Source organism: Argiope bruennichi, chromosome 1, assembly GCF_947563725.1.
Source record: "Argiope bruennichi chromosome 1, qqArgBrue1.1, whole genome shotgun sequence".
Lineage (NCBI taxonomy): Eukaryota > Metazoa > Arthropoda > Arachnida > Araneae > Araneidae > Argiope > Argiope bruennichi.
Genome location: NC_079151.1, coordinates 74109578 through 74181666, shown reverse-complemented (window position 1 = coordinate 74181666; position 72089 = coordinate 74109578).

The window sequence follows — 72089 nt, the reverse complement described above, 5'->3', positions numbered from 1 at the left end:
AGAGGCTGCGTAGAAAAGTCCATCAGTTTCTCATTTCATTTGTTTCGCCAGTGGGATATGACAATTGGTAGAGGCGGTACAACTTTTGATGGAATCACTCCCTCCTTTCTAATGACTATTTAACCGTCTAAAATTGCAAAATTTGTCTCAAAGTATTTTCAGTAGTTTCAAAACGACAAACTCTCTTAACATTTACATCTCATATATTTATCTATACTTATAATAAAGCTTAATGAGTGTGTGTGTGTGTGTGTGTGTGTGTGTGTGTGTGTGTGTGTGTGTGTGTGTGTGTGTGTGTGTGTGTGTGCGTGTGCGTGTGCGTGTGTGCGTGCGTGTGTTGGCGCTCTACAGGCCAAACCGTTTGACCTAAGGCTACCAAATTTGGTACACGTATACCTTGGAGGTCGGAAAAGTGCACCCGGGGTCCCTTTTTTGAATTTTTAATTAGAATCTTGATTATTAATTAAAAGCTTTCTCTCCAAAAAAATCTTTTCATTTCCCCACCGCCAAATAAGTAAGATTTCACCTTTTTTTTTTTCCCCCCCTATGCTAATGAGTCTGGGTTTAACATTTTTCGACCGATTGTTTCAAACAATTCTGTTTATTTTCTTAATGTTTGACGCATTTAAAATTAAACATTGTTATTTAATCGATCTTTCAGATTCATTCTGAAGTACTTCTGAATAAAAATAAAACAGAATAAAGGAAATTAAAAATTACTAATCTGCATGCGTTACCACAACTGGCGTTGAAAATTCACGTATGCGCATTGTGTTCATCCGCTCCTTCAAAAATATAATAGAGAATTTGTCTTTTAATTCAAGAACAAATGAAGTCCTAAAAGTATGAAAGTGAAATATGTGAAGATAAGAAATAATCCCCTCTTTAAAGAAAAAAAAAGTATTTCGTTGAAAATACCTTAGTATTAAGCAAACATATCATTTGAAAACTATCCAAGAATGATAAAAATTCAAGATAGCTTTTCTAATTATTTCCAAAACACAGTTAACTTTCCACACTGGTGAATAAATAATTAACAAAAAAAATATTATTTTAAAAACGCAAATGTTTGAACATATTCCAAACCAACTACGAGGATTTTTTTAATACTTTACTTAACATGCACTTATTTATTTCTTTCAGTTTTAATATTAAATTAATTGGATCCAATAATACAATTTCATTCTAAACCAATTTTCAGCAGCGTACTTTTTTTTTATGAAACTTACAATATTGACTCAATTCAAAATCTATTTGTTAATAATAATTATTTGCCTTTTTGAGGAAAGTGCGGGAAATTACTTAATATATTCATACCAACAATAATTATTCTTTTTAATAGATTTCGAATAAATTTGCTATTTTCTTTTCATTAACTGAACACACAAAAGAATCGTTAAGCATTCTAAACAAAGGTAACAGCTTTAATTTCAAAGTGTTAACTTTAATACTTCACTATTATCTAAATCAGCGTTAACAGTATTTATTCCAATTGATGCATAATTCACGGTATTGGCTATTCGGAAATTGAATGAATGACGACACGGATACCTTAGCCCCCAATTTCTAAATATTGTTATTTTCAATGATAAGCTGCTTAGTTTCGAGATGATACCCACGAATGCATAGTAGATCATATGATAGAATTGTAATGTATAGAATCTATTAAAAATGCATCAAAATGTTTTATGTATATATATTTTCCCAAATATATCTTTGTTTGATCAAGGATCTGGTTCAGACACAAATTCATTCACTTGTCAGCATTCTTGCTTTGCAAATGATAAATTGATTGATGCAAATGATGATTGTTAATCTACAGAGATTCAGCATTGATAAAAAATAAAATGAAGCAATGTCTTATTGGCAAAAATTGCAATGTCTTATAAGCAAAATTTGTAGCAAAACTATTAATTTTGACCATGATATTTAAATGATCAAAGTTTTTTTTCTCTGCTTGCAAAACATAAAAAAGGCAATTCTTGAATATATCGCAATGCTTTTTCATTTATTATCCCTCTGTTTAATAGCAACAATATTTCCGTGAGCTATTGAAAACAAAATGGGTCTTATAAATGTAGCATTAATAATTTAATACATCCAACATTTTTCCAAAAATCATGCCCAAACTACTAAGAATTTGTTTAATGACTTTACAATTAATAATATGTAAAAAGAATCTTGAGCAGCTGTGATGAATCGAAATAATGCATGTCTTAGCTGAAAAGAACTCTACATACATTAATTCACATAAATCGGTAACTATTCGAACGAAATATCTTTTACTTCACAGGCTACTTGAATCCTTTATTCACTCAACAGCTTATCTCAGAACTAGTTAAAGCATTTTTCCTCTCCAACTTAGGAAACAAATCTGATGATTCAAAATCCTTGAGTAATTTGCCATCAAGAGCTTCTTTTCATTAAAACAATGCCAGAACGCTTCACTTGATGTATCCTCATAAAAAGCGTAATCTTCTGGAGGATTTTTATTTTTCTCACATCTCTGCAGAAACAATGCTTTAGATTTCGGAATAGTTTTAGATAGTCAGAGGCAATTAAGAATTTTAAATGGAAAGTGCTGGAAGTATATTAAGCGAAACAGAATAAAGGAGATTAACTTTTTTTTCTTAACACTACGAAAAGATATATAAATATAAATAGGGAAAATACACATATACTAGTATGTTTCTATTCATTTTTGGATGGGTTAAAATTGCTTTCATATACAGGTTATTATCAAAATAATGAAACACCTGTGAATAAAAGATTTTAAAATGCACTTCTTAAGCATTGAAATATAGCCACCAGCTTTTTTTTATAAATAGCAATATATATATTCTGGTAGTATATATATTAGCTTTATTGAAGTTCCGTAGTTCTTGGATTTTTTTTTCAAAAGCATAAAATGTCAGACCTCTCAGATTTTCAAAGAAGCCAAGTTGTCAGTGCCCGTCTAGCTGGAGCAAGCGTAACAGAAACATCCCAACTTTTAGGTGCTCCTTGAGGTACGGTGTCTAAAGTCATGACAATATATACACCAGCAAGGCAAGACAAGCTCTGTAAAGCAAAATAGTGGGTAGAAAGAAATCGACGGTTATTGAAGCGGATAGTAATGCCTAAAAAGCGAACAACTGCAGCAAAAGTGGTCGCATAGCTCAATACCCATCTGGATTCTCCAGTGTCAGTGATTACAGTTAGAAGGTACCTTCATAAACAGAACATTTATGACAGAGCAGCAATTTGTCGCAGATGTTAATGGTAAACGTCGTCTACAGTGGTGTCACACTCACAAAATCTGGTTGATAAGTGGAAGAACGTAATATAACCTGACGAATTGTGTTTCACACTTCTCTCTACAACAGGACAGGTGCATGTTTGCAGGACATCTGCACAAGTGTATCATTGTGATTGTCTCCTTCCAACTGTCAAGCGTGGGGGTGGATCTGTCATGATATGGGCAGACATGTCGTGGTTTTCTGCTGGACCAATCGTAACCCTGAAAGAAAGGATCACTGGGGAGAAGTATAGAGAAATGCAAACTTTGTTTCCTTTAAGAGATGGAATTTTCGAAGATGATAATGTATACGTGCACGAGACTTGTCCAATCATGGTTTGATAAACACGAGGATGAAGTTAAACTTGCCTTGACCTGAATAGTCACCCGATCTCAATATAATTCAATCTTTAGGGTTAGAGCGTTCAATACGGAATCGATATCCTTCACCGGCATCTTTCCCAGAACTTTCACAATATCTCCAGGAAGAATAGTACAATATTCTTTTAAACACTATTCAGCATATGTATGAATCGATTCCTAGGCGAATGCAAGCTCTATTACATGCCAAAGGTGGTCCTACACCATACTAATAAATGATTCTTTATGAATCTAAGGTGTTTCTATTATTTTGATAACCACCTGTAAATCACATTTTCTTTATTCTCTAGATATTAGTGACTCATAAGAGGAACTTTATTGTTGATTAAAAGTACTCAAAAAATGCTGTATTATTAAAAGTGCTGTTACTGCTTTAGGAGGTCTCTTGAATCCAAATTTAGTACGGTTCTTGAATTGAATTTGTCCGTTCATTACAATTTTAAGCTTGGTTTTATTAAAATTAATTTACACCAATGTAACTTTAAACTCTCCATTCCAGGAAACAATTTTAATACTGCATATAACTTTAAACTCTCCATTCCAGGAAACAATTTTAATACTGCATATAATAGTAATAAAAAAACGCTGAATGATAACAAAATTACGCTTGAAAAAAACATTATTTTGAGTTAAAGTAAAATACTGATTTAAAAAGAACATTAAACTTTTTTAAACTTTTTCTTTGTTCAAATATAATTCTAAGACTAATAATGTAGTATTCTTAGACTAACATGTATTTCAAATTAAGCATATACCATTTATTAATTCAAAAAAATATGCTACAGAATTTCTAAAAAAATTTAAAGAAAAAGAAGGAAATAAATTTCGTGGCAAGACAGCGTTCAAAAAATTCGAATATATAGGACGTTTTTGTAGCAAAAGTTTCAAAAATCGTAGTGCATAGCCTTTAATTATTATGAGAAGGCTACTTCTACAAGAATTCTATTCATTGCTTAATCTACACTTTCTCATACTCATTAAATTACACAATTTCTAAATGGGACTGTAAATTTTAAATTACTTAAAAATTATCTAGGTTACACCTTTAACAGCTACTGCCATTGATCCCATTCGGCTAACTGCTCTCGACTAGAACTTACAAAATAAAAATAACTTTGACAATTATTAACAACGTTTTGCTATTAACAATTATTAACAGTCACGTTAACAGTTAAAACAAAACATTCAAGTAGCGAAATATCTTTTGATGTTGGCTATCTTGTTTCCTTTCGAAATTTATCTTAGAACTCATGAGAAACTGTGAAGCACAAGATCCATTGACGAGGTGTCGTTCTATGATCGGACTTAATCGAAAACTTGTTCGATAATAACCAATTTTCGAGCCAAAAATTAAATGGACAGAAAAAGAGAAACATAAATGCAAATGTTTATCTACGTTATAAAATCTAGATCCTTTTACGGTGATTTTGTTTTCAATGTAATTGCTCTTCCAGATCAAAATGCCATTTTGTTTCTTTTACCAAAATTATAATACAATAATAATTGCTGTTTGGAAATATCGGTTTTTTGGGGGGAAAGAAAAGGTCCATTTCTGTTTAAAATGTTTAATTAATGGTAGCCAAATTTGAAGAAAAAAATTGTTTAATGATCATTTTGGAAAAGGAAAAGCACCTTTTTCCACAGAAACAAAAGAGAAAGTTGCGTAGCAGATAGAAGGGGACAATGCTATGAACGCATCCATACGTGAGGAATACGTACAAGCATCCATACGTAAGGAAAGAATTGGATATATTGCATATGTTCTGGCCAAGGAAGGAAGCTTAAGTCCCCATTCCCTCTTTTCTAGATTGTCGGGCCGCAGAGATCCACGGCTTGTTTAAAGAACTAAAACGAAATGGAGGATTCCCTCCGGAGCATGACTGGTATGCCGGTAAGTATTCAGGCTTGCACCAGTCCAAGAAGTGTTCAAACTCTCTTATCTAGACTAAGGTTTGGCCATATAAAGTCTTTTTTATCAGTGACCAAAAGATGCATACCCCTTGCCACTGCTCGGCCGACGCTTCTCCCCCTCATACCATTAAATGTATTGCGCCTCTGTGAGGCAGCTGGTGAATGAGGGGGAGTCGGTTTACAATCTCATCATGCGACTCGATCTCTTGGACTTGATTTGAATTGGTGTTCAATCCAAGGGGGATAAGAAACAACAGAATTAGATATACCCCAGAAACTGTCTAGACGGTACTGCGTAGTATCTTCTTGCATCCTTCTTCAACTTTTATCGAGACCGCTTCTACATGATTTCGGGACTCGAAAAAATATTCACTTTAGTTTCTTGTTCAATTTGAGTTTAAGAATGGCCTTGGAATATTCTTTGAACCAACGAAGCGAATTTTCATTTGAACGGTTCGATAAAAAAAATCTCAAATGCCGAATTTGGGATACAAAACGTCTCTTACTTGATGTGTGGCGTCCCTATCCCCTAGACTCAATTCATGTGACTTGCTTTGAGGGGCATTTAAAGCATCTGGTAAGTAGTTATAATCCAAAAATTTTACCTGATCTTGAAGATAGCATTTCGCGACTTGACCGAGGCATTTCTCAAAATACACAGCCATAAACTAAAACATGGTAAACTGGATATCTTACGATTCCAGATGGTAGTTGAAATGATGGCCGTCATGTTTAGCATGTTTTGTTGTAATAAAATTTGTAAACTATTGTAAATGCCTCCTAAAGGCGTAAATTATTAAAAACACCCCTGACGACGATATTTTGAAACAATTTATTTATTCACTCAAATTCCCATTTCTTTATCACGCCATAAATAAAATTTTATAATTTTCTGAATAATAGATTCGTCTGTAGATAGCTTTAAAATAGGGTTTGTTTAGTTACAGACAACTTATGTTTTTATTTCTGCATTTGTTAATATTTAAAATTGTAACGAATACAGTCATGAAGTTCGAATTTATGTTAAAGATAATAAATTACAGAAAGCTGAATAAAATTTCCTAAGTTATACGAATAACTAAATACAAGATTGTGGAATTGTTAAACTATATCATGAATATGCCTGATATTTTTCTTTGCTTAAAACAAATAAAATGTTTAACGATTTTTCATCATTCTGCCTGGTAGTTTGCTTCATTTAAAATGGATGGAATAAAGATGTGAATACTTAAGTATTTCCAATCGGAAGATTTGAACATCTTGCACAAATAATATTGTTCTGGTTGGAAATTTAGAATAGATTATTTATCTATACATATTATTCTTTCGTTCAACGGGTAGCCATCCTATCTTATTGGTTTCATTTCGACTGCATTAATTTATTAAGCAATGATCGTCAATGGACTGGAATATATTATAATACAACTGAACTGTTGAAGTAAATTATCCGTTTGCACAGTTTATTTCATCCCACGGCATTTCACTTCCTGTAATCTAGTCATTACAGAATCTGTGAATACTTCAATAAAATAACAATACGTACTGCAAGTAATTTGTTCTTATTCCATGCGATTCTTCCCTTGTATTTCAATTAACGTATTTCACAGTCAAACAATTCTGCTTGTTTTCATCAAATCAATGCAACCTTGTAATATTCAACAGTAAATCAGAGCTACTCAACTAAATACGTACAACGTACGTTTAAGAGATGGGAAGGAAATATAACATGGCTTAAGATTGTGTTTAAAAATTAATATTATTTTCTAACATCTTATGGAATAAGATTGTGTATAAAAAATATTATTTTCTACCATCTTACGATTTATTAGGCAGTAAAAACTGGAAAATAAAGAGAATAACTGAGAGCTACCATTTTTCTTAATGGTAATGTAAAATCTAATTTATAATTTTGACATTACTTCATTAAAAGGATGTATCTCTGAAAAATATGCAACTTCTTCACTTTCAGACAATTAAAACGAAAGGTTCTAATAACATTGTTTGTTGGTATTGACTCTCTTAAATTTGATGATTTTAAAATAAATGCATGATTGCTAATTAGAGTGAAAAGTGTAAATGGATATGATGTATTTAATTCTTGTAGAAACATTTAGGAAACTTTTTCATTGATAATGCTCTCAAACTAATAGATGGGTCTGGATTTAATTCTTTGGGTTATTTCTCAATGAACTCTCAGCTACTGTAAAATGAATTGCTCTATATATGTAATAAATTCCATTAAATTTCCGTTTTAAAAATAATTTCCTAATCATTCAATTTAGCTTTGCTGTAAATTTCGAATTACGCGACTATCAGTTTTCCCTAGAATAAAACCGTTGTGTCGACAAATTCCTTTTTAAAATTACATAAACACGATATATTTTTTCACGGTACTCTTTCCTGATTTCCGCCTTGCTCGCTCATGACTTGAGCGAAGAAATCCTGACTATAAATTTTAAAAACTATTTCGTTAAATTTCGAAGAATAAAAGTCGTTAAAGAATTCCACTAATTTTCTATTTAATTCCATTCGATAGCTTGAAGATCATAGAAGAACGTAAAAGGCAATGAAATTTACCCTCACTGAGAAAGTTTTAATAGCTCGCATTTTGAACTACATTTGTCAAAGAGTTGACAGTCTGTCGGTCTGTACCTTCACAAGCATGTAAACGCGATTATATCAAACGATGTAATGACTAAAATATATGAAATTCATGACCTGAAAATGGCGAACATGAAATTCCTGTGACCGTTTGACTTCAATTGAAGTTCTACATCAAATTTTGATTTTACTCCGTTAAGAAAAAGGTGCTCAGAATGCATTTTAGATTTTCTGATACTTACGTATAAACAGCATCTCAGCGATTAATTGCCAAAAATCGCATCCTAGCTGGCTCTTTTATAAATCGCCGAAATTCATAAGTTATAAAGTTCTTTCTAATTATTGTTCGATAAGGGTCTGTGTAATAATGCAAATGTATATTTTATATATAGATCGTTAACGAGAAAATTTATACAGACATCCTATAATACACAAAATGTTAACCCAAAGCACATTAAGAGGGAATCCCGACAATCTAAATTTAATTTTTTTTTTAAAATCAGGAAAATTAAGTACAAAATACTTCAGGATCAAAAAATAACGCCCTTTTTTTGAAATTAATCTGAAATAAAAGCAATTCCCTCAAAAAAAAATTATCTGCAGATGAATTGTATCAGTTAAAAGCAAATTCCATGCGTTATAATCTCGGTAAAAAATACCCAAGAGAAAATACGATACTATTAAGTAAAGATATTAAGTAAGATACTATTAAGTAAGTAATGTATATTTCTAACAATGTGAGAATCTGGCTAATGGAAAAGTTATGCTTAATAATGCAGATTTTAACTCGCCATTTTTAAAAAAATAAACTACATAAAAAAAATTGTGGACAGTTTTTTTTTAATTCGATTCTGATAGGAATTAAGATTTAAAATAAACATAAGGGCTTTTACTAGTAGTAATGTCTAAATAAAAAAAACTATAATTACAGCAATTAAGTTACATTAATCCTGGAAAAAAAATTATTTGATACAAAATAACTATGCTTTGTTTTTCCCTTTTTCATTTTCTTCTTAAAAATTTATTCTTGATTAAATCATAAAATCACGTAAAAAAATTTCAAAAAAATCACATCGTCTTTATGAACATATGAGTTTTATTAGAAGATACATTTTGTTAATTAAAGGAGCTATTACATAAAAGTTTAGAATGCCACAGTTTTATTTATATTAAAGATTAAAATAACTTTTCATATGCAACAAAAAAAATTTAAAGACAATGCTTTATCAGTCGCAGAGATGTTAAAATTTATTTTGTTTACAAAAATTAATGGGAGGATTATTTCGTTCTAAAATTATTCAGAGTTTTATTTACGATATATATTCTCTTTTATGACTTATCTTTCAGCTTATCTATTATCTTTGAAAAGATAAATTTTGCTTCTTTAAAAAAGAATGCCATTTCTTCCCTTCCCCTTAAAAAAATTAATAGTATCTTTGTTTTGTTATATTTAAAGAAATAATGATCTAAACCTTAAAAACAAAGTTAGTACAAACGAGTCACGTGAGGATTAAAGATAATTATGCTTTTTTTATGAGAAAAAGAAGGATTATCGCCTAATTAATTTCTCAGTGTTTAATAGACGAATCATTTAATAGCAACTTGAGAACTGTAAATACTAAAGATACGTTTTTTTACTATTTTCTACACATTGTTAATTCTTTATAGTAGTGAATAAATAATTAATGAACAACGGAGGATTTATTTTAAAAATACAATTGTATTTAACCATGTTCCGAACCAATGATGATGTTTTAAAAACATTTTGCATTTATCTTTTCACTGATGTGCTTTATATTAATTGCAGCCATTAATTTTTTTTTTGTCCGCTATATCGACTGGAAAGAACTGTTCCAAATAATTCGGAACAGTACTTTATTCCAGCTTTAAAAAAAGTTTTCAAATTTTCTTTATTTTTACTAGCAATTATCTATTCTTTAGCTTATTAGATAAGTATTTTTTTTATTCTTATAGCAATTAAGTGTTAGCAATTAAAAACTTATATAAAGAGTCCAGGTTCAATTTTAACATTTCTTCTTTGTTACAAGATTTTAAATTTTCTTCTAGCTTTTCTTCCAGAAAATATCTGTGTGGTGCGTCTGATATGCAAAAATGTCTTTGAACTAAAATTGAAGCAGTGATCCAACGATGGAACTCGTGCAGGGAACAATCATCGTTTAGGATAAAATTATGTTGCAATTACAACGATTGAAATGGAATGACCGTCTACGATATAAAGTTACGGATAAAAAAACATTTAGCAAGTAAAAGTTAATTAAGTCACTGGCTGTGATGCTGATTTTAAAATTGGTAAATAAAAATAGTTCACGATATTAGAATATTTCAATAAGTTTTCGTTATACAATTAAAGTTGCATTTACGGTTTGCAATTACAGTTTTCGTTATACAATTAAAGTTGCATTTACGGTTTACAATTACAGTTTTCGTTATAAATTTTAGTGATAAATTATAAATCAAGACAAATACACAATCAGGTACCGATGTTTCAATCTAAAGGTTTGAATCCCTTTAAAAGTTTTCCTTATACATAACTATCGTACATTCATACAGATTTTTACTTGTATTGGAAGTTGAAGAGCTTAATTTAATGAAATCGCTTATAATAAAACTGATACGTGGCTTTTATTACAAGGAAAGGAACTTTAAAGTATAATTTAATGAAAACTTTCTTTGCCTCGATAACAACAGCTAAACTCACTGTTTACTCTTCTCAGAATAAACATCACTTTTTCAGCGAGCATATATCAGTAACAATAAATACTTTTACGGTTATTCGGAAATGGCATCTTTAAGTTCGTTGCGCCAAATATGTGCCAAAGATAATTAATTGGCTCTCAGTCTTTTCCCTCAGTTGGCAAGACAGCGCTAAGATGAAAATGTAGTATTTCATTTGTCTCAATGAGACCATTTCGATTACTTTTGTGACGCCCATAAAATAAATCGTTATTTACGAACTTCTGTTTATGGAAGTTCTGAACATTGAAAGCAACTTACCTTGTTAACAACTTAATTAGAATATGAACTAAAGTAAGAAAGGAATAAAAACAGTATTTCTTATTTTTCTTCGATAAAAATAGTAAACTCTTCGAAATCAATTTTAATGCTTAATTTAATGTCATTTTATTAAGATATAAACTCTACATTGAAACAAATGTTTCAATAGAGTGTACTACTTATTTATTCAATTAAGAACGGGTTGACTGTCTGTTAACCTGTAATTTCCGAAATACATAAACGCGATAACTCAAAAATGCAACGACCTAAATATATCAAATTTGATATGGAGTTCTATCAATAAAAATACAGTTTTTCGCTGAATTTTTGTTTCAATTGGATGTGAAACATGTCTAAAATACAAAATAGATTTTCGTATACTAGTAATAGCATGTTGGGTATTAATCTAAAAAATCTCGCCAAGGATGACACGACAGAATCAGCAATATCACTAAATCTCGCCAAAGGTTAATATTTCGTAACTATTGTAAGCCAATACCATGGAACTTTGGGTTTAATTTAGTTATATTAACGTCACGTTTTAAAGCGAACACTAGGCCTATTTTGGGAATGGACCTCATAATTTTGAACTGCTGTGAAATGACCAGGACGGTGTGCCTGAGAGCTTGTACCCCGCACCACCAGCGGGAGAACGTTTGGCCCCCAGGGATTTAACGTGCACCAGACCCGCTTACACGACGGTTCTTTGGGGGAATATGGTCTCGAACCTGAAACCCTACGCTTCCAAAACCGAAACCTTACCACCAGGTCACTGCTGCCCGGGATCTCTTTGGGATACCACCTTTATTAAAGAGTATGCGAAAATGTTTTCGGAAGATCATTCACCCTGCTTTTCTATGATATTAGGTACTCGCATAAATCTGCGATTTCATAGCTTTTTATCAGAATCATAAAACTCTTAATGAAGTAATATTATTTTCTTAATTCTTTCTTTGTAAATTTCTCAATGAAATATATTTGTTTCGCTCCCAAAGATATTCCAATCATCAGTTCATGAAATTCTCAAAGAGAATTTCTTTCGTCAACATCTCAGTTTCACGAAAATTCAATTATACGATAATTGAATAATACTTTTTTTTTTCTCTGAAGTCATCGTCTTGGAGTATGAATTTCAGGAAATCTATATTAATCAGATGACACTTGGATTTTTATTGTGATTTTCTACTTGTTTCCATTAGACAATGAACGATATCGATTCTCTCTCGTCTGTATCGATAAATGTTTGCAAACATAAAATAAGTTTTCTTCTTGATGAAGATGAGAATCATCGCAAAAATGGAAATGATTATCGATAATGTGCAAAGGTCCTTTAATTGAATATAAGTTTTTTTCTTTTATTCATTATTAAAAAGAATGCTATTCTAGGGGATAAATATTCTTGCATTCTATTAGTTAATTTCGTAAGAGAAACTTTCATAATAAACATGGAGAAGTTAGTCAAACAAAGTAATAAGAAAGTTTTAACAAAACTGTACAATTATTGTCGATATTTGAAAAAAAAGGAAAGAAATTATTAAACTTTAGAAGAAAAAAAAAGATTGTAATTACTATTGCATATTTTATATGAAGAATCAGAAAAGAAACTACTTTACAGCAAATCAACAATTAATTCGTAATAAATTTCCCAGATACTAAAGTTATTTATGACACTAAGATATCATGAGATTCGACTTCATCAGAATGGTTCATGAACACAATAAACAAAACAGGTGCAAGACTATTAAAATAATATTAATATCTATGAAAATTTTATTATCTATTGAAATATCTTTAAAATGCTTTGTTAAGGCAAGCATGAATATCAAGTTTTGCATAAAAAAAACTCGATTGATACTGAGAACAATTGGAATTCTTGGCGCATCATCAAGTTGCTAATGGTGACATTAAAATGAAATCTACCAACCGAAAGAATAATTAAAATATTATTAAATCCATACTTCAATAATGAAAGTAAACAATAATTTGAATTTATACATATATAATGTAAGCTTATAATTCTTGAAAGTAGAAGGCAGATTTGAAGAGACTTTATATTTCTTTACATCGAAACAATATTCTTTAAAAGATACCTAAATTTCCCTTTCCTGAAACTACAGGGCCGCGGTGGCCTGGTGGTAAGCAACCAGAACAGGAGAAACCAGATCAGGCCTCGCCATCGGAACAGGAAAGTTTCAAGTTTGATACCCGATTCCACCGAAGAACCATCGTGTAAACGGATCTGGTACGTCGGGGCCAAACGTCTTCCTGCTGGTGTGGTGCGGAAGTTTGGAGAGTGGGTACCATCCCAGGTGTCGTCGTAGTCGTCATCTGATCGCGGTTAAAAATTATTAGGTCCGTCTTAAAACAGGCTCGGTGTTGCTTTAAAACGGGGCATTTATATAACTAAATTAAACTTCCTAAGACTACACTTGTCAAAGAAATTCCTATCAAAATCTCATAGCAAAAACCAACTAAAGGGAAAAATTTTGCTCTCTTTTGCCCTTGTATCTTGATGTAAACGGACGTCAGTTTTATCATCACTTCTTGTACATAAACACCTCCCGTAATGAAATAAATCGTTGTAAAATTTCAAAAATTTTGGTCACGCAATATTATACTATATATTTTTATCAGAATGGAAGCCAGATATAGCGTTTGATACAGAATTTTGCTTTACAGATATTTTCTTACCACAAGGAGAAAAGTATTAACGCAGTTTTGAGGATGATCAATGGTTATTCACATATTCTCTGTACAATAATACTTTTTAAAAAAATATAGTGCTTTCATCATTTTATTTGGAGTTCATAGAACAATCTCATAATTCCATGTAAAACAAAGCTTAGATTATTAATATCTTTTCCAGAATGAATTGATCAAGAAAAAAAATAACAATCTTTCTTTGTCCCATTCAAATGAAAGAAAGAGCATCGATATTTAAACAACACCTTTAAATCTCTTGGACTTGGATAAGTTGACATGAGACATTTTCAAAAGACGAAGCAGAATTAATCAAATTTATTTGATGCTAAATGGGAAAAATTACCTTTTAATACTTTGGAAAAACAAGTTTTCGTGTAGACAAATTCCTCCCTTTGCACAGATTGCAAAAACAATTTTTTTCCTTTATCGTCTAATGGCTGCTGCTATTCTAAACCGCTATTGTATGTCCGATTTCGAATAACAAGAAAAGGGAGGGAAATAATAATAGAGAATGCAAACCTTGTTATTCAAAGGAAACAAATATTCTAATAAAACCCTCGAAGGAGCTCTGCAGATTGATCGAAATTCCATTTTCTTTATTTGAAACTCTGTCTTTTTGCTTCGTACAAAAGATATAGGACAGCGTCTTGTGAAATCGTGTGGAAACTCATAGTTTGTGAATTTCTTTCACAATATTCATAGTGAGATAGGTAATGTGTCTTTTCTTCTGCTTCTTACTCGGTGACACATATGGTTCTGCCCACTCTATATTCTTTTCTTTTCTTTTGTGATATACTCTGGAATACGATTTATTGAATACATTTAAGATCGTCTTTGTGAAACCTCTCAAGAGAAGCTCTTATTTAATGCTTCGAAAATTAAATATGGCGTTCCAGAATCATAAAAGAATCGGTAGCGACATTTTTAGAAAGAACTATTCTTCATGCTTCTTCTGCTTTTCAATGAAAAGACATTATATGCAAATTGATGATTCTGAACTACTTACAATTATTTACCATGAATTATATATTTTTTTAAAATGTATGTCAGTGTTATAATAATTGCATAAAAAGAATTTTTGTCCAACATTATCAGGAAATTCCAACGTGAAATATCTTTTGTCTTTTGCACCTTTAGATTTGGGGGGGGGGGAATGAAATGAATAGTCAAAGGCAAGTAATAAAAATCAAAATTTAAAAAGAAGTAGCTAGGTAAATTTTGCGGACGTCTTTACTAAGTCTTATTATTTTCAAAGTTAATTACGGAATTTTATCTAATACATCACATGAAAAATCTGTAGTTGAGTTTAGATTATTTTTTCTCATCTAGGACATGCAAAGCTATTTACTGCTTGAATGAATTGCACAGCTTATAAAAACTTCAAAAAAGTGACATTAACTAAATTATTTTTATTAGTTGCAAAAGTCGGTGGTGGCTCGTACATTCGATTCGTAGAATTACTATAACAAATTCGTTAAAGCGCTGGCAATGACTTGCGGCCAACCATTTCGCATTTTTCTTAGTAAAAAATGCTTAGATTTATAAACTATGTATCTAAACATTAACAAAAATATTATATTCAAGAAATAAAAAAAAGTTACTAAATGTAACTTAAACATTGATCTTTATAATAAATACTTCTATTTAATTTTTTTACTCTCGTTTATAAAATTTTACTCAAATGAAGGTAAAAAGTAAAATCATGGAAATGTATAGTTAAAATGAATATACATGTATCGATGCTATCTTTGCATTTTTTTAATAAAAAAACGCAATAGTGTCGTATTTTTCATTATTCTTTATCAATATCCATCTTTATTTCTTATTTATTGTCATTTTTTTAAATAGAATTTCTTCAAAATACCCACAAACAACAATAATATAATTGAAGCATCACTAACAATGAAATGCAATACAGAGGCATTTAATTACTATTAAATTTGCATATAGCACATTCCGTAGCTCTATCTCAAACATATTACTCAAAGAGAACCAATTTTTATTATGAGACACGTGTTAGCTTCCATTACGCGTAAAAATCAATTCATACATTTCCAAGCTGGTTTTAAAGTCCATAGCAGTGATAAAAATACTTTAAATTGAAACCGATAGAAAAGTAAACTGAATTTTAATTGCATCTATAATATGTCTAATTTTTATGAATATATGGGATAGCTTTCTTATGTCATTTTGGCAATTTCTTTACATTATTTTTCTCTTATTATTTATATTTCTTCATTTCTTTATATTGTTTTACCTCTTCTGGTCGTTTATACGATTTAATTTTGGACTCCAGAATTTTCACAAAAGGATTTTCAGCTTTCTAGCACACTATTAAAAAGAATTTGTAGATTTTTTTCAATTTTAACAATTAACTTAATTATAAAATTTTGAAACTTTTTCTTAAGTTCACTACCAAAAAAATTGCTCCTTGTTTGGATTCAGAATTTAATTGATTTACTCTTCAGGATATTAAAATATTTTATTGCAGTCGTGACTTAAATATTTTCCTATATCTTAGTGAAAACAAATTGGCTATAATATTCCACATCTATATAAGAGGGAAGCAAGTTAATTAAGAGTGTAAAAATAATAACTTATATAGTCTTGATCTCATAATTTTATGAAGCATCTAATTCAAAATACATTTTATGCCTTCTTTTCTTTTTAAATTTGTTATACAATAGCTAGAAATTTTATTAAAGAGTGAATGGTGACAAAAGGACAATGTATTCTTAAAAGGAAACTTCCGACTTATCAACAATGCAGCAGCTGTGCCGAGGAAGAACTGCCAGGATTATTCTTACCATTATGTTTATCTAAAAGAAACGCAATAGAAATCCGAATAGGGATTCTTTGAAAGGAACAAAATCCAATGGAATGCATTTCTTTCTTGTAAGAGAGTCAAACTTTTGAAACAAGAAATCTCTTCGCTTTTATGCATCTTGTGTTAAGCTATAAAACCCTTTTTTGGACTTGCTCAATTCAAAAGTGATCATTTCAGTGAGCCTAAAGTAGACGTAATATATTAGCTTCATTCATAAATTCCTAAACATTCTTTTTGGATATGCAAATATCTAGATTCTTTGCATATCCAGTGAGGATTAAATAAAAAGTTTGGGTCGCTTTCCATTATTTCTAGCAGCAGATTTAAAAAAAAAAATCTGATAATTTAGTTGTTTGGAAATATGCATTCATCATTTTGAAAAGAGTTAGATAAGAAATTCAAAAGTAAGTTTTCTTGATAACATTTAGAACTTTACATAAAAATGTACTGACCAAATTCTTTACATTCTGTGATTTTTAAGCAAAGATATGGTAGCTTAATAAATAACTAATTAATGAATGAAATTCCAAATGATATACTTAATGTTTTGGATAGAAAAATTGAATACATTTTACATTTATATTTAATTTTATTATAATACATTTGCAATACAATAGCAAAACTTAATTTATGAACAAAGCAAGCCCTATATGAAAAGTAATTAGAACTGATTATTTTAACGAAATATGAATCATGTACCTCTTCTTGTCCTATCAGCTCAAGTAACAACCCCGCATTTCTCTCCCTATAATTACATCCTTAGTAAGAATTGCTTCATTCTTATGCGCGTTTTTAGTTAGAAATGATTCTTTACGTGTGACCAAAAAATGTCAAACTGAAATTCCTCATTAAACCCTGTTAAATCACGTCACGCTATAAATCATATGAATGTACCATTTCTTGGCTACTCCGACTCGCCACTAAAGCACTCGGAACAATCTGCGATAGCACTGGCGGGAACTAAAATTGATTCATTAAGGCCATCACCGGCCACGGTACAACCCTTCCCATGGAAAGCACATCACGTCATCTGTAGGAGGTAGTAGACCCCACCGCCACCTCCTTTTTTGTACTCACCCGGGTGCCGAGAGCCAACCATCATGCTGGAAGCTTCTATTCTTCATATCTGAGATGCTCCCCGAAATCGTGTATATAGGCGAGTACGTGTAGCATACATAAATTTTGAATTGGTTTAAAATATATAAGGACGACATTCCATGGCTTGACAAATAATTTCCACATTAGAGGATTGAATACCTGAAGTTTAAATAACCACCCAATAATGCTATACAAGAGTTTTTATATGAAAGGACCCATAGAGAACAACGTTTTTTATGGAAGAATAAACAAGTCGTGGCTTCTTCATCAATAGTAGCCTATAAAATCGTGTTTATCAACTATTTTTGGACAAACACGGGTTCCCACTCTAGAATAATAATCTTGCCCTATGTTAGTCCTTTTCATTCCACGTGATCAAACTGTTGCTAAAAAGAATTAGTACTATTAGTGAATACATTCACACTATAATGCAAACATGAGATAAAAAGACTTTCAGGAAATAATCTTCGCTATTTCGAATGGTATGGAGCGTTGAAAGGATTAACAAAGCATAAAAAATTAAAAATGAGAAGTTATAAAAGCGTCAGTCCAATTGTTTTCAAGTTTTATTTTAATATTTTTTTTATATCGCTAAAGCCGGAATGGATTTATATAATTTCATATCAAATATATTTTTATAAGAGTATACATGTATACTTAAATGAAAATCATTCTCTGATAATAGTTTTAGATAATCGTGCATTAATAATGTTTGGTTGCAATTTATTCGATTTTGACTTTTTTTTCCTCGATTTTTATTGCTAAATCTCCATTGCTTGTGTATTAAATATGTATAAAATTATTATAGCTTCGTCATTTATTAAAGCAAACGATTTCCTGAAATGTTCCGAAATTTATCTGTTCAATCTATATTTTATCCCCGATTTGTTAAAACGCTCCTGCTGATTTTCAAGTCATTATTATTTGAAACAAAGTTCATTCTTTATCACACGAGTCAAAAAAATTTTTATTGTATTTCATTTATTTCGTATTTATAACATCAAGTTCGTAAATATTCACTTAATTAAAAAAAAAAAAGTGACCAAGCATAATTGGCTTACTTTCAAATATTCTAAATAAATTTTATTTGTTAAATAGAATAGTGGAAAAATGTATTTAAAAAAATAAATAAAAATATGAAAAATCATTCTGATTCGAAGCTAGAAGAAATAACGGAATATTATCGTTTAGAAAAAAAAATTTACATCCAAAAGCGCTTATTTATAAAAGTTCATTTTAGAAGGCTTCTAATATTTAGATAAGAATCCTAAGTCGCAGACATTACATTGTTTACTGCAGGAAAGAATGGTTTGAATTTTTTACTTCTTTATCTCTGTGTTGCTCACTTAAGTCTGAAAAACAGAAAAAGTTTTAAAGTAAAGTTATATTTTCTAGTAAAATTAGAAAAAACGGACTTTCCGGTGAAATAAATTTCTTTTATCTCTCTCTGGATTTGCTTCTAAAAAATGAAGCTTAAAAATAAAGCTTTACTTTTGCCCGTTTCTTCTCAAATGTTTCGCTGTACCTTTTTTTTTTCTACTTCAGGAAACCGCTTTAGAAGAATAACAGTTGTTTTTATTTACATTTTGAAATCGTGAAGATTTACAGATAAATATGTAAGCTCTTATGAATCCTAAAAAATTGTCAACATAGATTACATAAAGGTTATTTGAGATAGCTCTCAATTTGTTCATAGCTGGGGTTTTTTTTAGCTTGTTTGTTGATGGTATGGGAAATTAGTTTTACGCTCTTTCACCAATGAATATTTGAACAAAGAAAAATTAAATCCATTTGATTTAGGAAGCTAAAACTAAAAACTAAAAATATATTTTAATATTTAAAACGTAATAATGCTATGATCGTATAGCTCAAAATTAGCAAAGACAGTTTCAAGTTAATTTAATTTCGTTTCTAAAATTTTTAATCCTTTTTAAAGAGTTCTTTTTACATGGTTACCGGTATGAAAAAGAATATATAATTTGCCTTAAATAACCTTCATCTTCTTTACTGATAATAAAGGTGCGTGTGTTCTTTACGATTCACGGATTGCACCGTTTGACCAAGAGATACTAATTTGGAACATATATACTATGGAGGGGGGGAAGTCACCTCGGAGTGATCGTTTTTTAAACTTTAATTAAAAGCAAAGAAACAGTTTACTGTTTTTTCCCGCGATATCGAAAATTTTTCAATGCAAAAACAGTTTTACATCACATTAAAAATTCAAACAATTATTTTTTCAATTATATTAATTTCTTAACATACAAATTTAATCCCCTGTTTTAATTAGTTTTTAAAAATTTTAAGCATGTTTTCCAACAATTTATTTTGCACAAAATAAAAATAAAATTAAACTTGTACTAACACGTCATGCCTGCATGAGGAAAATCAGTTTTTATCAACATGTTGCAATCGAGTTGACAAAAGCTCAAACTAAAAGATCCCGTTCTCTTATTGCAAACTAAATCTAGAAAAGTTCACTTTTCAATACTTATTTCTAAGAAATGAAATAAACCTGAAATTTTCTTTAAAGATACATGAAAGAAAAATACATCAAACTTTTAAAATACCTATATTATTAATTCAATAATTCTGTAGTATTTACATCAAATATAATTGTATTATATTAAATATATACATATTTATAATTTGTGTGCGTGCCTGTGCGCGTGTAATAATATTTTAAAGTTTAATTTAATCCTAATTATTTTCGAAAGTTTTATCTTAGTTCAGAACATATTAACTTCATTCTAAAATATTCTCTTATTTCCTAATTCCATACTACTCTATTTAATTCAACAGAAGCTTTTTTAAAAATTCTTAAATCGACAGTTCACACACTCCGAGTAAAAGGGATAAAAAAAATGGCACTTTTGCAGGCCAAGCGAATTTTTTTTTAAAGATCCCTACGGTTCCCTTGCTTAATTCGACACTTGCAAGAAATCCCTATCAGAATCTCATAGCATATAAGCACTCTCAAAATTATTTTTCCTCTCTTTTAGTTTTTCCTCATTTCGTTTTGTGTCATTCTGTGTTGATGTGCTTGTCGCTTATACTTGTACATAAATGATGCCTCCCAGGTTGGAATAAAACGAAAAAAATTGATTTCTCTCTATCCGGGCACGATTCTGCCTAGAAAATCATGGTTACATATATAACTGATATTTTAAATAAAAAGATTTCACTGTATTGCGACTAAAACAACGAGTTATGAGAATTTGAATAGTACTCTTATAAAAACACGCCATTTTAGATTACTGTATTGACCGATTCATAAAAAGAGACGCCAGTCAATGCTCAAAGTTTCCTCAAAGCGATCATGCTTTTATTCTGGATAAGTAGTACACAATTTTGTAATAAATATTGATTATATATTCTAAATATATGAACACGCTTTCATAATAACTAAAAAAGATAAATTCTTATTATATAAACGCAAGAAATTGTACAATATTGCAAGATGGTGTCCCGCATTGTGCTCCTTATAGTATCTTGAGGATACCGAAACAAAGTGCTTATTTATTTTTATGGTCTCAAAGTGTGCTTGGCTGTTTTCAAATTATACCATAATCGTCAAGCTCCATTATATATAAAGGTGCCAGGATTTCTCTAAGATGGTTGCTTTCCCGGGTTTACTAGGGGATTATTCGGATTAAGCGAAAATCATCAATGCCGAGTTACCAATTTCCAAGTAGACAACGGTTTGCACTGTTTCGGACTTATCGGGGGGGGGGGAGGAATAAAAATAAATAACCAAAACAATATTATAAAATATCTAGGATTAATAGGTTATATATTTTTTTATTTCGAATTAATATATTCTAATTTATAATTGAAATATCTCTAGGGAAGAGGTAGTATTTCACACAATAAATATGTCATTACTTTTAAACCGTTACTCTTTACTTAACATGTCGCTTCTTCACTCCTGCCGCTTTGGAAATTGATGTGGATCTTGTCTTCATTGCCATAGAAAATACGGGAGAAAAAGGTGTTTTTTTTTTAAATCTGTATTTAAAGGGATATTTATCTACTCCACTTAAGCTATATTCCAAAAGTAATGAAACTGATCTTTCATTTCGATTTCTGTAATTTAGAAGTTTTGATGCCAATGACGGTTAGTCTTACTTCGTATATGTATTGAAAGCAAAAGTAGGCTTTTTCTCATATGCCTACATATTTTCTTTATGTTGTAAATTTTAAATTCATGCTTTCTTTTCCCAAAATACATAATATTGATCAATGTGTATTTATATTTTGCTTAGTTATTATTTATTTTGATACTTATTTAATTTTACAGTCCGCGCGATAAAACGTCGAAAATTTCAAACTACTGCCATTTGATTGGTAACTAGGCTTTGGCGATCTTGGAATAATCTGAAACTCTCCAAGTAAACCAGGGGACCATAAAAATAAACACTTTCACTTCCTGTTATATTCTATTAATCTTTGGTACACAAGTAACAACAGTTTTATGTATTCTCCAATATTTTTTTTATCTAACTAATACGAAAACTTTTTACCAATTTTTCTGATAACAATTTTTTTTAATATAAAATTTACCCGCTTGCCATGTCTATTTTTATAAAGAATATGCACTGAAAATGGACTATGCTACAAAGTGCTGTTATTCCCTGCTTTTCTACATTTGTTTTCTCATCATCACAAAAGATAAAGAATTGCAGGCTGTGAATTATAATATCCTAGAGATCTGGCTCCCCATGCATTCTTTCAACTAATGCCCTACTCGAGCACTAATTGCTTAGTAACGGCTTCTGTATTTGTTTCTACTGCAGGAGGATAATGATATACTGCCGGAGCGATTATGAATAGGATGCGTTGTTCGATATTTTTCCAGATTTATTGAAAGCATTCAAAATCGTACTCATAAATTACGAACTAATTGTGAGATTTTAAAGTAAATCAATAATTAATATTTTCGTTTTTCAGAAAACACGAAAAAGAGCTCAAATATAATTTTAATTCTTAAAATAGTTTTTATATTTAAAAAATTAAAACTAAGTTTTTACATGGTATCCTTGGATTTGATGAAACAAAATGAAAATATTCTGGATTTCAAAGGTTTCTTGAGATTAAAATTATTCACAATATGAATTAACAGTGTATATAGCAATTTGATCTTATTAAAAAATCGTGAATATTTCAAATTTAAAACTTGTGGAATATAAATCTAAGAATACATTTTTACTCATGCAGAACTCCATATTTTATTGGAGCTTGAATTTATGTACTTTGACAAATATTAAGACTTAACAAATTTGTTTCTCTAAAGTACCAAAAATATTCATGAGTAACAATTATATTTATATTTTTTCCGCATTTAGATGCGAAAATGGGCATGCATTTATGCCTATTACAATAAAGATGCTCAAAAAAATCATGAGATTTAAAAAATAGAGCATCCATTTCAACACATCTCAACATGAATATATTACATAACCCTAATTTACATTTTTATAGGAACATTTGAAAATCTATCGTTTTTAAATCTCTAAAACTGGCTACCTAAAATAAAAAAACACATTTCAGACTTTCCAGTGACAGAGTCAATTTCTACGTCTGAAAGAGGTATTATTCCTATTTTTTTTTATTTGTTATCTCTTTGAAAAGAAAAATAATTCGCTGTAGAATAGAATTTATGTCTTCCTGGTTATACCTTCGTTTTTTTTAAACTGAAAAATATCCATGTGTGCTTTTATTTTAATACAGTAATAGTTATGAAATTTTTTTATACTTTATGCTTGTGTATTATTCATGTTTAATTGCTTTTGGCGATCAGCTGGCTCTTTCGGAATATTTATTGTAGTTAACTTTAGTTTAATCTTTTATGCATAACGAAATATCCATGATTCCTCAACAAAGTAAGACATTAAAACCATGCTCTTAATTATTTCTTTTTCCACTATTTCTGTTTATTGCTTACATCAATCATCCTAATGAAGTCCTAAGACATCATAGTATGATTATAAACTCAAGTGTCTGGGTTATCTATTTTAAATTACACTTTAACTTTAGCGGAAATATTGTTTGAAGTGCTAAATCCCCTTATAAACTGCTCGGACAATCAGTAAATTTTTTTTCTTAGGTTTCAACAAACAACAGAAACAAAATAACACGAGATTGAGTATTTTACAAAAAAATGAAAATAGATTGATTTTCTTGCAACGACGGAATCTATTGCTGAAAATATTGCAAATAAAATGTTTTTTTAATTGTAAAAATGTTTAAAAAATGCATTTTTAAAAATAGCATCTTTGAAAAGACGCTTTTTTTAATGCTTTACAAAATGGTGTAAAAACTTATGTTTCATCAAGCATTGCAAATGTTTGTGCAATATTTTAGGGAATTACAGCAAAAATATCATTTATTATTAACCTCTTCATCGTACGTGATGCTTCTATGCGTTCAAGTGAAACTTCTGAAGTGCGGCCATAACACGCTTCAAACGTTATTCTACGTTTTAAAACTTTTAAAGTTTAAAATGCTTTGTAAGTGTTTGCTTGCTTGAGTTTTTATTTTTGTTTGATCTAATACGACGAAAAATAGAGGACCGCTGGAAAGAAATTTTCCTGGACAGGAGAGAATGGCGAAAGGTTTAAAATAATTAAAATTTTCAAGCAGCAACTCCAAAGTGAACATTCATAGTTCAAAGCATATCTGTATCAAATTTGATAGCATTAGTTCGAATAGACTTGCCTGTAGTCAGTCAGAATACACATAAACACACCTCTTTATTATTATCAGAAATTGATTAAGAATAACTTATGAATTTATTCATTCTTGAGAAACTAAAACTACAGAAAATATTTATTTTTAATCAACCACTTCATTTAAATTTTGTTCAAGATATGAAAAGCGAATTCACTTTAAATTTCGAAAATACTCAAAGGCAGGTCTATTAGTTGGTACAATATATTTAGAGCAAAGGCGGTGACAGGCTTATAAAACCAAACAAATAAAATGTAATTTAATAATTATGAAAAAGAATTTAATCGTTTTTGCTTTTTTATTCTGTCGTTGTTTAGAAAATTCAGAGAGAAAATCAGCCTGAGTTAAAAACAGAGTTTCACGAGAAGTTAGTATTTCTTTTAATTATCAATATCCTGAAAAAACTCAATTTGTATAAATGTATCGTTAAGTGGTAAATGTTTTTTTATAATTATATTATAAAAAGCCTTTTTAAGTATTCGAAAAAATTTTGAAAATGGAAAAAAAATACTGAATTTCCGTTCTTCAAATGTAAAAGAATAAATCAGTTTTTTTAAAAAGAATAGTGCATTTTTCTGCAGACAATAGATGCCCGATGATTTTTTCCCCTTTTAATTTGAATCACTAGTCGGAACTTTTAAGGGGTATTTTTTTACTAGTTGCGATAAAGAAATTTCTGTAAATTATTTTTTTCTAACGACTTGTCTTCAAAAAGAATTTTGTAATCTGTTTTTCCCTTACATATATACCAAACATATAAATTTTTGATTATTAGTGTATTCTTCATGAGAGTGTACTATTTTAATATTTTACCAGTAATTAATCTTTGATTATATACTAGTGCAATCAATCGAATGCGAAATTGGAGGGAAAAAACTGATGGCAGTATTTCTTAATATTAATAATTTATCTAAAACACTATTCTGAAAAATATTCCTAATGATACACTGACTAAGGCATGTTTTTATAATTTCTTTTTATACAAGTTATTTCGCGTTTACTTATACCATAAGTGGTTACATTATAACTGAACCATGTGTACTAATTTTTTAAAAACTAAATATTTTTTTTATTCTTTTATTACTATTTTTAAAATGTAAATTAGCCTAGTTAGTATAACATTAATATATATTTAGAAAAAGTTAGGTAGCATCAACAAAAGGTAATAATGGAGAATTTTTTAAAGAAAATTTTTAATTCAGCAGATATTGGAGGATTGTTTATTTTCATGATGAAAATTTGCTTACTTCATCCATTTCACCGATGGTTTTTTTTGTATAAATTATTATTAATAATTTTGAGTTACTCTGCTTATATGAAGTAAAATAATTATGGTTTACTTTTAAGAGAAAACTTTAAATTTCAATGTCACATTATTCTTCCTTATGTTCACCTACAAATTATTTTTTGTAATTTGATGAATCATTTCTTAATTTGTCAACTTCAATCATTTTTAATTCATATTTATCATTTAATTTTATCAATTTATATTTATACAGCTTTGAAAAACTGAAAACAACGCCATTACTTATAATATAAATTACACTGTACTAAACCCCAATATAAAATTTCTTAGTATAATTGCTTCCAAGATAATATTCCCTTTTCTTTTTGTAAAATTCAAATAAAAATCATAACGAGCAGTTTTTTTTTATTTCAATAATCATCTAACACGTCATAGTCCTCAAAGATATTATTCATTTCCAAAATTTATTTTTTTAATATTGTTACTCTTTTATTGGCCTATTATTTAATAAAAGTTTGACCCTTCATGGGAAAACAATCTTTAAACCTTGGCCACTGAACTGATCACACGAAAGAATGCGGAATGACATAATATCCTTGCATAATGTTATTGCCAGAAAGCTTCATTAACCCCTTGACATACAAATTTATTTAACTTCCTAACCAGATGACACATTCTATTTTGGTCATTTATTGTTATTTTAATTCCTATAATAAAATAAACATCATTTGTGATAATGAAGCGTTTCTGAATGATTGCTGCATTTTAAATTACTTAATACCTTCAAATTAATTGGAGATTTAAAATTAAAAATTAGTAATTCGATGCGCATGTCAGACACCTATGAAGTATGAGAAGTGAAAAGAAAATGTTCCATTACTTTTCTGTAAAGCAAACTAAAACTGAAAAAACAGCACTTTTTGGGTAACTTAATGTAATTTTTTAATCTTCTTAATTATTGTTTGTTCTTAACCAACAATAACTTAATTATTAATTCATGTGAAACCAAAGGAAATTTTATAGTATGGGGCATAAAAGCCGTGATCCGGATAAAATAAATTACGATTTCTTATCTCCAACTATAAGTATTTTCTTTCCCCGCAGAAAATTTTATTCGAAGAAAAAATGTTTTAATTTTAATACTAATTTATGGTAATAACTAATTTTTTTTGTGAAAATTTATGGAAATTATTCGAAACGATAAAAAAGGAAATTAGAAGATTTGTATCGTTAACTGGTTTTATTGCCCTTATTCATGATTTTCATGATTAAGGAAATTTCCCCCTCCCCCCCCCCAAAAAAAAGAATGAGTATAAAAAAAAGTGCGCCTTTATTAAAAAACAAAGGCTATAAAAAGTGGGGGTTTTTTATTATTTAGGAAATTATAAATTATTTCCCCATGCGTTTTTATTTAATTCATTAAAGCAATTTTATTTTCAATATTGCTGTAAATTATTGTTAACTTTTCGCTACATTAAAAAAAATGTATTATTAATTTAAGTGAGTATTTAATTTATTCAAAAAATTTAATTTATGTGATGCCCTTGGGTTATACTTCTTAATTAATATTTGCCTTTATTCTTAAGTAATATTTTAAAGATATATTTTTTTATTATACATACAGTTAGGAAAGAAAGAAATAGATGAATAAATTTAAAATGTCGCACAAATTCTTTTTCAGCCTCTTTCTTCATTAAACTGCTCTTTTCAATAAATAACACAATATTCTACTAATAATTCAATTTTAAAATCTACATTCTTCCTTTAAGTGCCATCTCAGCAATAAATAAATATCAATTGCTTCTTCTGAACTCCAAATTGCATCCAAAATAAGCGAATGAATCAGACGAAAATCAAAGGACTGACTTTGTGATTTATGTCAACAAAATATTTCAGAAAAGAAATCAATTAAATGATGTCAAAGTTAAATAAAAAAAACAGTTATGTAAAATGTAAACATAACCCATAAAAATTAACACCCAACTTCACATTACATTATGAGTTGTGATGTCTTTCTCTTTAATCCTACAAGGTGTACTAAAGATTCTAAAAGGTAATTAGGGAAGCATTTTGGCAAGGATTACATGAATCGAATTCATTCTGCAATAAAATTTACAACTTAAATTCAATAAAATTTAAACTTAAGGGAAATTGGAAAGATCAGAAACAGGGTTTTCAGCGATAAACCACAATAATGAAATCTTAAAACCAAGACTGGATCTAGACCAACTAGGTCCTGAAAATGATTAGGGTAAGCTTATCATTAGAAAAGTTAAAATAGAATCTCATATACGAAAAAGCAGCATGAAAGTTTTTTTTTTCTTTTTGGCTCAAATAACTAAATTTATTTTTAAATTGGCTATTAATAAAATAGCAACAATAACGTACACAGAAAACATTTATTACCATCGTAACGCTCATGCGTCTAAATTTAATTGTTAAAATAATGTAAATATTGTTGCAAAACAAGCATAAAAATGCTTTAATAAATTTATTACAATTATAGAAAAATTGTACGGAAATTAAACTAATATTACTGAAAAGCTTTTTTTTTTTATTTTAAAGTTATGAGGATATGCTTTTTGCGTAATAATAAATTCCGAACTTAATGAGGAAAACAATTAAAATTTTTAACGATTTTGAATTAAAATATTAACTAGAATTTTGGAAATTGCTGTCTTAAATACCACCTATTATTAAAAAGTAAGCATTTGCCGAATCCTCAAGCTGCTTTATATATAACAATTTGCTTTCAAGAATATTTCGTACAATTGCATCATGTGCGTTATATTTACAGAGAGTATGACAGCCCATAAACATCAAGTTAAACATTGAGACTACAGATTTCAAAACATTTCCAGAGCTATAATGATAATATTGAAAAGAGGTTTAGTGATTTTTTGTATCATCTAGTACATTATTGAAATTTGAAAATTATTCCTTTATTCTGTATTATGCTGAAAACTTAATCCCAATAAGCGATTTGGTGGGCAGTTCGCCACTACTTTATCTTTTTTTTTCTTTTTGGAATTGGAATTGTTTTCCAAGTGAAAAGAAGCCAGACTGGATAGACTCAATATACAAAATAAAATGCCGGCGCCCTGGCTTAGGGGTAGTACGTCTCGGGTTCGAGTCCTGGTTCGGGCATGGCTGTTCTCTACCCTGGTTCTATCTTTGAGGTGTATGAAAGTGCCCCCGTTGTAAAAAGGGATTGTGTAAGCGAGTGTGTTAGTGCCATCTTCATATGAGCCAAAGTCAGACTCGAGTGTTCAGGGGTCCTTACTCTCAGAAGCTATTGCACCCCTCTTTCCCCCATAACTTACTTGGTTTGAAATGGAGTTCAATACAAGGGGAATAAGTAACAACAACAAAATTGAAAAGATTTCGTCTGAAAAGTACTTGTGTTTTTTAAACAACTTTTCCTCTGAACAATATTTCATTTAACGTAACTAAAATTTTTATATCGAATAAAAATAAAGAATTAAAAATAAGTTTTTAAGAATTTTTAGAATAACTTGTTTTTTTATGGATAGTCCCCCAACCCAATGTTTTTCCATCTAAGAAAAAACAGCAAGTTTCATAAATTCTAAATTTTATCTGAAAATGAAATTCCATATAATCTTAAAGAATATCAATAGTAAATCGTAAAAACTTTCTTTTCTAAATCAGTTTTTCTTAAGCGTCAATAGCAATTTGTATTGCTATGTATTTTTCATGAACTACCAATTCCAATAATCTTATTTCCTTATTTATTTAGGAAGCTTTAATTCAAAATTTCCCGCTTCCGGCCATGAAAAGGGAAATTCTCATCAACATTTGTCTGTTGCGATATTTTCTTAAGCAGTTAGATAAATTTTAAGCACCAAAGAAATGCATTATTCGAAAGATATTCAAATAATTACTGTCTGGAACAATCGAATCGATATATCTTCCGTCTGATTCGTAGACAGAATTGATAGTCATATTTGCAGTATCTAAAATTATCTAGCCATCAAATATGTTGTGATATGTGTTCCCATTACTTAATATGTTGTCACTGGATAAAGACTGCGTTATGGTCTGATTGTGGTATCATTATTCGATATCAGTTCTGTGCATATTCATGTGACCGTCAGGCAGGCCATATGTTTATTTTATTTCTTAATGTAAGTAAATTTATGAATTTGATTAGCACTTTTCTTCGAGATGTGTATGAATGCGGTTAGATCTTATTTCTACATATGCCTACATAAAATGTTTATATATATTCTTACATTCAAAATAGGACATAATATATAATTTATATAATTATCATTAATAATCGAATATTATTTCCGAAATCTCAGTTATCTTTTTAAACGACTTTATCCTCTGTAAATTATGAATTCTTTCTATTAATATGATTAAATTTTTATTTGGAATAAAATTAATGATTTAAATATAAGTTTTAAAAAATTTTTAGAATAACTATTTTATTCTTTATTAATCTTTAGGGATAGTTTCTTTCTTTAAGGATAGTTTCCCCCTATATTTCTCCATTTTAAAAAAAAACAAGTCTCAGAAATTCTGAATTATATCTAGAAATAAAATTTCAGATTCAGCGAAACTGAACAAAAAAAATCGGGAAAATACTTCTCTTTCTAAATTCTTAAAATCTGTTTTCTTAGGCATAAACAGCAATTTGTAAAACTGCATACTCCTCACGAACTTTCAATTGTTATTTATTTCCTTATTTATTTAGGAAACTTTAATTTGAAATTTCCTGCTTCTGGTTATAAAAGGAGAAATTCCCATCAACAGCATCTGTCTGTTGCGATATTTCCTTAAGCATTATAAATAAATTTTAAGCCCCAAAGAGATGCATTATTCGAAAGATATTCGAATAATTGCAGTCTGGCACAATCGAATCGATATATCTTCTGTCGGATTCGCAGACAGAATTGATAGCCATACTTGGCAATAAAACTATATCTAAATTGATCCAGCCATTAAATATGTAGTGATATGTGTTCCCATTACTTAATATGTTGTCATTGGATGAAGACTGCTTTTTGGTCTGATTGTGGTATCAATATTCGATATCAATTCTGTGCATATTTATGTGGCCTTAAGACAGGCCGTAGGTTTATTTTACTCCTTAAAGTAAATAAATTTATGATTTCGATTAACACTTTTCTACCACATATCAATGAATTCGATAAGGCTGTATTTTTGCACATGCCTTTTAAAATGCTTATAAATATATTTAGATTTAAAATAGGACAATATATAATTTATATAATTATTAATAATTGAATATTATTTCCGAAAATTTTTATATTTCATCAAATTTAGAGCTGTAATATATGTAGGGTGTCAATAAATTCATAATTTATGGTTGCCATTAATTCTTCCTTTATAAGTCTTTACATTTTATAAATTCTAACATAACTGTCCCCTCAATCAACAAAGTACTTGAATATGGAATGCCAATTATTTAGTAATTATGTCTACAGACATATTAAATAATAATTTATACCGTGCACATTGTAATACAATTTTATGTATTGGACAATTAGCTTGAGATATATGCAAAGTAATATAGACACCTATAAAGTTGCCTTTCGAGTTCCACGCATACAGAAATCAATAAGTGTAGAACCAGTAAAAATTAAATAATTTCTTATATTTTTAAAACACTAATCTACAAATCTCAACATTATGCTTGCTTCAGAAAAGAAGTATCTCAATTTTTAATGAATTTTGACAAGCTACGTTCGAAAATTATGGGAAATCGTGGAATTTCCTAAGTTTAAAATAATAATAGTTATTATTAAAATGAAATTATAGCATACATTTTGTTATGAATCTGTAGTATTACTTCTTTGGGCCTTTAGCCTTACAGTAAAGAATAGAATTTTACATTTAGCTCTAACGGATGCTAAATGGAAGTAGTGACAATGACTTCTCCCGGTCTTGACGATAAGTTGAGCGACAAATTTATCAAATTTGGAAACAAAACTGAAGAATCTCGTATATACGGAAATCTTGGCGAATCTATCAGAATACGAGATTCGTAGTTTCTTCTCGAACACTCGATGTTCTGCGACCAGAGCTATAAAAGCCCACAAAAAAAGTACAGATAATTGAACTAATCATCTCGTTGGAATGTTAGTCGTCATTGAGATTTTTCTTGGTGTTTTATGTCGATGTGATCTTTTAATAATTTGTTCCCTGCGTGCTGTTCATTTCTTCAAGTGTTGTTTACATGCATGTTTCTGCTGTATTTTGCCATCTATGTTCTCGTGATATCTTGTGGAATAAAGCTTCGTTATCTGTTATCAAGGGTGTCGAACGTTTCACCATACCATCACCAGCGTATCTCCACACCAGATATATCGTGACGGAAGTATTCACTCATACTGATTGCTTACAGATCCATAGTTGAAAGGGGTGGGATTCGAGAGAATGTAAAAAATATATTTTGGAAGACCGAACTGTAACGCTTGATAACGCTCTATACAGTTTGATAGTTTCTATTATTCAGAGACGAAATATTGTTTCGTTCGAATAATGGCTTTATCCCGATCAGTGACTTTCACTGACAAGTGGAGTGGTATAAATGAATTGTAGAAACTTGCTGATAAAAGTATAAAATATAATGCGAATAAATCTTTTACATGCTTATATTGCCGTATTTTACGAAATGAATTGATGCGGTAGTGCAAAATGATGTCATCTCTGATTGGTATTGAAATTAGTAAGAATTATTAAATGTTCATAGGAGAATGATTTGACTGGCTTAATATATGGAATTGGTGACAGGTAGAATAACATGAAGAAAGAGAATATTTATTTTTGAAAACTAGAACGAAATTGCATTTTAATTGTTAGCACACTAGAATTAAAAATATTAAAATTGCTTTAGTTTCTAAAACATTTTGGCTGTAGATGGGGGGGGGGGTAGACTTAACAGATCTGGTTTTTTACAAAAATTAGTGGAATTTAAGCTTTTATTTCCTCAAAATTCAATTTGGGATTTCTACGAAATGTCTATTTTAAATTTATAAATGTGCAGTCTTAAAGCAATTCAAAACATTTGATAATTTTTTAAGAAATAAATCACATTGATTAATTGCATTTAAATTTCGCCAATAGTTCACATTACATTTTTTTTTATTTTAAACAATTAATTTTATTTTAAAAATAATCATTAAATTTGATCAAAACAATACTCGGCTGCAAGAATAATATGTCACCAGAGGAATTTTTTATATGTTTGCTAATTTGCTACTAAACATTATATTAGATATGCAATAAATTGTTATTAAGGATTTCGATTTTCAAATTTGATAGTCTTATTCTTAAAAGCTGTTTAATAGCTGGAATCGCGTATACACTAACTACATACTGAAAAAAAAAGAATAGTGTCATTGCATTACATTGTAAGTCATCAGATTTTAACATCCCCCCTATTCTGCCTACTTGTTCATCCTCAAGAATATTTGGTCCTTCTATCATGTCGTTATAGCTTCGAGTAGCTTTATTCCCATAGATATACTTTAATAATATAAAATATATTCTTAAGTTGTGACAGATATGTGAATATTTTATGCAATAACCGTAGTAGAGTTCTTCACAATTCAGGTTTCAATAATCAATTATATGTAATTGTCATAATTCTATAGAATCGCTTAAAAGATTTAATGATATGTTGAAATAAGATCAATAAGTCATTTATTTTATTGATTTCAATCGCTATTTTTCAATCTTTTCTTCATTATCTGAAACTATACGAAGCTATTTGAAATTGATTTAGAATTTATAACACTAAACCAAAATGCCGAGATAATACCTTCACACAAATACAAAAATACTCATCTTTCAGCACATTTTAAGTGCTCAATAACAATAAATAAAGACGACTATAGACTACAGGATCATTTCAAAAACTTTTGAATACTCATTCAGTTACTTTTTTTAGTTACATAAACGTCCCATTTCGAAGGAAAATGTAAAGCTATTTTGAAATTATAACATCTGAATCACTATTCACTTTATAAATTTCAATATCACGCTACCGACTCAACGTCAGATTTGAGTAAACCAGACTCCCACGAGCGACATTTTTTTTTGTGTGCGTGTGCGTGTGCGTGCGCGTGTGCGTGTGCGTGTGTGCGAAATCTGGTTTTGAGTCCAGTACCTTCCATTTTAATGCTGAAATCCAACCACTATACTTGCATTCACACCTTCCAATTGCAAAGCTATGATGCTAATACAAGATATTATTCTCTTTAATTATTCTTAATATCATTCTTTATAAATATGCAATTTATAAAATAAAGCTGATTTAGAGTATATTTTGAGCTGCATTATTTTATTATATTTATTTTATTTTTTTGCTTCGCTAATTTATTACATATATTACTTTAAATCCGATTTTATTATAATGTGAAATTCTTTTTTCCTTTCGGGCAGCGAAGTTTTTGTAACAGCGAAAATGAAAATATTTGAAATACGCAGAAGTTTCTCTGTGCATTTGATGGACTTGTATGATCTCATGGATATGCAGAAAATCTAGCAAGATGCTAAGCAGTGTTACATTTTAAACATGCATACAACAATCCCAACTTACATAAAATATTCTACACAACTTCCTAGAAAATGCACTAAAAACATTTTTGCTTCCTACATGCATGAAGTTTAAAAAAAAATTCATTCACTTTTTATGCATTCTGAAAGTTTGCGAAAGTTGAGCAAGAATAGTTATTCTACACATATTATTCTTCCTAAAATGCTCAACCCAAAAAAAGGTAGTGAAAAATTCATAACACGATACCATGAGAATCGCTCAAAAACTATACGCTCCTATATTTTTTTAAACTCTCATTTTTGTTATGTATAAATAAGAAATAACGTGACATTTCCAGGGATGGTCCTAATCCATTTTATAATTGCCAATCTTTTACCAATATTTAGTTATTATGCTTTAGTGATATCAAAAGTCATGGTTGACAATGGTTTGGACTCGATTTTTCTTGGAGAATATATTTCGCAGTACATTAACTACTGTATGCTGCCATCTATCCAAAAGTCCCTCTTATAATTATCATAATAGATAAATCAATTGAAACTAAAATCAAAAGTTGAACATATTAGAGTGCAATGTTTTATCATTCCCTGTCAAAGAAAAAACCCATATTCAAAATCAAGTTTCAGTAAATACTAGTCAACAGTATGACTTATTTAAAGCAGAATGCTCTCAAGATGCTGTAACCTGTGTGCTTAAAAATACATACGTATCGCCTGTGTCACCAGATGGAAAAATATTTCATTCCTGTGATTTCAAAATGGAGCTTGAATTTACGATTCTTGTCAGAGCGACTCATTGAAATTTAAATACTCTTACTTTCCCAGTTTTATAGTGAATCAGCCACCATGGAAAACGGTTCGGTGTGAATCTAAGTGAATCGGTGTGATTATACTTTGGACGTCTTTTTGTCTAACCGACTGACACCAGAATTTGACACAGAACTATAATTGCCGTCGCAAGATAACATACTCAATTTCAATGATTTAAATCGTTCCGTTTACATGCATGCGAAAGTACAGACGGACAAATGGTCAGTCGTTTGACAGGTTTGATTCAAAATTGGAGAAGACTTTATATTTCAGATGTTAAACCGGTATCAAATTTTATCACCTAGATTTTGGCGTAGTTATAGAAATCCCTTGTACTCGAACAACCAGCTAGAGAGATTTAATGCGACTGGATTCCATTCAAAATTTGATAATAATCTTCAAATTTGATCGTAAATTCATCAGCCAAATTATATCAATCTATCTCCTAATGGTTTTAAGCTATAGTGTTCATAGATAGACAAACATACATAATGTCAAAAATTTATTTTTCGAATTTAGGATGGTATGAAACCTGAAGATTCCTTAAAATCTCGAATCAGAATTTTTTGATTACAATATTTTCACTATACTTCATATGGGAGAAAATAAAAATACAAAGGAAAAAAATACACATTTATTCTTATCACTATATATATAAGAATTATATTTTATGTGTACATTCTTAATCGAAAATAGTATTGATATGAAAAGGAAGAATACTTATATTCTTCATTGAAAATTCAGAAAATAAGTTATGCATGAGTCCTCAATACTATTTCCCATGATAAGATGTCTTACAGTTCTAATTATGAATGATTACTTTCTTAGTGAAATATACCATGACAGAATGGCGATGAGAGGATTAAACCATCATTTTCTCATCATTATATATGTGTAAGATTTCAGTGTAAGACACGCAAAAAAAGAAAGAAATTTTAAATGAACTAAACATTTTATTTAAATTTTAGTCTTGAGTAGAAACCTTATGTCGTGAACTCAACCCATTTATTTTGACGGTACAAATTTGCTTGCTTCTAGCAAAAGGAACATTTAACTGGTAATCACTTTAACAATTAATTACAAATTTCTCTCATTTATTTAGGCTCTAGGTATAAACTCCTTGTGTGCCAGTAAGTAAAATGCAAGGCTTACAAACATAAGTCAATAAGTTCATGGAGGAGAAACATTTCAAATGAAAAATATGCAGGCAACATTCAAATTATAAAAAGGAAAAAAAAATCAGGAATGAAAAAAAGAGAATAAGGGGAGTAAGTATATTTTTAAAAAAGCAGAAAGCATGAAAAAAGACAAGAATAAACACAAATGCAAAAAGAAAAACCTGATCCCATGCAAACAGAAACATTCAGTACAAACATAGTCAAAGTAAGATACTGAAAATTCTCATTCTGCCGCCTTTAAATACACAGTATTTCCTGGTGCAACTGATTATTTGCTTAAGAATGTGCTTGGAGTGAATTTATGTTGCATAACAGCAAATATCCAAAAACAAACATGGCCTCAGCGACATGCTTTCTGGATTAAAGCTTACCAAAGTATGTAACTGCTACCTGTAAAAAAAATCTGAAAGAGTAATATTCTTTGGAAAAAAAAGAAGAAAAAGTGTCTTTACAGTTTAAAAGTTATGCTTATACATAAAATATTGACTGAATTGCGCTAGATTTATATTAAAGGATTTTAATTTCAAAAACTAAAAATAAAATTCAAGATGAATTTCATAAGGATCTACTAGCATACAGATCTTTTTTTGTTAAACGCTATTACTTCATATTTATATTGATGAATTTTTGTTACCAATTTATCAGTTATTTCAGGATAACTTAGAAATTTCTTATGCTTATGTATTTTCGATAATATATCATCTATAAATCAAAGAAAAAAATTGTTAAAGTTTAAAAATTATTTAGATTAATCAGAATAATGAAGAGTCGACACACCATCTCCTAAGTGATTGAAAATTATCATTTTCTTTTAAATTTGAATAGCCAAGTCATTTTCGTTAAATATTGTTCCCCGCTTTACATAATTTCTCTTGCCCCTGTTTTGCGCTTTCCTTTTATCTTCTTAGTTATTGAGCTTTCCAGTCCTTAATGTAAGTAACGCTGGTGAACATAATGCTCAACAAATTAAAAACCCAACCCGGGTGCCATGAGTTATTGATTTTTGTTGTTGTTTGTGCTCAAGGACTGTAAATACTCAGTGGAATTCTTATCTTAAAATTTTCATTCTTTTCATCAGAAACATGTTTTGGAGAAAATATTCGCACGCCATTCCAAATATTACGACAGGCACAGTTTCTTTCAATCAGTTAGAAACAGCGCCACCTCGTGTGAACTGCGAGGCATAAAGAACTGAAATGAGTCCTCATTATTTGTAATGTTTATAAGATCTTTAACCGATATTTAAATGTTTTCTTTTCTGAAACGCTATGTGCTTATTACATGAAAGAAATCTAAATTTAATAATAATTATTAGATTAATAAATTACTAATCAAATAATTACTAATGTAATAATATATTACTAATCAAATAATTACTAATGTAATTAATATATTACTAATGAAAAAAGTTTTAAAATGTATATTTTAAAAATACTAAGTAGTGCCACATTAGTAAATTAAGTAAATTAAAAATTTTACTGTTTATTAATGTTTGCTGCAAAAGAGTAATTACTCATCGGCTTTATTATAAAATAAATAAAATATATATAAAAATAAATAAGTAAATATTATAAAGTAAAATAAAACATTAGTGTTAATTTAGTCAAATTACCTTGGTCTTGAATTTTTTTTTTCTAAAAGCATCACAACATACTTATACATCTAAAATAGTTGAATTAATATTAGAAAACTCATAAAAACAAAATAAGTCATTTTGTTACATTTTAAGAAATCTTTTTATTTAACTTTCTTAAATGAATTTTCTTGAGATTGTGATTTCGAATTATAATTAACATTATATGGGCATCCCATCTGCCTTCTATTAATCCTTCACATTTTGTTTATTTATTATATTGTACTTCAACTTATTCTTTGTTATTACCATCAAGATTTTTGAAGAAATAAATAATTAAGTGAATATTGAATCTTTATGCACATACATAATAATTCTAGGGCTTTGAAGATATTAAGCTTTTGGTTAACTAAATCAACCTATTCTTCAGGCTTGAGGTTATAAAGAAAGTTTTGACAGCTAGGGCATATGAGACTCGTGCATTTTGTCCCTGTCATTCATGAAGTCAATGAAAAGAATTCTTTTATGAGTTATCTAATTTAAGGTCCACATAAAGTTCCAATTTCAAATTCCCCTCTATTTATTCAAGACATATTTTTGACTTATGTAGACAAAGTAAATAGTTTCATGAAAATTCTTGAACTGGAAAACATTTTATTAATCATAACTCTAAAAGTAACAAAGGCAAGAGGATCTATCTAAGTAGTCAGTTTAGGTGTTTGCAAAAAGATATTTCTTTCTCTAGCAAACTATATTCCCTCTGGCTGGTTGCTTTTTTTCTTATCCAGTGATATTGTTTAGCTCTATTATCTTACAAGCAGAAGAAGAAAGGGTATATCATGTGGAACCATTTCTACGTGCATATAAATTATTCATTAATATTCGTAAATTTAATCATTTGCAAACTCAAAACTACAGAATCGTATTTTGTTTTTCACAGGACTATTTGTAAATTAAAAAAACAAAATTTTTTCCTCAATGTCACTCATCTATTCAAGAAATAGCTTGTTTAAATTTTTATAATTTTCCTACATTATATATCAGCGAGTAGAGCATATAGAGAAAAACTGTTTCCATATTTGAACCCAGAATACCAAATATAGCCAAAGTCGGTTTGAAAACTCTAGATACAAAACAAAAAATTGTCCGCTTCTATTAAAATAACAATGCTTACCAAAGCTTCTAAATTTTATAAGGAAGGTACAATTCGTAGTCAAGCAATCAGAAACTTCACATTTTCAGCAAATAACGATTTTTCAACAACCAAGCCACAATTTTCCAAAATTTGCAAAAGAAAAAAAAAGTAAAAAAGTTTAAATCTCACATAGCAAATTTCAAGTTATTATGCGAGAACATTGTTATTTTTTCTAATTTAGTCGACTTCTAAAATATTTTTCAAGGTCTTAATATTTTATCGTAAAAAACTAGTTTAAACTGTTGAGAAATAATCACATGACAATCATATTACTAATTTGTAGATATTTAGAAAAACTATGGAGTTTTTAATCCCAAAATCGTTTGAGCTCTAAAATTTTTTCCTCGGGACTAGATTTTTAATGATCACGTGACTATTGCATTGCGCAATCCTCAACTTTTAGAAAAGCAGTGGATTTTTCTCGTCAGCGCTCGAGCTATAAAACTTTTTTTTGCCAACTAGAAAAATTGGAAATGAAAATTAAAATAAATTATGTTATTATTATCATATAACCTTACAATATATCCCCTCGCTGTTTCGCTTTCATTTCCTTCTTTGTGTTTCTTTTGGCGATAACTTCTTATGCCCATACCCTTTATTTTCTGCCTACGCAATTTTGAAACACCAAAAACCCCAAATCAAAACATGTTCTCACATGATAAAAACTAAATTTTTCCGAAAGCAATAACAAATTAATTTTTATCACACCTACGAACTTGAGATTTTATATCATAAGTGAAAAAAAGGACAGAAAAATCCATTATTGGCTGCAAAAAAAATTCTTCCACCTGATGTAGGATTTTAAGAAGTGAGAGAAATCGTTTGTAAAGAGATGGATTTATGAATTGAATTATAATTCAACTTATTTCGAAATACAAAACATGATTCTCTTTATATCATAAAATACATTTTTTTATCCACAAACTAATTTCATTCAATATTTTCAGAAAAAAAAAGGACTCGAAGGACTACGAAAAATTTGCATTTTATAGAAGAAGCCTTTGACTCAATATTCAGCAGTTAAGAACCGAGAAAAAAGATTTTTGGTATGATTGTTTTTAAATCAACACTTTTACATCGAAAAAGGAATTCTTAAACTTTAAGATGAAACGTAACTTACTGCAAATTATATTTTGAAGGACAGTTCTATGAAAGCAAAGATCATTCTTTCTAGATTTGATATGCATTGGAATTTATTTTTCCTTATAAACTCACAAACCTGTCTAGTCTCCATACTTCTATAAAGCTTGAAACTATTTAAAAGCCAACGAGGAAATACAGAATTTTTAAAAATACTAACTGATAAGTACATCAGTATTCATATTTTAACACATACGTTCAGTAGTTTTGTCAAACGCATGGTACAACTTCTGTAATTTCACTTCCTCGTGTATGCAAAATATACATGAGAAAGTATATGAATATACAAAGAGAAAATATTGTAATCATCAAATATCCAAACGCAAAGTTTTAACGAATCTCTGCGTTTCTACCTTTCCGAGTGCAGGAAATTATACCTGTTTGCAAAACCTTTTACCCAAAAAGCGCTTTGAGAGAGATGAATTTTGCGGACAATTATTGAATTTAGATCGAAATCCATTCTCAGGAAATATGTGTCTTAGATCAATTGAACACAACGCAATTAAATGCCAGTTCAAAATTACAACAAATACAAAACCAAAAGATCTAGATAAATAAAATTTGGTATATAGTTTTAGCTTCTAAAGAATGGATTCATATAAAGTTAATAGCCAAATGCATCAAAAAGGTTGATTGTCTCTTCACCTAAAATGTTCAAGCAAGAAAAAGCGATAACTTACATAATATAATGGCTTAGATAAATGAAATTTGGTATGTGAACTTACGAATAAATTGTAGCTTTGTATCAAATTTTCTTTTCTATCGTCAGTGAAGATGTCCAAAATGCATTATCTGATTTTTTTAACTATCTTAAAGCATAATAAATGCTCATGTATGTAATTTTAGAAATAAATTCGTTCGTAGATTGAGCCTTCGTGGTATTCATTGTCTTGCTGAAGGTCTACAATTTTTATTCTGGGAAATTTAATACATTTATTAAAAAAAGGCAGTAGAAAGTTTCGACGAAACCATTCCCACAGATTTCACATTAATAAAGCTTTCGTGTGTAGCGGTTACATAGTTCTACTTTCTTCTCTTTTGATACAACAGATGGCGTTACCTTATTAATATCAAGGTATATTTCCCAGGATTCTTAGATTACATTCTAAGTAGTATCCGTATATTTTTCATGTTCGTGCTTGTTTTGTGGAACTTAGAAACTTGTGAAATGTGGAACTTAGAAAATAAATAATTGTTTCTGAAACTCGTCTATTATTTTCATCTACCTCATGATAAAGTTATACAGAGTCTCGTTCCTCTGCACATGTTTATTTCACCGTTCAAAACGTTTTTGTCTTTCAGTATGCATGAAATTTGCAAACGTGTATTTAGAACAATAAACATATTTGCACATATATCTGAATTTTCAAAATGGTAATGGAAACATTTATAAGCTCCATTTATATAAACCATTTATTGCCTTAAAGGAATAAGGCATATTTCGAATGAAGTTTTCACATTAAAACTTATTGATGTAATAACCTTTCACGATACACTTCATTATTCAAATAGACACCAAGGACTCAAAAATCCCATCTTGCACTCTATACCATAAGCAGTTATTAACAATACATTAAATCATCTTAAGCTTTATTTATCGTTAAATGAACTATAAAAGACTTGTTGAAAATAGAAACATCTCCTTTAAGGCATTAACATTTTAAATTATTCCAGAGCTCTTCAAGACAATTTTAAAGTCTTTAAAAGCTATGGAAAATAAATGCCATGTTGTTAATGTCTGTAGCAGAAGATCAAGAGATTAACGGTTGCTTCCAATATATCAATGGAACCGACAGACCACCTGGAATATCTTCGAAGAAAATTAGATACGGTTATATAGTTCTGAGCTTATGAGAGGAAAGACCTTTAGATTGGAAATTAAATATGCAAGTTTTCTCAACGCTTTATATTAATATAAATGGTTTTGGCATTTGTTAAGCAGTTGTAAAATGAAATGATTTATAGAAATGTCTAATTTTTCCATGTATATGAATGGAAGACATTACAAACTTGAATTCAAATTGTAAAGATGAAATTTCACATCATTTTTTCACTTATCTCCTAAAGATTTCTGAAGCATTATACTTTATTCTGCAGATATTAAAATATTTGAATACTTTCAGAACTTAATTATTAGTAAATCACTGATTTTTCTATCTTTTAAATTATCAAATTTGCATTTTTAAAAATAATTATTTTTAAAAACAATTCTTTTTTCTTATTATAATAGATTTTGAAATAATGAATAATAATAGTTCACTCTTTCAAGTGATTGATTTTTATTCACTGTGTAGATATTTTAAGTTCTTTATCCTACTATGCTATCTCATGTACGAAGTGGTATTAACTGTTAATGAGGGAATTATAATATTAACTGTAAGACGTGTAAAAAAACAACAGGTCTGCTTTTAAAATAAGTAGATTATTGTTGTTTCTATATGAATATTCCGTCTTAAAATTATTTTTCATCTTTTATCTATTCGTAACTTAAACGATAAAATTGTTTTAGATAAGAAAAAAATGCTTAATAAAATGAAGAATTTGTTTGAAATTCTATCAAAGTCAGAATAATTTATGGATTCAAACTATCAAAGAATTACACTATGTAAAAAGATTATATTTTTTTTTTTTTTTTTGAGCATTAAGAAGTTCATTACATTATTTCTGTAACCATAGAGATCTATTTTTAAAGTTTTATGATCAAAATAGGACTGATTTGAGTAGCATTTTGACAGAATTAACTTGAACAGAGTTGCTAGTGTTTAGAAATAATATTTATATAAGTTTCTAATACGTAGTTCGATTATCTTTTGTTTTACACCATTTTACTGTGTTACTACATCTAAAAACTTGTTATTTACAACACTTGTAACTATTCATGTATGTAAATTAGATAAAGAAATAAATTGTCTTTTTTTAAAAAAATGTTCAGTGTTAAAAATATTTTTCTTCAGATAAATGCTATTGGGAGCAAATAAAGTTATTTTCGAGCATATTTCTAAAGAATAATTCCTGAAAAATCAATTGATTCATTTTAAATGTAGCTCAAAGATATTTTTAAAAGAAATGAAACGAATTCCTCATCCAGCCCATATTTATTCAATAAAACATACTTTAAATGTTCTTTCTTTTAGATAATATTTGATCAAATATAAATTTGATAACTGCCTTTGATCGGAGCTTTAGCAAAAGGAATGTATATATTAAACACACACGCACACATATAAGATTATACACAAACATAAGAAAGAAACAATCTTCATTTTGAAACGAAATGAAAAATTGAATAGATATTAGTTTTTAGCAAGAAAGTAGATTCTGCATAACAAAATCAATCTGTATTTATTTAATAAATTACATATGCATCAAATTCACGTCATTAAAATCTTTACCTTTAAATTTATTTTATTCTTTGTAGATCGAGCATTGTAAATTTATGATTTGCTACAGAATTATTTGGGGAAAGCAGAGATACTTTAAGAGAATTCGCATTCAAACTTATTTAAGCAGGCAGTATTCAGATTCTTCTCTTATTACTCGAATGCTTCAATCAACTGTCCTATTTACTCAAATGCTAACAGGGTATAAATAAGAAAATAAATCGAAAGCAAGGAAAAGACAAGACTGCAGAAGTTTTCTAAGCTGGTGATAGAAATTCTAATTGATTTTAACTCATGGCTCTTAATTGATTTTTATATGGGCCAAAACCTTTTTAATCACAGTATAGAAGACTAGAGTATTTTGTACCAAGTTTAAAAAACTATGTTTATTTCAAATTAAGAAAACGATATTTCTTCGGGTTTTTTTTGGCCAAATTGAGCATTTAATTCACCTATCCGTTTTGAAAATAGAGAAGAATCAATGCATCAAAATAGCTACGGTGGAGCATTAAAATAGTAGAAAAGTATTGTTAACTGAGGTAGGACTCGCTTAGTTTTACAATAAAATCAATCTAGAATCTCATGATCATGCTATAAAAATTTAATAAATAGAAAATATTATTGTTGATCTGAAATTGCATACAGCTATACATTGATATGAGGAATACGCTCAAAATACTTGCACCTCTACAACGTCATCTACAGCGTCAATAAGATATTTCCTATCTAGTATTGCTATGTGATTTCTACTCGTATCAATGTATGCTACCTTTTCCCTGACAGTATGTAAAGCCACGACAACTATTTCTTTGGTATCCTTGAAGCTTTAAAATTTTCCATCTTAATAATACGCGTTTACTACACATAACTAAAAACATTTGCCAACGTTGATTATAAAATAAGGATTATATTAGCGTCATTAGCGTTGTTTCAACTTTAGGTTTATATGCTGTTACGAAAAGTAGGATACACAGACGAATTGGAATCGCATAATAATCCCTAGTGTGGAACAAGTTCCTGGCTTGGTATTGTAGACGTAAGAGAAAGGAGACAAAATATTGCACAAAATGTGTTTATGATTCATTGCATATAAAAATATATTCATAAAAATAATTTGAAACAAATTTACAATTGACATTAAAGAAGATGTTCAAATTGATGATCTCTATCTGTAAAACAAGTCTCGCATTTCAAAGGCTTGGAAGTTCGAATATTCTCAAATATAACAGGAATGACCTGAACTTATTCGATAACTTGTACTAAATACATAATATGTTCTTTGATATTGTCAACCGGTTTTGGAAGCAAGTGATTTGATGCGCTCTCGAAGAAGCAGTATAGATCTGCAGATAGGGCAAACCAAACCATTAGACTAACACAGGCGATAATTTTCCCCATTCTATGATATTGCTACTGCTTCGTCCAGTACGGAATAAAGCTTTCCAGGCGAGCATGATCAAAACGCTTGCGGCTCCACAATGCCATCTACCTCGTCAAAATTGCGTTTCCAATCCAATAATCGGAGAAATTTGCAACTCTTTAACTAGGACACACTGTAGAAATTGGTCAGTCTAATTGTTTAATGCTGTCTGTCGTACGAGATTTATCCTAAGTTTCTGAAAAGAATTTATCCCGCTAAAATTAATTTTTATTTACGAAGAGAAAGTTCTTAAGACTCATAAAAACATGATATCGTCAGTGAATAAGTAATCTTGTAGCAGAATATTTTTCCTAAATGAAAAATGGCATAAGGAAGAACTTTAGAATGTTTGAGTGATGCTTCATTTGTACAATAATATAACTTGCTCCTTCTTTAACACAGCTAAATTATAACACAATTCCAACAGTCTTTTATACATTCATCCAAGAAAAAAATAAGGGTTATCGCCTCCACTTTCCAAAGAGTGCGAAATAAAGTTTTAACGGATAGTCTTTGAATCGGCCCAAAATGTGGGCCGATTTCCCCAGTTACCGCTTCAATCAATTTCCCCTTTTGCAAATATAAAAAAATCAGAATATTCTGTCCAAAGTTTGCAGTCAAAATTTAGATAGTACTTTCTTTTGTTTTAAGGATTCATTTCATAAAGTTTACTTAATATAGTTGTTAAAGATACTGTTAATTCGATTACAGTATCTTTAGATTAATTTATGTTAATTAACATTGAACTAATTCATTAAATAAAAGTGCATTAAAAATATATATACACAATAGTGATAAAACATTCTGATTTGTTAGCTATACTTAAAAGGAGTAAATTGGCAAAAGTTGAGGCTGAGTTTTGCACCAACGTTTTATTTTGCGATATCAATTTATAAAGTATCGAGGTATCAAATATTCATATCAAAGAAAACTCGAAATAGACTAGGAACTCTTGTGTTTCTAATTCTCTCGAAATTAGAATTCTTGTTTTCAATATCTCTCGAAATCGAGAAAGATCGCGGTCGGGCGATCCTTATTGGCATATTCCGTGGTCAAGAGTTTTCATATGAAACTAAAATTGGAAAATTGTATCAATATTTTGAGTTGGATGACCAGTTCATTAAACAATAGTTACATTTAAAATAAGGATAAAGTTTACATCTCAAATAGTGTATCATTGCCCATATACTATCCAATGACATAATGGAATCAAAAAAAGTTAAATAATGTTTTAATTTCGTGGCAATTTTTAAAGCCATGTAATTATTTCTCATATTTTAAATGTATACTGATACATGTTTTTTTTTTATCTTTAATACTGATAATCATAAATCAATAACAACTAAATAAATAACTTTAACAAACAAGTATTGATTGACGGATACAAAATAAGCTGTCAAATTTACATATTCCGGACTCTTAAGTGGGCTAACTTTTTTAAACCAATACGAGAGCTCCAGTTAATTACCTTTTGCATCCGCCACTATGAAATCAATCAATCCGACGGAAAGCTCTCTATCACCGCTAATTACCTCCCGTGATGCAAACGGTGATCTACAAAGCTTGTCAGCAGCGGTGATTTCTCTTAAATCAATACCTGACTCAAGTTAACTAAATATATTAAATCATATCATTATTATTTTCTAAAATAATATGAATATAATTTGAAAAAAAAAACCTATTTACAGTCTTTTTAAAAAGAATGTGAATGTTTATCTCAAAATATTTAAATATTATATAATTTGAAACGATATATTTTTGTAAATTAGTGCAATACCAATACTTAAACAAGAAAGTAAAAATTATTTCTGAATTATACACCGATAGGGCAATTTTAATTTTCAAAGAATTATGTGAGAAATAAAAATAAGGTGGAAAAAATTTTTCTTTAATTACATCGAGAAGAAAATAACATCTGGTAATCCATGAAAAATCGTTCCGAATTCGGATGTCATTAGTTCATTTATCGTAGAAAATATTTCTTTTACTCTATTCCTATTGTATAATAAAACAATTATCTTAATATTATAGCTAAAAATAGCATTACTTTCATGCATTTCCTTTAAGTTTAGTTTAGTTATATTAATGTCCAGTTTTAAAGCAGCACTAAGACTATTTTGGGACGTACCTCATAATTTTGAACTTCGGTCAGATAACGTGGACTGACACCTTTAAACTGATTAATTCATCTAAACTAGAAACACAAACGACATCTTACTGACTGAAGCATATTTAGGAGGAAAGCAAATGGGCATTTATAATTTGAAAATAATAAATGTTTTGAACATGCTCGCACTTACATCATGAAAACTGAATATTTGCATATTTAACAGAACAGTTATGGATAAAAATTTATGGGTAGATCGTTTCTCGACAATCTTTAAGAAAACAGCGAAGGATTTATTTATATTTTAAATAATAAGCAAGGCTATTTTTGATGTCGATTCGAGTAATAAGAATTGTGGAATTTGCATGTCAATTTTATTCACACCCTCGAGTGGCAAGAAAAAACATTAATGCACAACTAAAAAAATATAACAGGAAATACAAAAAAAAATTCCAACTATGATCAAAACTGAGTTAATTTTTTAAATAACTCTTTCAGCACGAGATTTACTAAAATTATCAAAACTTAAATTATTTTTTTAAAAAAATCAAGTGATTTTTCCAAGTATCTTCTCAAATACGATGAAATTCTAAAATAACAAAATTGACTTCCGATACATTTAATGAATGTAGATTTTATGAGTGCACAAATACATAAAGAAGTGGGAATATTCCGCCTCGTCCTTTTTCTGTTTGAAAAACCAATAAAAACCACTCATTTATTTCAAAGGTATCGATTACAGATATCACAGTCGACGAATTGAAACTGAACCAGCGCACAGCATTGTAAAATAGAATCTATTTTGTGGCATGCTCTCTTTAAAAAGTCTATTTTTGTCAATAGAATCATTATTCATGCACAATGAATTTTCTTAGAAGGCATTAGTTTGTAGAAAGATGAGACTTTATAACATCATAATGAGGTAGATGAAAATAATAGACGCGTTTCAGGGATAGTTATTTAATTATTTTCTAAGTTCCACATTTCACTAGACAAAACAACCACGAACACGAAAATGGACGACATTCACTTAGAATACAATCTAATAATGAACCCAGGAAGGATTATGGGTAATATAACTCGATATTAATAAGGTAACGCCATCTGTTGTATCAAAAGAGGTGGAGGTTATGCAAACAGCTACAAGTTGCTTTATTTTATAGAATGTCAAGCGATGTGTAATCTTTCAAATATATTAATAATTGTTAAGCAATTACATTATTCAACAAAAATTAATTGTAATTTAAGTATCTGTATTTTTAATTGTACTCTAATAACAGGAAATTTTTAACTACTCCATTCGATATAATTTTAACGAATAATACTTTTTTTAAACACTATTTTCATGAAAATTATAAAATTGTCAGAATATATCTCGAAATGGTGACTATATTAATTTCAATTCTGAGACGGTACCCTTTTCAAAGACATTTTCTCTTCAATTTGAACACCTTTCATAAACAACTGTTTACTTCCGTTTTATTTTTTATTTTTTAAAAACCGCGCAAAATGTAATCATTTTTAGTCCTATTCAGTTTTACGAATCTAAAAGCAAATACGATAAATATGCAAATGCTAGACAGAATCTTGCGATTCTCAATAAACTCAGCAAAAAAAATTTGCTTGTCGAAGAAAAATAATTTATAAATAAAATTAAATACCAAAACGGAAACTAGACAAAGAAAACCCAAGTAATAGTTATGAAGTAAATCTTTTTGGAGTCAAACTTTTAGACAGAAGCAGCGTTGTGTTTAGAGCGCGCCAGTGCTGATACATTTAAAACATCAGTGAAATTAACCAAATTAGGGAAATATAAAATTTAAATTGTAAAAAAATGGCTGAAAAAATGAATCGGCCCTGACACTTTATCAAGTTTGGTTTGGTTTAGTTATATTAACGTCCCGTTTGAAGCAACACTAGGGCTATTTTGGGACGGACCTCGTAATTTTGAACCGTGGTCAGATGGCGAGGACGATACCTGAGCTAGCACCCCCTCTCCACACCAGTGGGTGGACGTTTGGTCATGACGGATTTAACGTGCAACAGACCCCCTCACACGACATTTCTTCGATGGAATCGGGTCACGAACCTGAAACCCTCCGGTTCCGAAGCCGAGACCTTACCACCAGGCTACCGCGGCGCCCGAGACTTTATCAAGAGGCACTTCAATTGATTCAACAGGGATACAAACCAGGGATTTTTTTCTGCGCGGGGTCCGACTTCCACCCAAGTATTAACCTATAGTGACCCTAAAATTCCAAGCAATTTTCTTCCCTCATGTGAGATCATGTTATTTTGGTTTGAAGCCACAAAATGAACGGGCATAAAATTGGGCGATTTATCACCATTTTGAGGCATCATTTTTTTTTTTTTTACTTTTAAAGTTAATGAATTAATCCTAAAAGTGAATGAAAGGTTATTGGTGAATAAATGGTAACAGCGAATCCTAGTTTAATGAATTAATCCTAAAATATGATAAATAACAAATGTGACAGCCTGATAACGAGGGTTGTCGTCCTTGGCTATTGATCTCCAATAAAAAGTTACAACCCGATTCTCCTATCTGATCAATAAAGGGCAGGGTCGTAAGAAGTTATCACCCGAAAAAACAGAAGAAAATGGGAATGGGGTGATGAAAATTAGAGAAAAATGGAAATATTATATATGTATTATTTAAATTTTCAATTTTTCTAGCCGGCAAAATGGCACAACAAAATCATTTCATAATTTTGTTAACCACAGTATAATAACCACAGTAAAATACTAATTCAAACCACAAAAAACAACAATGGCAAAAATCATCATTAAGAATAAAATTAAATATAAAGCAAATCAGTTGAAGCACTACAGACATGCCTGTTTTAGCAATATCAAAAAGGAGTTGCTTTTACTTTATTTCCTATTTTCCTCAAAATAGGAAATAATTCTCTTTTTTACATTTCATAATTGAACAGAGATTCATAACTTAACCTTAGATGAAGCCATCTACTTACTAAAGAAATTTTTACATGTTACTCGAATATTAGCATAGTTATTTATGTAAAACTTCTCGTCAACGCATAAGAAAGCTTTTATTTAATTTCCCATTCAGGTCAGTTTTATGTTTTTTCTTAATTAAATGACTTGATAATATTTTAATCTCTTTCCTGCCCGGATAGCGTGCTTTTATTTGATTATTTTTGTTCTTAATTAAAATTTTCCATAAATCGTTTTTTTGTCCCGATTTTCAAAACTAGAAGCTGAATAGGTCTGATATCAGGATCTCGTTTTTCGCGGTTGCCGAATCCTGAAATTTGTATCGGAATCTTCTGAAAATTTCTTATTGTATCGGGTTTGGTTTAAATCTGTAATCGCTTAAATACGATTACTGAGATGCCACCATGTAAGATTTTATCCAACCACTGTTTAAAATTTGTCTTGAACATTACCCCCGTTGATTTCAGATAAAAGGGATTAAATGATTCTTTCGAAATGCGATTTCGCAGTCTTGTCTTCTCGAAAATTATCTTAAATTTCTTAATCGTAAGAATCTTAGTTTCTGTTGTTTCCGATCCATGAAACAAAGTTCACATTTTGTTCGTTTCAGTATCCCTATACTACTAATTCTACGTTTCTACCTCGCATTTTATTCTTTGGCCTTGATTTCTTTCCCATTAGATGCATTTTCGTTCTATTCTTTTTCCAGCCAGCATGCATGCCAGTCATGTTTCTGAACGTATTATTTTATTGTAACTAAAAATTGCATGTTGATTGCTTATATGGCTATTTAAAGTAGACCAAAACTTTCAGAGCTGCCACGATACTTTTATATAATATTAACCCTTTCTAGGGCCGTGGGAAGTACGCTTCCCACCAAATTTATCAATCTTTGTATAAATTATGTAGGTTGGCATAAGTTCTGATAAATTTTTTTGTTAAGTCAGAAACTTAGATGCTTCAGTTTTTTATCTCAGACAAAATGATGTGTCTTTATTAGTTAATTATTAATTAACCAAATTAAAATTAAATTTATTAATAAGCTAAATGAATCCCTTTTCTTATTCTAATTTCAAGCCTAAAATTATTTTAACACAATATGTCTAGAAAAAAATAGCCGTTTAAAGGGCTAATTTAAATTTTTTAAAAAAAATTTTTTTTACATTAAAAAAGTGATTTTAAGTTTTAAGAACAGAAATAGTCCATTTAAGTCCAGAAATAGTCCACATCATAATTTAATGTTTAGACCTCTCTCAGTGAATAAAAATTGCTCTAAAGTATTTTATCGTAAATTGGCATCTTTTCCCACAATATTACGAGCCCAGATTAAAGTTAAATGTAATTATCTCCTTTCAGCTTCCTTCTCACCCCTATTTTACTAAATAAATACATCCTGACGCATGCGCAAAAGCGCGGATGGTTTTAGAATCCGAGAATGATAGTATTAAATCAAATTTCTCGAGCAAAACTATCCTGCATATATATTAATCTGAAGAATGAGATACAATGTGTAGATTCATCAGTTCCCAATTTTAAATACATTTCCATTAGTTGCAGAATAAATTAAGTATCTAAGAGTTCTACTTATATGAATTCGCAGTGTTATCCACTCTTATCATTGCCATATAGCAAACTTCGAAATCATTATAGATATGTACTTCTCCAAAGATAAGAATGTTACGAAATTAATTTTTTGAGTCAGTAATTTGTTAATAAACTATCAAAGTGCAATTTTATACAAAAATTTATTTTAATTTTTCTGCAAAATTGAATTTTTTTAACTTTTTATATAGTTACAAATCCTATTTAGATATTCCTTTTAATTCAAAAATCATTCATTTATTTATTGAAATTTATCACTAACGCTGTTGTGTTAATCTTTTGTGCTCGGATGTCTCACCCATTCGAGCACTATTCAAGATCGAAACATTTAAAATTTTAACGTTTTATTTCTTTAATTTTGTTTGCTAAAAAGTGCAGAGTGGTTAGATGTAGATTCATTTTTCGAGGAAATTCAACTTAAAACAATTATATACATTTACGCATTTTTCGGACCAATAAACAAGTCCCTGTTTTAGGTAAATAATTATGCATCGAATTACTTTTCTGGATGCAAAGGATTAAAAAAAACTAGTTCACTTTGCAAAATAATTACATAGCAGTTTAATACACATCTTATGCATTTATACCTTTGTCTGAACTCTAAATGCAGAAGAAAATGGTAACAATTCCTTGGGGTATTCAAATAATGCTTTATTTTCATGTAAGAATAATTTGACCACGAATGGAATGGTACAAAACATGACAGTTCTAATTTAACAAATTTCTTTTAGCGTCAGGAACATTATTCCAGAAGACGAACACAGAATTAATACAATTTATTAAAGTAATAAGACTTATGTTCATCTTTGCATTAATAAAAGATCATGACAGAACAAAATATTCCGAACTAATAGCTGAAATGAAATATAAAACGACACTCTTTCCTTTAATTTATTTATTTTTGAACATACAAATAAAAAAAATATTTTTATTCAAATGTTACTTTTGATAAAACTGTTTGTCATTAGGTTTATGAAACTGAAAAAATCGTCGCTTCCGACTATTCGTAAAAAATAGACAAAATTTCATTGAAATCACAAAACAAAAGAACTGCATTTAAAATGAAAATAATAGCTTTGTTTATGAAGCTAGTTCAAAAAGAAAAGACATAACTAACATTAAACAGCAGACAATACATAACCTTTCACATATTTCGATATCAAGAATAAAATAAAATAAAGAGAAAAATGAGCACTTTTTACCAATCTAACCAAAGGATACAGAAATATCTTTAAAAAGTTTTTTTTATCTTATATGAACCAAATAGCGATAGAGCAAATTTAAGTACATGGCAGTAACTAAAGAAAGTATGTTTAAATTTGAGATTCTTGGCTAAGTAAGAAATGTGTGTGTTTAGAAACCTTTTCCAGCTTTACAAACTTATAGAATTGGCGTGGGTTGCATTTTCACTTGTACAAAAAGGAAAAATCTTGTAGAAGAATTCAATGTTCTATTTGATGAATTACGTTAGATTTGCTTCTTACTTTTAAACCACGTAGGAGGTTAAAATAAATTTTTTAATCCTTAACCGGGGTCAAATCATACGAACCGGACTCGAAGGGAAGCTCATTTTTGAAACCTTCTGTTCAGTTCAATTATATTAACCTCCCCCTTTTAAAGCAACACTAGGGCAATTTTGGAACGGACCTCTTAATTGTGAATCGCGGTCAGATGGCGAGGATGACACATGAGCTGGTATCCCCCTCTCCAAACGTCCGCACCGCACCAATGGGAGGACGTTCGGTCAAGACAGATTTAACGCGCACCAGACACGCTTAACGACTGTTCTTAGGTGGAATCGGGTCATGAAACCCTCCGATTCCGAACCGACACCTTACCACCAAGCCAACGTGGAACCTCGAAACTTTATTCTGAGTAGCATGGTTAGGTGCTTAATTAACTTTCTCACATACTTATACAAAGAGTAATAGTAAAAATATCGATAGTAAGTAATAGTAAAAAGCATCGAGATCAACCTGAGAAACATCGCTTCTGGAATTGTGTCTGCCTATGAATACGATAACTGAAAAACCGTAAGTTATAGGGATGAAATTCGGTTTACGATCGATCTTTACATCACATTTGTAGATTTCTATCAAATTTTGAATGAAATTTATTCTGAGGAATACTGTTTGTCCTGTTGAATGAATATAAGTTAACATGATAACTATGAAATGAAGAAAGCTAGACTGATATGATTTGGTACAAGGATTTAACATCTAAAGTGTAGATATGATTCAGATTTGAAACAATTCTGCGAAAAAATTAACCGTCCGAAGTGTAAACACCAAAATTGTGACAATTATCGCAATTATAATAAATGCTGCTTTATGAGATAACCATACATTATTTAACATCTTGATTAAATGATTTACAATTGCAATACCTTCTCCATTTTTTTTTCGGTAGTGGGTAATTTAAAATCTTTAGAATAATGTTTCTAAGTATATTTTTTTAGATTCCATTTTGTTCAGACTCACAATAGAAATTTGTCAATTCGATAAGTCACATTTTTTTTTTCCTTTCAAATGATTTTTATAAAAGTACACATACAGCGGACAGATGATCTTATGAATCAAATCAGCTTGTCAATGCTTAGAAATATTTGTTCAAACACAATATTTACATAATGTATCTATTACTAAAAAAAATCAAAAATAATCAATTCAGAAAATGCTTCAAATCTAAACCACGCAAATGATACCATAAATGAATTTGGGTGGAAAGTTTAGAAGAATCGCTATTACTGTACGTTTCACAAGACAGCTTCTTTGAAAAGAGAAGGGTCTAATCTTCGTGCAAAGTTTTCCTATTATTAGATAAAATTAGATAAATGTCATTTGAAATGTTATTCTTTTGAATTTTTTCTTCTCACATAACAAAGCTTCCTTACTATGAGTTTTGAAAAATTTTCTCCGATAGGAAGAGGCGATGGGTTGAAATGAGACATTTCATATTAACAGCATATATTTAGAAGAATCTGTTATTAAAATATTAAGGTACAGTTAGCAATCATTCTGAGTAACAATCCTCAAACTCCTGGTTTGGCTTGTATTCTGATCCGTAGTTGATGGGAATAAGTGTCAAAGTAGTATGAGCTGTAGTGTTGCAGCTCACAAGTTATTAGAGTTCGATCCTTAGACGATTAATGTATTTTTTTCTTTTAAAATTAATCATTTCCAATTAAATTATCTCTTTACAAATATTTTTTAATGTTAATCATTCTTATGCTCAAAATAATTACTTGTATGATAAAGGAATTACAATTAAAATGTAATTCAAAATTGTTAATGAATAATAAAAGTCACTCTAATAGTAAGAAATAAATATTAAAAATTTATGAAATTTTTAAAATTATTTAATTTATATGTTTATAAAAAAATTTATTTTAAATTTGTGTAACCGGTTGGAACTACGCATAGAACAAGTTATTAATATATTGAATGGTCCAAAATGCAGCAATTCTTGATCCAAGAGATCTAAAATAACGCTTTTTTTATGAATATAAACAGTAGCAATTTATTATACAAATAATTATAAACCGAAATTTTTAATTAATTATATGATATGATTAAAAATTAAAACTAAGATTACAATTTCATATGAATCATGTGATTTTTTTAATTAAACTATTTTAAATTATTAATTTCATTAGAAATTATTGACAAATCCCATGCAGGATGAAACCAGACTACTGGTTTATGGGTAGCTAAATTTCATCAATGATGCTTACTACTGATGAAAATGTATTATTATACATTTACAATGTTATTTGTTGATCAAACATACTAAAAGTATATCATTAAGATCCTCTTCCTGAACTGAATAACCTAACTCGTGCCTTTCTATGGTAAAGAAAAAGTTTATCCTCAAAAAACATTCAGAAAACTTAGTTTTTTTTTTTTTTAATTTTTTATTATTAATGAATAATTAGTCAGTTTGAATATGGCAATTTGAACTATTCCGTAGGAAATCCCCCTTTGTTTGCTTAAAATTGAAAAACCATCGTATTTTTTTTCAAATTAATCTTTTTCACAGTTTAACAATAATCTTAATAACAAATTATAAATCATAATAATAATACATAAATATCTTAATAACAATATATAAATTATAGTCAACTTTTTCCAAGAGCAAACTTTCTATAAACCGTCAACCGTTTTTTTAAACTTAGAAACATTCTTTATCTACAGCCTTAAATCTAAGCTGAAAAAATATTCCTCAAATTATTAGAAATGATATAATACATTTCCTTTCCTATTCCTTAGACATCAAAAATTGCGCACTTTTACTCACTCAAACTTTAAAGTTTTTTTGCAAAAATATAACTAAAAAACATTATACAACAATTATTTTCAAAAAATCAATTTCAAATTTCTGAAGTGAGAAAATAAAAAAATTGGTGGAAGAATTAATTTATGTCGTTTGCATTAATAAATTTCCAAAAGTAAAAACTTTTCAGTCAAAAATCTCTTTTTAATAATTAGTTTAATCCTGAATTTTAAGTAAAATAAATTTAAAATTCATAATGTAAAATAAAAAAAATTAGTTTATTTCCGTTAATTTTTATTCATGATGGTTTAAAGAATATGCCAAGATTTTAAAATTTTCAAACAAAAAGAATTTAATATAAAATTTGCAGACAAACTATATACGTAACATATGAAGTAAAATTTTATTCAATAATTGAAATTTTTAAAAAATTATTTATCAAAGTGAAGTGTTAAACTTTTTGCCCATTCAAAGGAAGATAGAATGTCAAATAATTCCATTTTAATCTCCCCCCTTCCAAATTTTTCACAATGGAATAAATATTAAAACAAACATTTCATAATCTTTGTATAAATATAAGAATTAAAATTTTTTATTCTTTTATTTTTTGTATAACGGAAATAGCAATTTTTTTAAAACAAATTCAGAAAATACTATTATAAGATGAAGCAAAATAAGTTTAAAATTAAGCATTGAATAAAAATGCTTAAAGTAATCAAGAATTTCAACTAATGTTTCTTTCTCATTTACTATAAAAATATAGAGAAATAAAATCTTACTTTTTCGACGTCTTCAGAAAAAAAAAGTCTTTAAAAAGTAATATTTTCCAAAATAAATTTAGAAATAAAAATTCACTTCAAAAAGTCAATAGTCCAACATGAATCGAAATTAACACCCTGCGCATTCGCTCCTCTTGATTTTTTTCCTTTTCCAGAAAATGTCTTTCAAACAAAGTTCTTCAAAGAGTCCGAAAGAAAGTTGAGAAGCAACCTGTTTGGAGTCAATCCTGAAAGTGAGCGCGCAGAGCAACGAATAGGAAGATATTAGGAGAAGCGAACTGTGCAGGCGTTGCGATTGGTTCCTACCCAGTCATGTGACCCACTGGTAGTAAAGATGATGAGAATGAACACCGTGGTTTCGAGTTTCATTGATAGGGAACGGCTTTACTATATTAGAATTAACAGCCCACACGTTCCATTCCACAGACTTAAATCTTATAATTGTCAGGGAAAAGGGTTTTATTTATTTATTTATTTCAATCGCAGCTACGTAAATAAACTCTCAAATTGTGATATTTTCATAATTAAGAATTGTTTAATAATTAATAATATTTATAAATATACTGTGAGAAATTTTTCACTAATAAAAATAAATAAATAAAGCATTATATTTTTGACTCAATCTCGGGCAATAATTCTCAGACAAAATTGTATTGTAAATTGGATAGGGTAATTTTCATCCTGGAAATTTTTAGTATTTATCAATAAAATGATTTTACAGATATTATGAGCATCTAAATTACTTTTTTATATTACAACATAGAAAAGTAACATATTACAATGTAGAAAAACAACATTGTGTTACTATATAATGTTACTTTTTTTAAGAATGTTTAGCTATTTCTCACCAAAAAAAAAATCAAAATGAAATGAAATGGCGTCTCAATTTATCTCGAAATCATTTTGTTTTCTAATAAAACTGCATCTAAGAAACTCAGAGCACAATGTAAGCAAGTAATAATTTCTTTTACATCGAAGCAATTTTATTTAATGACTTTTTTAAATTTAAGAAAATACTGTTTCCCCCTCTGTAAATAGCCGAAAAAAATTTCTTCCGTTCTTCCCTTCTACCTAAGCAAGCAACACAAGACAAACTGGAAGATAATTTTAATTCTTTCTTTAAAAATTCCGTTAGTTAAAATTGTATTTAAAAGAAAAAAATTAAAATTTCTCTATTGTTGACAACAATTGTGCTTAACATTCACGAAAGTGCCCTATAAACAACTAAAATAAATTGCATTAAATACGATTTGTAAAAAAGTATATTATCAACGTAATGGTTAGTTTTGAAAGTTTTTTTTTTTTCAATTATTTAACGTGAATGATTGATATTCACCATTAATTTAATAAGATTTTAATCCTTTCAAATGCTATGATACCTGTATCTTCTGCATCGAATTAGAGAATTTTTTAATTCAAACCTATAATTAAATAGAAGTAGCCATTCAAAAGAAAGAAAAATCACTGGGACATGATTAACTTTTCAGAATATTCATTTATTTTCTTAAATTATTTGAAATAGGATGTCGCATCTAATTAGAAAATTAATCAAAAAGGGAATAATATTCATTAACAAAATAGCAATTATAATCATAAAAATTTATTCAAGAATATAATTACAAATTTGATAGTCAAACAAGTGCTGTGCTATTAATTATGAAAATACGTTTTTTCTACCAAAATTTGCATTAATTTTGCAGTTAAGCTTAGAAATTTAATTTTTTATCTAAGAAAAGTTATAAAACAAACATGAATAATTTTTAAAAAGTGAAACATTGAGGTATTCAGTATGAAGAGAGATAAAAATAAAATAACACAGGCAAAAAAAAAAAAAAAGAACGAACATAAATGTTGTATAGGTGCATTCCTATCAATAAAAAAATAACTGGGTCGAAATTACTCGATGCAAATTTTGCCATCATTATTAATAAGAATTTTGGATCATTTCTAATCTGTTCATCAAGTAAGCTAACATCTTGTACAAAAGCATTAATAATCTTAAAAATATTCTAAATTCCTTACTTACAGAATTTTTTAATGTTTGTTTGAATCAAAATTTTCTAAAACTTTTTTTTGAAGAAGTTTTAAAAATGAATAAAAGATTAATCACACAGAATGGTAATATTTGTAAAGATATTTTTGATGAGCATTCATATTCTGTAAAATATTGATACGAAAAATAATTACTATGCCTGCATATTATTCAACCAAGAAAAAACATTATAATCTATGTTGCAAAAATAATGATACGAAAGTAATAAGAATAAGCACATCAATCATAAATTTTTTCAATTGAATAAAAAAAAATGTGGAGAATTAAAATCGTTTGCTCAAATTTCATCTTATTAATGTCAAGAATCATGTCATTTGTAAATGAAAAAAAATCAATATTTACAACTTTTATTCAAATATGAGGAATTCTTCATAGATTTTCAATTTAGAATAAACAAAAGTCAAGCAATCAAAATAAATAAGAACAAACATATCAATAATATAAGTGTTTTCAAATGAATAAAAATTAGTGTAATTAAAAAATCGTTTGCTCAAATTTCTGCTTATCAATGTAAAGAATTATATCATTTATGAATAAATAAAAGTAAACATTTACAACTTTTACTCGAATATGAGGAAATCTTCATAGTTTTTCAACTTAGAATAGCAAATATAAAAAAAATAAGAACAAACATTTCGATTATATGGGAGAGCGGCGTAATACTCTGTAGTGGGTATTCCGCGAACAGTTGTTTTATTAGATAAAAGCATGGGAGATGGCTTTGAATGTTTCCCAAAATACATGGAAGAGATATGCATAAATCAGAACTCACAGAATATATGTTAAACCCAACAAATACAAAAAAAAAATTCAATAAATTGAAGAAACTAACTTGTAAGGTGTTAATCGGCATTAATTCTTAAACCACCTTTCTCCACCACTAAAAACCCAAACTGATAGACATAAACCATGTCGATGATTTTAACAACTATAAAGCCGAAAATTACCTAAAACTTCACAGAAATTATTTGAAAAGCGCAAATTAATCGACAAGTTAATTTATTACGCATAGGAAATTGGAATAAATGATAGAACTTGCCAAAATAAGGGGACAAAAGTGAACAAGACAGTTCTCGCCTTAGAATCCTGGAAAAGATTAAATAACGTCACAGAAGTCTGTGCTTTCCATGCTGTCGGAATCTAAATTTTGAAAATTGCAGTTGGATTAATAATGAGTTTAGTTGCTCAATATGCTCTGGTGGAACTCGTAAAGAAAGCGACTGTTTTGTGAAAGCTATGAGCATTCTGTGTTTGTAGCTTTTAAGCTCGTTTAATAATATTCCTAATTTAATAATTTATTCTTTATTTTAGTAAAATATAGTGATTTAAAATCAAACTGGATTAATATTTACATATATGTTTATAGAATTCCTAAGAAACAATGTTTTTACTTCTTATTTTCGAAATTTCAGCCTAACGCCACGTTCTTGGTATTCCTCCGCCCATTGCACAGAATTAAGAGGGAAATAACACCGCGCATATAAATTTTTTCGAAAATTGAATGTTTAAAAAAATTAAACAGGTTGGACAGTAATAAATTGTTTGTGCTTCGCACTTAATGAGAAATAAATTGCATAATTGGTTACTGTACTGTATGCAATCTTTTCAAATCCTAAAAATATTCTAAATTCAAAGTCCAAAAATTTTTTAATAATACAAGAATGAAATTAACTTGAAAAAATAGAAAATATAAAGTGACTTACCGGATGATCAATGTTATTCGAATGTACAAACAAAACGCAGAACACAACTTCTTGCTTAAGAATTTCAGTAAATCAGCGACCAATTTCTAAGAAAATAGAATTTTCATATTTGTAATTCACAAATGAGAATTAAAAATCGTTTACTTAATTATAATAAAAAGAATAATGACACATTAAATATTTAGTAGTCAGTCTAATGGACGCCTTTTGATCATATGAAATTGTTCCTGATATTTTACTTCACTTCGGTCTTTTAGAAATATCGCATAGTTTGAAACACAGTTATATGTTATACGCCCATCATTCAATTAATTCACAGTCTCAGTTTTTTAAACAGCTTTAAAAATCGAACTTTGCCTTGATTAAAAATGCAATCAAATCTTGGTATTAATAAATAGTCAGAATAATATCGATGAATAAAACTGAATTTCTTACATTATAAAATTTTTAAGTCACAGCTTGGCGCAATTTCATGATTGATATCGATGATATTCGATTGGACAATTATTATTCATCGTCATCGAAATGTAATGAAAGTTTCTATTTGTGGAAATTTTCTTTTATAAATTATTTATGAAGACATGTAACATGATGTAATTTTAATTCAAGTTAATGTTGGTTTTAAAATAAAAAAATGAATTTTTTTCTTTTTTACTTTTTAGTTTAATTATGTTGAATAAATTAGGACTTTTGATATATGGAACTCTAAAATTATATATTTTCCTTTACCATTGGTTATTCTTTCATTAATTTACTTCTGACATTTCAAGATACTGAAAATTGCATTAAAATATAATATAAAAGTTTTCAATATCTGGGAATATCAGATTTGCTTCCTTATATTCAAAAATGTTATTAACACTGAAAATATAAAAGAATACAGCAAAATGAAATTCCTTAATCATGAACTTATGTGGATAAAAAAATATACAGTTTTATGTCGATAAAAGTATATAGTATTTTTCAGGGGAAAAAAAAAACTTTTTTATTTTGTGATTTAAGATTTACTTTTTGAAAAGAGGACAAAATCCATCAGTCGGCTTGCAAACATAATGTACTAAAGGATTTTAAGAATAGAAAACATTGTTGTCTTAACTTAAAAAGAGGCTTACTAAAAGATTTTATTAATTTATTTTTATACAAATATTTTCTTGTCACATATTAAGTAAAATTAATTGCTGTGTACATTTAATTAGTGAAATCGTTATGTAGTGATAAAATGAAATCAGTGACGTTATATCAAAAGTACATTTTTAGATGATAATTCTTATAGGCAGGTAAATTATCGTGATGCGACATACATGATAAAAATATTAGTTGAAGCTCTCTACGGACCAGTTTTGAACAGAAACAGAGTACAGAAATAAAATTGATACCAGTTTTAGTTCTGCACTCCGTTTTATACCAATTTGTAGCAGTTGTATTACTCTTATCTTCTCTTTTGGGTAATAGATGACGATGCCTGATGAGGCCATCCCATGATGCGTTGCGAGTGTAACGAGAATGAGATGTGATGCTGTTCTTTAAGCTGTGCGCATGAATATCTTGTCTTGTCTTTCTGTTTGTTTAGTGTGTGAATGTGATTATCAAAAAAAATGTTCCTAAAATCATTCGTTCGGTTGCCTCTTGCACGGATCATAATAATCTACATTCTACAACATTGGCGCCCAACGAAAAAGAATTTCTGATGAAATGAAAGTGAAGTCGTCCGACGATCACAAGAAAATTTTTCCGCCACCACATTGGCGTGTTATCCTGACACAGAATAATTTTTCCCATCCCGGGAAGGGTTCATCATTGTGTTTCAGTGAAATGATGAAAGGAAAGTGAAGTCGTCCCGATGACGCCAGAAAATTTTCCCATCCGCAGCAAATCATGAAACATGTCTTCCTGACGCAAGTTATAATTTTTCTCATCCCTAGAACGTATCGCCTACACATATGTCATTATTTTTTTCATCCCAAGAACTTCTCGTCCTGTCATTTGTCAATTTTCTCATCCCGAGAACTGTCCATAATTGTGTTCCAGACATCAGTCCTCAAAAATGAATCAGAGTCTGCCATCTTCACTTCCTTGATGTTCTAAGGAGTATTCCAGAATTCGGTTTTAAATCCTAATTCGTACGGGGACGTCGGCAACTGTACCGAGTATGATTTATTATTTGTGCATCTTTAGGAAAAATCTGCATTTAAAAAATTCATAAAATAAAGTGTGTGTGTGTGTGTGTGTGTGTGTGTGTGTGTGTGTGTGTGTGTGTGTGTGTGTGTGTGTGTGTGTGTGTGTGTGTGTGTGTGTGTGTGTGTGTGTGTGTGTGTGCGTGTGTGTGTGTGTGTGTGTTTTCAAATTTACAACACGGAAAAATGCATCAGTTGTCTTTTTCTTTCCTGTCCGCACCTTTCCAGACTAGAGTTATAACACTTGTGCATTTTCTTGTTGTTGCTGTTGTTTAACTTCAATAGCATCCTGCATCTTTTTCGTTGAAATACAAAATTCCTTTATATTTTAATATACAAAAATTCCTCGTCTTCTGTGAAATGTTTTAACACTATTTAATATCAAATAATTTTTAAGTCACTTCTGTTTTCATAGCATATTCATCGTTGCAAATTTATATATTGAAATATCCGTATTGTTTCGTTATTTGATCTCAATCATTGAATGTGCGTAAGAACATATCTTTTAACGTATTCTGTATGGTGAATTTCAAGTTGTTGTTGCATTTCTGTATTTTATTTAAGCACGAATTAATTTATCGTACTTGATATATTTCTTGGTCTGTCAATTTGCGAACCGAAACCAAAACTGTCTGCTCTCGTTTTCTGATACAATTTTATGTGCCCTTGAGCGACGCGCCAAGTCTCATTAAGTATTCGTAAGCTCAGCCGCTCTTAAAGTGATTAGTCTAAACAAGTATTGAATATGTTTTCTTTTTTCAGCTGTATGGCATTTTGGTATTATGATAAACTGTTCTGACAGATTTATTACTCTTTTTCAGAGTAATGATTCAGCATATGCCATCTTCTAATCATATAAAATGTACAATTTTATCGTTGACTCTCAGAATGTTATTTTTATGGTTAAGAATTCTGAAAGCGAATTCGTTTTCAATACTTACACAAATTTAATAGCAATTGTTTGCTGTATCTGCTTTTCTTTTATTAAGTGTGTATATATACTTGCAGTTAAAATTAATAATCGAAATATTTTGAACTTACTTTCTGTCTTTATGTGTTGCTTTCATCTACAATATAAACGCATAAAGTTGTTTTGAACATAAATATTTTTTTTTCCATTGCTGAAAATATATTTATCTCCTACCTGATTATTATTATTATTATTATGTTGCATTCTTAAAATTGGAGATTAAATAAGTTGTGTTCTGCCAACTTTATTATTTTTCTTTTATTTTGTATATTCAAAAGAGAGGATAAGTGTGCAACTGATCCTTCATATTCAAGTTTTTTTGTTTAACTTCCTATCTCATTTCAATAATTAAAAATGGCTTTTCTATCTAAGGGGAAAAATATCCAAAATTACACCACCTCGCAGAGACGGTCTTCGGTCGTGTAGGGGGAGGATGTAGCAGTTGCATTACTCTTTTTTTTTTGGATACTAGATGGCAATGCCTGATTAGGCCTCCCATAATGCATTGCAAGCGTAATGAAAATGAGACGATATGCCGTTCTGTTAAGCTGCGCGTGTGAATGTCTTGTCTTATCTTTGTGTTTGTTTAGTGTGAATATGATTATTAAAAGAAATGTTCCTGAAAACATTCGTCCTATTGCTTCCTGTACGGATCATAATAATCTACATTCCACCACAAATTTTATTTCTGTGCATTTTTTTTTTTGTAATTTTTTCGTTTATAAAAATTGGTTATTAATTATTAAATTTGTCTTTTTAATTTAATACATTTTTAATATTTTATATAATAAATAATGAATAAAATATTTTACAAAACTTTAAATTGCTTTATTATTGGATTTATACAGATAAAATTGAAAGCATTTTTATGTACATGTTATAATTACTATATAATAAAGAATACATTTTACATATAAAATAAAGATAGAAAATTAAATTTAAATCATTATCATATTACGAAATTAGAATCTCTTTTAGGCGGTTTTTGTTTTAATAAACTTTGAAAATATTGTTCGGGAACCATCATATCATTTTTTATTTATTTAATTCATAATTTGATCATTTAGAAATATTTGGTTTTTATTTTAATTTAGAAATATCTTCCAAACAATTTATTTCGATTAAATGGTATATAAAATTGGTAAAAAAAATGATAAAATATTATTTTTAATTCTATATTAAAAAATTATTTTCAATAAAATTATGATATAATTAAAATATTAAAAATTTGCATTCTAGTATATCATTTGAATAGAAACTCAAAATCGAAGTTTTATTAACACAGAGTAAAAATCATATTTCTGAGAACTGTATACTAAATATATCTTAATATATTTAACATAAAAAAAAACAAAAAAAAAAATTGCAATTTTTTAAGAAAAGTCCAAAACATTTTATATCATTCATCTAATTATTGTACTTAAACTCATTTTAAATCTGAAAAATTGAAATTAAAACGTGCCACTATGCAAATAAACAAGATAGAAAACTAAAGAAAATGATCCCCGATTTTTTTTATTTTTTTTTATTTTTTTTTGCATAATCTCTAATAAATATGTCTCTCCTCCCCATATAAAACTGCAGGTTTTGAATAAAGCCATGAAAGTCACAAATACTCAGATTTTTATTTTCAGAGTCCTGCATGTGAGAACTTTCTTTTTTGTTGTATAATTTAAAAATAAGAATAATAAACGAATATGTATTTCGGAAGCCTTTTTCCCAACAGATTACAGCCAGAATTTGATACAGAACTACAAATTAGTAAAAAGAACATGCATCAAGTTTCTTTTATTTAAATCGTTGCATTTTTTGAGTTAATGCACTGTTTTTTTGTTTGTTTATGTCGTACGCGAAAAAATACAAAATCATCTAAATTTAAACAATAGAAAAAATAAAACTGACTGTACCAATATATTGAAAAACTAAAAATCTCTTTTGTTAGGCTTTTTTTGAAAAACATCTTTTGTGTTGTTTAATTAATACTGATATTATTCTTGAAAGCATTTCAAAAGTAATTGATCGCAAGCAGTTTTGGAACAATGATTTTAAATTCTCATGACATTTATAATCCATATTCCTCGTATTTTTTTTCAATAAAAATAAAATTGTTTATGAAGGAATATTTTTATGCAAAATAACACGGATATAAAATAATAATTATTATTTATCTGTTGCTTATATAACTCACAGTAACCCATGGCATATTCAAAAAGCCTCCTTGATTTTTTTATGATTATTTGCATTTTCACGAAATATAAAATCATTGCTATACTAAAAAACTTGATCTCTGGTTTTCACAAAAATAATTGTAAAATTTGTAAATTAAATTCATCATGAATTATAGTGAGTTTTAGCAAAACTTCCCATACAAAATTTCATGCTTGAAAAATATTTCACATTTTTGCTGACCATTTTTATCTGCTTTAGATCGCGCTTAAATTCCGACGGTTGAAAATTCACTTCAGCAAGCATTATACACACACTCTCAAGACCTCATTTTTCAAAATGTTTGAATATTCTTATCACGTACAAGAATAATTCGTTGCCCATTTAAACATTTTCTCGGTCTGGAGAGTTCCATCGGAGTTTTTTGAGTTTAAAAAAAAAAGCATGAAACTCAAAGTTGATGTTTTTCGTGAAATATTAAATACAGAGAAAAGGAATGGAAATAGTAATATGAAAAGATTCACTTGCTATTCAAAGTTGACAATTCTTTATTTAGCTTATATTATAGTTAATATGCTACAAAAATGTCTGCGTTTTTATTGTGAAATAAAATACGGATGTTTGCTCTGGTAAATAGGATTTTCAAATTTCTTTTAGAATAAATCCAAAGCAGGGACATAATTATGAAAAAATGTATTATTAAACTCAAAAGATAAGTATCATATTGAACATTTTAATGATCAAACTTCGAAATTAAACTTAGTATATTGTACAGTGATGTATAAAATTAAATTTAAAGCTTGAGAGCTGTATTAAAAATAAAGTTTCTAAATGAAAGGCAAAAAAAAAAAAAATATTTTCTCGTAAACAATTTCTTTAAAGAGAAAGCAATGCAATCGTCAAAAAATTCGAATTCAAGATTTTGACGAAATTCCACGTTTCAGACTTCAAAAAAACACAATTTTGGAATTACGTCTACCTGTCTGAAAACGCAATAACTGAAAAGCAGTTTGATCCAGACAGATAAATACACTTTATATTGATTTGATTTGGTCCATGCGCTTGACAATGAATTTGTAGATATCCGTCCAGCTTTGAATGAAATCCATAAAAAGGAAATAAGACTAGCTATTCGAATATATAAGTCGACACGATAGCCATATAATAAAACGAGCTATCCGGATAAAATTTGGAACACAGATCGAACGTCTAAATAATTGGTTCGTATCAAATTTGGAGGTAAATCCCTTAAGAGATAGACCACCTGTCGATCTGTACTTTCACGTGTATGTGAACGGGATACGTCAAAAACGAAATGATTTAAATAAATGAAATTCGATAAATGATGTTGTGACTACATTTGCAATTATATGCCAAAATTTTATTTCAATTGTTCTAAAAAAAGATGTTAAAAATACATATTCGATTTTATGGTACATGTGTTAGAGATTAATCGCTAAAGATAGCACGTTTGATTTACTAAAATCTCTAGATTCACGCAGAAGATCGATCTTCCATAATTATTGTTCTCCAATGGAATCCAGTTAACATATGTACCGGTTATCTTTACTATACTACGAAACACGCTATTGTCATGCATGAAAATAAAAATCTGTGCACATTTCACTTTATGGTTTTACCCAAGATCCATCATTTCATGCGTGGGAAAAGAATTAAAATTTTTTGGTGATATCTTTTTAGAAAATTTTAGAATAAAACATTTCTTCTAATTTATGATAAACTGAAGTTTAAATATTAGAAAATTTTAGAATCTGATATAAAATGTATAATTCTAATCAATTTGTTCAAGACAAAGATGAAATTAACCTTTAATTCATGCGTTTCAAAACTGTTTGAGAAATGTTTCAGTTTATTTCTGAAATTATTATAGAAACCTTCTTGAATAATTTTATATGTCAATAAATTCTTAAATATTATTGAATCTAGTAAGGTAAATATCATATATTGTTACAAACCTGTAATTTTGCTTCTCAGCATGAATAGTGTCATCATAAAAAAGACCGTTTTACAGTCATCAGTATTGGATGCTGTCGGATGCCGAACCAGTGATCCCAGATCTTGGCGACAAACTTGGCAACCATCTGACGACTTCGCTATGAATTTGGCGACAAAATGGGTAATGCTCGAAACTTCGAGAATTTTGTCGATCCATCTATTAGGAACCTAGATACGTCTGATTGGTCTAGAAGTTTCTAGACCCGCCTCCAGGGAACTATAAAAAGCCGGCACTCTCAAGCTGCGGGTGTATCGAATTGGAGTCGTCGTGAGTCATCGTCGTGAATTGAAGCATAGTAACGAGTCTTCCAGAGAATAGCGAAGTAACAGCAAATTACCAGCGTTGCTTGAAGCGAGTACTGAACTGCCGTGTGCCCAATCCTGTTGTCTACGTGGAGACAGCGTCGTATATTGTGTGTAGTAGCCAGTTGTGAAAAGTAGTGAGTCGTCAACTAAAGCGAGAGAAGACAGCGAGAAGTTCAGCCGTTGGAGAGACCGTAGAGCGAAGCTCCGAGAAACCCCTCTCCTGCTGGATTCTGTCTGGCCGCTTCGTGTGCTGTGGACGATTACTGCTTGTGGGCTGCTGTCTCCTATAGTGTGCTACAGTGTGTTGTCCTGTGTTCGTCTTGGCTGTAAATATTTGTCGTCTTCGTGTAAATAAACGTCGTTGTTGTTTTCTACTGTCGCCTGCTGATTGTGATCTCTTCACCATACACCCACTATGGAAAAGAACACGGCTGTGAGAAAAACAATATATACTCCGTAACAATATATACTGGTATGAAATTTTGTAATGCATCCCTTTAGTGTTTAAAAGCAAAAAGAAATCTAAATCTGCTCCTGTTTTATCATGAAATACTATATAAAACTCTTTTCTTATTTTATCCGTAATTAAATATATTGCCCTTTAATTTTTCCACTTAAGAACTTATCACGGAATTCCACGAATTTCAAAGAATAAGATTTTGTATCTGTTCTTTTTTTCCCTCTCTGTATCCCTTAAGAATTTTTTGAAACAATAGAAATAAAAAAAAAATTCTTTTTTTTCCCAGTAAAGAATTTTAACCAATTTGGAACGTTAATGCTTGGGGAAAGTATTCAAAAGATGGGATTTAACTTCAACCGCAATTAAATAAAATATGACTTTTAAATGGAAAATTCCTGGGGAAATAAAAGCGAATGCTTTTAGAAAAAAAAGTTGAGTGATTATTCCAAAGTTATGAAGTGCGAATATCTTTTCTTGGAACAAATACAAAACTACTTGTACATCAAAGTGCCGTTCTCGAAATAAAGGATTCGTTCTATTGTATTAGATGCTACTCATTTGCTTCTCCTGTGAAAGCTGCTCCAATTGAAAACTGCTGATGGAAATCCAATACTAGTTTAAGCACTTAAGAACTATTCTCCACAGTTACAATCACAGTTTCTACTGTATCGAATATAAGAAAATTATAAAAGGTTTAAGCAATTTTCTTTCATGTCATCGGAAAAGTAATTAATTCAGTTTTATTCTCCGGGATTTTGTTCTGCATTAAATTAGATCTCACCGGGTTTTTTTTCTAAAATGCATTTAATCATCGATTGGCGAAGCTTTTTATGTTTTCAGCATCATCTGATGTGAAGCTGATACGCAATTCATTAATCATTTGAAAACGGAAAGTATGAATCTAGAAAGAAATGTCGGTCAGTTAATTTATAAATTTGTTCGATCTACGAGTCCGATTCTTAAAAAAAGCAAGGATTTACTTCAAAATGAACAAAAACATGGAATATTAAACTTACTAGACCCATATGGTATATTAAGTCTAAAACCTAAATATACCAGTGAAGTGTTTTTCTTTTGCAAGCCCAAATTATAAGGATTGCTGGAGATGAATCACTGTTTTTCGTTTGTTTGCTTTTTTTACCGCTCATACTATCTTTTGCAATATAAATGGTAATGATTGTTGCCATCAATTTCAAACATTATGGAAATTTCCATAATGTTATACTAAGCATTGTGGAAAACCAGCGGGAATGGTCATCCCAAAACATGCTATCCTAGAGAACATCCTGCATCGCATTAGAGTATAATAGTTGCGAACTGTTTATTTTTGGCTCAAATTTTTATTTACTTAATCTATCGTGTCGGCGAGTTATTTTGGCTTATTAGTACCTGGCATGTGGTTAAACATATCCGAAAATGAAATTAGTGTTTTAGACTCATTTTTATCAACCAATTGGGATAAACACTGGACGTCAAAATACATTTGTGGTCAAAAAATCCCATACCAAATTTGATATTGTTACGAAATTTCCCGGGTTTCGTTTGGATAGTGGAAGTTATATGTTGTGAAGAACGCTCAGTCACCAGGCGGAGGTAGAAAATAAAACAACGACGTTTATTTACACGAAGACACATAGGACAGCACAAAGACGACAACTATATACAGCACAGAAGACGATTATCTTCAGCCGAGACGTGCACCATACAACAGCATACACAGCAGCGTACAAAACAGCATAAACAGCAGCATACAACAGATTCTACTGCAGACAATAGCACACAGCTTAGTTCAGCACTAGCTTCACTCTGTCGCTGCTCCACTTATCTCTGGAAGGCCAGTTCTTTACCGTCGGTTCCGACTACGACGACCGATCTGGTTCACGACCACTCTTCTCTGTCGCTTCCAACTACTCTTCGACTACTCAATTCACCGTCACTCCCCGGCAGCTGCAGCTCCTTTTATAGGTCTTAGGAGGCGGGGCTAGAAGCCTCTCAACCAATCAGGAACGTTCGAGGCGTAACTCGGTTCCTACTGGACGGATCGGGAAAATTCTCGATGTTTCGGGTATAATGTATTTTGGAGCCAAAGTCGCCAAGTCGCCAAATGGTCGCCAAGTTTGTCGCCAAGCTCTGGGACCTCCCATGGAACCCACTATGCTGGGAAGCCGCATCACAGATTCGTAACAATATATTTGAGTCTTTCGTTTTTGTATTATCGCGTTTACTTGTTTCTGAAAGTACAGCCCTTTGTTAGATTTGGTTCAAAATTTGACAGATATCTACATATAGATGTTAAACCTGTGTACCAAATGTTATCTAACTATCTCTCATCCTTTTATAAGTATCATGCTGGCTTATATTCAAACAGCCGGTCAGACGGACTTCCTCGAAACAGATTTTACTCACAATTTGACAGAAATCTGCAAATTTGGTGTAAAGACCATATACCCAATTTCACCCGTCTAGCTCAAAGCGTTTTTGAGCTATCCTTGTCACATGTAGACAGACGGACATTTTCCAAGAAAGTGTTTTCCGATCTCAGGGAGGTTTGAGACCTGGATATTCGTTAAAATCTTGGTTCGAATTTTTGATGATATCTATACTTTCTCTATACTACATATACGAGAAAGTAAATATTGTTCGACATCTGTCTACTATTTACGTGAAAGCATTTCAAAAGCACTGATTCACCCATCAATTATTCGATGTGAAATTGCATATTATCTTACTATACTATACGTATTATCTTACTATACATACGTATTATTCTGATATGTAATATCTTTTCATTACCAAGTGAGTGCAATAAGTGAGAAAGTGAGATTTATAGTGATTCTTAAATTAATACAGTTCAATCGAATCGTTTTAAAAGTATCGAAATGTGAGGGGAAAAAACATAATAGAAATTTTACTGGTTTAGTTGCCGAATTTATTATCCAAAACAGTGCTATAGAGCTTGCACACGAATATGTTACCGATTAAAGCTGTAGAAGTTGACGCATCGATATTTTGAGTTTAAATAAAAAGCTATTAATCCAAGAGGAAAAGTTAAAACAAAAAAGTTATAGATATTAAAAAGACCTATTAAATGAACAGTTAAAATATCATATTTTATAGTAGTAGTAAATTTTTTTAAGTGAATATTTAGGGATATATATATATATACACACACACTCCCTCTTTCCTCCTCCTTCAATAAAAACAACCATATTTTGCGAGACATTTCCAAAATATTACTTCAAAGCATAATATCTGAGGGAGAACTTTGACAGAGAATCCTCAGGCCTAATCACTGTGAACAATTTTTTTTTTTAATTTTTAACTTTCTATGAAAGTTTTTGATCAATAAATGAGTCATCAATAATTTCCTGCGACCCACCTTCCTCCATGTACGAAAGACATCGCAAGATAAAACTTTGAAAGAGGGTTCCAGCTTCAACGCTTGAATGGATTTCAGCAAGTTATTTCTCC